The sequence below is a fragment of the Peromyscus leucopus genome, chromosome 3 (assembly GCF_004664715.2).
Source record: "Peromyscus leucopus breed LL Stock chromosome 3, UCI_PerLeu_2.1, whole genome shotgun sequence".
NCBI lineage: Eukaryota > Metazoa > Chordata > Mammalia > Rodentia > Cricetidae > Peromyscus > Peromyscus leucopus.
The window spans coordinates 101,965,419-102,036,486 of record NC_051065.1 but is presented as its reverse complement, the minus strand read 5'-3'; the positions used below and the strand labels follow the sequence as shown (position 1 = coordinate 102,036,486).

General features: G+C 47.6%; 2 protein-coding genes across 4 annotated transcripts in view; one reads left to right on the top strand and one right to left on the bottom strand.

The window, feature by feature from the left end:
- The window catches only part of Cfap92 (cilia and flagella associated protein 92 (putative)), a 42,368-nt gene extending 20,826 nt beyond the window's left edge, over positions 1–21,542 (bottom strand). Inside the window, exons 1-8 of the mRNA XM_037203876.1 lie at positions 20,181–21,542; positions 16,925–17,112; positions 16,041–16,245; positions 12,339–12,482; positions 11,194–11,266; positions 9,996–10,117; positions 6,363–6,515; positions 1–151 (exon numbers count right to left, since the gene is read on the bottom strand). The exon at positions 1–151 is cut by the window's left edge and continues 34 nt beyond it. Coding sequence (XP_037059771.1) covers positions 1–151; positions 6,363–6,515; positions 9,996–10,117; positions 11,194–11,266; positions 12,339–12,482; positions 16,041–16,245; positions 16,925–17,112; positions 20,181–20,541 — 1,397 coding nt within the window. The 5' untranslated portion in view covers positions 20,542–21,542. The remainder of the gene's footprint in view (positions 152–6,362; positions 6,516–9,995; positions 10,118–11,193; positions 11,267–12,338; positions 12,483–16,040; positions 16,246–16,924; positions 17,113–20,180) is intronic.
- Positions 21,543–28,253: 6,711 nt separating this feature from the next.
- Efcc1 (EF-hand and coiled-coil domain containing 1) lies at positions 28,254–65,987 on the top strand. Of its 3 annotated transcripts, none has more exons than XM_028853634.2 (8): positions 28,259–29,858; positions 30,903–31,165; positions 53,885–54,042; positions 55,364–55,505; positions 56,917–57,079; positions 58,825–58,959; positions 61,155–61,218; positions 62,372–65,987. In XM_028853634.2, the coding sequence occupies exons 1-8, from the start codon at positions 29,208–29,210 to the stop codon at positions 62,506–62,508; spliced, it is 1,713 nt and encodes a 570-aa protein (XP_028709467.2). In that variant the 5' UTR covers positions 28,259–29,207; the 3' UTR covers positions 62,509–65,987. The 3 variants fall into 3 exon arrangements, with proteins under 3 accessions (XP_037059770.1, XP_028709467.2, XP_037059769.1); XM_037203874.1 differs by having other exon boundaries at positions 28,262–29,858; positions 55,367–55,505; XM_037203875.1 differs by lacking the exons at positions 61,155–61,218; positions 62,372–65,987 and having other exon boundaries at positions 28,254–29,858; positions 58,829–58,949.
- The last annotated feature ends 5,081 nt before the right edge of the window (positions 65,988–71,068 follow it).

Genomic DNA, 71,068 nt, shown 5'->3' with positions numbered 1-71,068 from the left:
AGGCAAGAGGCACACCTGATCTTTATGGTCAAGGGGTTCAAGTCTTGTTTTTGCTCTTCAGTCATGATAGGAACTTCAGTTTTTAAAGTCAAAAAGCAATCTAAAATGTCGGCAGACTTCTCGCTGCCACGGCTGATGACCGTTTGCCAGCCTAGAAGGAAACATACACAGCATTAGCCCCCTTAACCCATGACGTCCAGAAGCAGGTCCTCATCAGAAATGTGACAAGAGCTGATGCTAAATTCATAACCACAAGGGGTGCTAGCATCTTTGGTACAGGAAGGTACTCTGCAGGCTACCAAAAGAGAAATGCAAATACCAAGGCAGCTACAAAACTTGGATTTACAATGGCATCCTGCCTGCAAGATATGCTAGAGCAGTGGTGGCACAAAGCTTGTAGGAGTCACTAATAATATCCGATTTAAGGCCCACTCCATGAGATGGAACCCATACTTAATGCTACTTGGGTGGCTAAGAACCTGAGACTACATAGCCCAGGGATAGGATAAAACTAAATACTACTGTTCTGGCATTACTGCTAGAAGACATAACATTCCATTGAACTGGAAGTTCAGACACCACCCTCACACCCCCACCAAAGCCACTTTGGGCTTCTAATAGCCTTAAGTCTACAGGCTAAGAAAGGAATAACAGTGTTAGGAAGTGTACCGATCCAGATTACCAAGGGGAAATTGGATTGCTTCTCCACAAAGGAGGTAATAAAGATTATGCCTGGAGTGCAGGAGATCTTTTAGGGCTACCACATTCTGTGATTAAAGTCAATGGGTAACTACAACAACCTAACCTAGGCAGAATGAAAGAGGTACAGACCCTTCAGGAATGAAGGTGTGGGCCACTCATCCAAGAAAGCAATTAAGACCTGCTGAGGTATTTGCTGAGGATGGAAGAAATACAGAATGGGTAGTAGAGGAAGGTAGTTATAAACACCAGCTGGGGTCACATGACCAGTGGCAGAAAAGAGAATTATAATTGGCATGAACGTTTATTATATTTTGTTAAGAATATGTTTGTACAAATATTTGTGTTTTCTTTCCTCAATTTTTTTTATCATGCAATGTAACATCAATTAAGGTGGTATCAGTGGTTACCATATTTAAATTTGAGATACTGAAAGAATGTCCCTCAAGGGGCATTGCCACCTTTTCTAAATTTATGAAATGTTTCCAGTTGTACATGGGATAGTTATATCCTGTTAGGCAAAATTATTGACCTGGTTAAATATATAATGCATTTGTAGTTGTGTATCTGATAGTTATATCATATTAGGTGTAATTATGGTTAAATATATAATGTGTTTGCAATTGTACATAGGATAGTTATATCATGTTAGACATAATTATGACTTGGTTATTGCTGTTATCTGGAAATTACATGACATAAAGAGATATAATTGTGTGTCAAGTTGATAAGGAGTGGATTTGTGTTATGAAATAATCTTTTTGTATACTGAGAAGATGTCTTTGCCAGGGCTCCTTTTAATTGGTTTAATAAAAGAGCTGACTGGCAGTTGCTAGGCAGAAGGTAGAGGCAGACACCAAAACACAGAGGCTGTTGGGAAGAAGAAGGGTGGAGTCTGAGGAGTCTTGAGTTAGACTCGGAAGAAGCAATATGGGAAATTCATAGATGAGGTAAATGAGTGTCAGGGAAGCACACAGATCAATAGAAATGGGTTAATTTAAGTTATAAGAGCTGACTGGAGACAAGTCTAAGCTATAAGCTGAGCATTTATAATTAATAATAAGTCTCTGTGTGGTTATTTGGGAACAGTTGCTGGGACACAGAGAAACTTCACCTACAGACTTGCGATTGCTATTCTTGGTTGTCAACTTGACTGCATCTGGAATTAACTAAACCCAAGTGGCTGGGTGCAGCTGTGAGGGATTTTTTTTCTTAATTAAATCATTTGAAGTGGAAAGACACATTTCTAATCCAGATCTTTGAGGTGGGAAGATCCACCTTTAACCTGGGCCATTCCTTCTACTGGTAGCCTATATAAGGGCATGGAAAAAGGAAGCTTGCTCTCTCTGTCCTCTCTCTCCCTCTCTCCTTTTCTCCCTCCTCTCTCTCCCCTCTCTCCCTGTGGATCAGGATGTAACTCTCAGCTACTGCTCCAGCACCATGCTCCTTGTCATGATGATAATGAACTAAGCCCCTGAAACTGTAAGTAAACGCCCAGTTAAATGCTTTCTTTCATAAGAGTTGCCTTGGTCATAGTGTCTCTAAACATCAATAGAACAGTGACTAAGACAGAAGTTGGTACCAGAGAGCAGGTATTGCTATGACAGGCCTGACTATCCTCTTTTTTGGTGGAATGTAGACTTAGGGACTTAGGAAAACAGTTGAACATTTTAAGTGGTACTTAATGGGCCATACTAGTAGGATCCTAGAAGACAGTGATTGCTAAGACTAATGTAAATTATAACAGCTCAACTCAAGAAGTTTTAGAGGGGAAGAATATTAGTAAGTGGCCTAGAGACCATTCTTGTGATACTTTGACAAAGAATGTGGCTGCTTTTTTTGTCCTAAAAATCTGCCTGAAGCTAAATTGAAGAGTTTGGGATTGAGGACTTTGGCAGAAAAGATTTCAAGTCAACCTAATATTTATTGACTGTGTCGTTTGCTAATAGTCACTCCTAATGCAGATCTACAATGAAAAGGAGAAAATGGGGCAAGGAGAAGTATAAAATGCACAGTTTGAGGAGGAAACAGAGCACCAGAAAATGTAATGGAGCAAAGTCCAGCGCTTGAGGAGATTAAAAAGTTTAAAGAAAAGCCTAGTGCTATATGGAATAAAGGGAGTGGTGACCACAGAGCAAGACCCCACCCAGATAAGCTTCCAACTTGTGAAAAAGAATTAAAGAAAGCTTAAGCAGTGAAGGAAACCATGAAGAGATATGATTGTGTGTCAATTGACAAGGGATGGAACAGAATGCTGATATAAATGTAATTGAACAAGGGATCCAAGTTCCACACCCAGCAAGCAGCAGAACTTAGTAGCTTTAGCCACCTGGTCCTGGCTTTTAGAGTCAGGAAGACCAGGAAGGGTTCATGGACTCTCCCCGTGACTAAGGAAAAATGCTGAGGACAGGCATGTGTCAGAGGTGTTCCTGCATGGAGGCCCAAAGAGAACATTGTGTGAAGCTGTGAGGGTGAAGCCTGGATTGTACTGAAGACCCCAAGATGTTGGAGATGCCAAAGTCATGGGATACCTGCTGAGGAGAGTTTCAGAGTGGGAGTGGAAGCAGCCCAAGGGAGAGAAGTGTGTTGCAGTCAGCAACACTGGAAGGAGTTGGAGATGTGAAGAGCACTTTGGCCTGAGTTATGGAGATGCAGAATTTCAAGGTTTCCCTGTTGGTTTTCGGTTTTACTTTGGTCCAGTATTTCCTCACTATGCTCCCTTTTCCTCCCTAGTTGAATGGCAATGTATATTCTGTGCCATTGTATGTTGGAAGTATGTGATCTGCTTTTTTATTTTGATTTTAATGAAGTTACAGTTAGATTACCATGAGTCTCAAAGACTTTGAACTTTGAACTTTTAAATGGTGCTGAAACTTTGATAGACTATGTGGACTTTTGAAGTTGGACTGACTGCATTTTTTGCATTATGATATGACTACAAATCTATGGAGGCCAGGGAGTGGAATGTGGTGATTTAATAAGAACGACCGCCATAGGTACATATATTTGAATGCTTAGTCACCAGGGAGTGGCACTACTTGAGAAGGACAGAGGTGTGGCCTTGTTGGAGAAAGTATGGCACTGGGGTGGGCTTTGAGGTTTCAAAAGCCTAAGCCAGGACCAGTGGCTCTCTCCTTTCCTCCTGTCTGTGGATTCAAATGTAGAACTCTCAGCTGCTTCTCCAGCACCATGTCTGCCTGCATGCTGCCATGCTTCTCGCCATGATGATAATGAACTAAACCTCTGAAACTGTAAGCAAGCCCCCAGTTAAATATTTTCCTTTATATGAGTTGCCTTTATTTTTTTTAAATAAAGATTCATACTACAGGGTAAAGCCTTTAAGAAGAATCAGAACACTAGATGTGGTGGCAATCATTTGTGATCCTAGCACACAGAGAATGAGACAGGAGATGTTCAAGTTCCAGGGCAGCCTGGGCTACACAGCAAGACTCTTGTTTCCAAAAATCAAGAGCTAGGATGTAGCTCAGTAATCGGGGTTTTGCCTAGTATATCCAAAGCTATGGAGTCCATCCTCAGAACTGGAAAAACTGGGAAATGCCCATAGGTGGAATGTTGAATGCCAATGTTTTAAACAAAAGTCTAAGCTCCCTAAGAGTACTGAATTTTTATTATTTTATCTTGATCATCTAAAGGTACGGTGTATATTTTCTGAATCACTCTGAGTATAGTATCAAGTTCTGGTGCACAGGTGCCACCCACATAGAGACAACTGGTCCAGTGTGTGGCTTCTACACTGGTAGGAGACTAGACAGCCACTGTTCTAGACCTATGCCACAACGACAGCACCCACTGTCCGTGTTCCTTCTCCATACTGGCCACATTTCAAGTGTTTAGTGGCTGTGTGACTAGAGGCTAGCAGACTTGGAGCCTGGCCTTCACTTCAGACAGTCCCACTGGTCAAGCTGCGGCAGGCAGCTGAACGAAAACAAAATGCTAATGGAGGCAAGCGACATCCGTATAGATACCTGGAGCTGAGGGGTAGGCAGCTCTTTAACTGTGGTCATTAAACAGCTATCTGAAAAGAATGTGACGGACACCTGTGGCATACACCCTATTTCCCCTGCCACCCAGGGCACATGAAGAACAAGCAGCAGCACTACAGGTGTCAGGAGCACCCTGTTCCCAGTTATGATGACCAAAAGTGCTTCTGCCCTTACCAAGTCACCCCCGTGAGACCCAGTTTCCCAGAGGAAACACCCTGCTGCTATGTGAAGGAAGGAGAGATGAGCTCTAAACAGACATCACTGTCACTTGATCCTTGACATGCTCTCCTGGGGTGGCTGTCGTTTTCACTTGATGGAAAGGAAACTGAGCTTCAGACATGTTAAGCAATCGCCCAAGGACTCTGAACTCTTACCCTGTAGAGTCACAGAACAGCACTGAGGTCGGGCTATGGGGCTAAGTTAAGTTCCAAATCCAGGCTGCTAACTCACCCCAGCCCTCCATACATGACCCCCTCCTTTAATATAAGAGTTCACGCCCAAGCTCAGGATCTCCCAAAAATCCCACTGAGAACCAACTGCTGTCTTCTATGATGGTATAGAAAACCTCTGGCCTAACCTAAAATAGAAAAACGTTTACCAAACAAAATTGTATGAGTTTTGGAATGGATAATCTCAGGCTATGATTTCACGTTGAAAGCAGCTGGCCACGAGTCAAGGCCATTCTAATTGACCGCCACCTGCAGTTGCTCTAAAGGGTTGGGGTTCATCTCTGCTCTCCCAATGATCTGTCACCTCCCTACCAGCCACTCGGAGACCCTCTGTTGGCAAGATCCTGTACTGAGCAATTTACACACATTGTCTTCTGTCACCCTTTGACTGGACAAGTGTGGGGGTTGGTGCCATCTCGGAACGAAGCCTGCACCTCTACAAAATAGCCAGTGGAGGGCGCATACTCCTCCTGAGAGTGAAAAGCCAGAAAATGGTTTGGGAAAGGTTTGAAATTATTTTCTCTAAATAGAAAAGAAAAAAAAAATTCACCCCATATTATTCTTTTTAAAAAAAATAATTTAATCTAAAATGTATCCTGAGATTGCATCAAAATATATGAATATAATAAATGTCTGTCTATTGGTTGTCAGAAGATTGAAGCATGATTTATAAAATGCGAAAAATTTTACAAGTCAAAACAATCCAATACTTGCTCCACTACTGACCTGTATGTGCTGGGCAGGTTACTTAGCACGATTTTTTCTCACTAGAAAACCATGGTGACAATGAGAAACCCCTGCCCCCAACACCATCCTAAGTCCATCATGTGGATGGACAGAAGCTTCTCATGAGAAGTAAATGTCACAAATGGTCCATAAACACTGCATCCTTCTGTTCCCTTTACCTCAACGAGGACCGGTAGGGAAGCAGTCACTAAAGAGTGGCGCCTTCTTTACCACACAAAACCATGACAGTTATTCTCACGGGTTTCCTTGTACTTTGGAGTCAAACACTCACATTGAACTCCTGACTCTACACTGGTAAGCTGTGTTGATGTTGCAGGGTAGCTAACCTCCCTGGGCCTGTGTTTCTTTCTCTGTATAGTTGAGAGATTCCTGAGGTGACAGTGAGGGAGAAATAAGGGACAGAGCAAGATCTCAGCCACCACAAGTGTCTCACAGGTGAGCATTCTAAGTACGCGTTAGCTACCGGCAAGGAGAGGCATGACGGAGAGCTGGATGGAAAAGACGCTCGGCTTCCAGGCAGTGGCTGTTGGCAGCTTCGGGTCTGCTTCCTCCTCTGTCTGGTATTTCTTCACTTTCTTTGGACTTTTCTTCTTCACCTCTGAATCTTTCCCTTTAACTTTCGAAGCAAATGAAATAAATGTTAAGAAGGGATTTGCCATGCTTCGATATGTACATTCACATATGATATAGAGATCAGGAAGGTTCTGGAAGCTTCTAGAAATCAGGGTTATCTTCTGTACTGCTGTCTCTTCCTCACAACCAGAGGGATAGCTGAACTTAGGTGACAAACTATCATCAGCTATTGGCAGGTGTGGAGAGAGGGTGTCTCCAACCCCTCTGAGACCAAGGTCACCATGGTGATGACACTGTACTGTGCTCCAATGCTTAAGTCACTGAGTCACAGAACAGTGCTGAGGTCGAGCTATGGGGCTGAGCTAAGATCCAAGCCCAGTTCCATCTTCCTATGGGAGCAGGGAGGGGCTTCTGACCCTAGATACCTCATCTGTCTGAGGACAGCAGTGTGTTGGGGAGAGAACAGGAGCAAAGAGGGAAATGCTCAGCTCAGCCGGGCCTGGTGGTGCATGCCTTTAACCCTGGCACCCAGGAGGCAGAGGCAGGGGGACTCACAGAGGTGAGTTTGAAGCCATCCCATTGTACATAGAGAGTTCCAGAGCAGCCAGGGCCACACAATGAGACCTTGCCTTCACATGCATGCACACATGCACAAAAATATAAAAAAATAAAGACAGAAAAAAAAGAAAAAGTGCTCGGCTCACGTTGAACTCAGCCAACAGCACAAGCTGTTAGCTTGGGGAGCATGACAGCCAGTGGAAAAGTCTAGAAAGTCCAGGCCCAGGCATACACATGGGAGAGCTGATTGGAGCCAGAAGGGGCCTTTCAAAACAGCGGGAAAGCAGGCACTTCCAGCAAGTTGCAGAGACTGACCATTTGAAGCAGTTAAAATGGCAGGGCTATCTCATACCATCTCTGCAATGAACTCCAGAATAAACTTCAGAATCATCGAACAGCCTCTTGAGCCTACCCTGGCATCATCCAAGGAAGAGTTTCTCAGGTGTACAGCATAGTATAAACTAGAAAGAGGCAGTGAAATAACTTCTACACAAAGCAGGACACCACAAGTGGGGTCAAAGGATGTCATAAACCCTGTCTGGGAAGGTCATCTGCCACTGACATCCATAACTAGCAGATGGTGTGAGGCAGGTCATGTAAAGTCGGGACTGCACAAGCCTCTACAATACTGCACAGCCACACTGGAAGCCAAGGGTATAGAGCCAATGTGGCTGAGCACTGGAAGGGGGAAAAAGGAAACCCTAAACATGGATCACTGGGGTCAGTGGAGCCCCACCTAGGCAAGAAACATCCAAACCGGGCACAGACAACTAGCTTGTCCCCAAGTCTCCCAAGCAATGAGAACACAGTGGTCCCTGCAATGGTGTCAGGGACAGCAAGCCGCTTGGGAAATTCAAGTGTCCTTTGACAGAATGTGATGATGGACAGTGGTATATTTATCTGACAGGGTGCTCTACAAAAGCAGGAATAAAGCAGGTAGTGTCCTTACATATGTGGACATGAGTAAGCTTCAGAAATGAAGCTAAGCACAAAGAGCAAGCTGAAGGTGTTGGAAAGCTTTGAGCAATTTCCACTCTTCACAGGGATAAAAACACTGTTATTCGAATGTGTGAGAGCGAGTGGGTTGGAGGAAGGAAACAAGAAAGATGGCCCTCAAAAAGCAGGATGCCGTGAGCACTTATACTGTATCTGTGATCTTTTGTTCCTTAAAAAGGGGAAACGAGGGCATAGGGAGATGGCTCTATGGGTAAAGGACATGTCCCACAAGCATGAGGACCTGAGTTCAAATCTCCAGAACTCACATAAAGTCAGACACAGTAGTACAGAGCTGTGGTTCCAGTGCTCTCTGAGAGAGATGGGAGAGACAGGAGGGTCCCCAGAAGCCAGCTATCCTGGTGTATGTAGCCACAAAGAAAAAAGAGACCCTGTCTCAAACAAAGTGAAAGGCAAGGATGGACTTCCAGGGTCAACCTTCTGACCTTGAAATGTGTACTGTGGCATTCATGGAACCACATGTGTGTGCATGAGCTTGCACACACACACACACACACACACACACACACACACACACCACAAAAATATACATGTAGAAAAAGCAAGAAATGGTGAAATATGGCAAAATATTAAATCTAAAATTGTGGCACATGGTTGTTATATTTTCTGTGGATTTTTTCTGTCTTTATTCAAAATAAAAGGAATGGTTGGAAAACCCTCACTAAGCTGAAAACACATTTTCTAGAAAAGAGAGCCTTCTGGAGGACTTGAGAGGTATTCAAATGTGAGTGTGGGGACCACACCTCGAGACTCCAGCACCCAAACAAGATCTGGATGATTGGCAGGGGAGCAAACAGCTGTAGCAGCTACGCAGGACTAAGGCGAAGCAACCCATCCAGGAAAGCCTCAACTCCCACTGGATACCCATCGGATTACCAAAGACACAGTGAGAGAGTCCAGGCTAAGAATGAGCAGGTAGAATGAGCAGTGTCTTGGGTTTCTGTCACCATGACCAAAAGCAGCTTATGGGGGAGAGGGTTTGTTTGGCTGACAGGTCACAGGCCATCATCAGGGGAAACCAAATAGAGAACTTAAGCTGGCAGGAACCTGGGGGCAGGAGTTGAAGCAGAGGCCATGGAAGAGTGCTGCTTACTGGCTTGTTCTCCTGGCTAGCTCTGCATGCTTTTTTATACAATGCAGGACCACCAGCCCAGGCATGGCACTGCCTGCAATGGGCTGGGTCCTTGCACATCAATAATCATTAATCAAGAAAATGTCATATAGGCTTGCCTACAGCAAGCTGATGAAGGCATGTTCCCAGTTGACGTTCCTCTTCCCAGATGACACTAACTTGTGTCAAGTTGGAAAACAAAAACAAAAATAAAAACCTCAACCGGGACAAATGGCTTCCGAGGATTCTTGTTGCTCTGCAGGCCAAGATTTCATGCTTTGTATGAGGCAGCCCATGACATAAGATGCTATACCCTTCATCTCTCCGAGAAGCAAACCATCCCTAGTTTATCCTGAAGAGTTTTTCCATAACCCCAACAACTCGGAACCTACCCCAAACACAGCACTACCATGCAGTGTCCAACTGTTCATTGGGAAGTTTGCTTTAGAGAGCAGACATTTTCATGTCTACATTTGCATAACCATGGAATCATGGACCAGGAATCTAAAACTACTGGTAGAGTGGAAAGAAACAAAATTCTGTGGGTGAGTAGATGGACAGACAGATGGGCAGATGGACAGACAGGCAGATGGATGGATGGATGGATGGGTGGGTGGGTAGGTGGGTGGGAGGACGGATAGACGGACAGACGGATGGATGGATGGATAGATGGATTGATTGACTGATGGGAAAGTGAAAGTGAAAGTGTATATAATATACATAGTATCTAACATTTTGTTAGATGCTGAACAATTTTATTCAAATACCTTAAATTTAAATATTTCACATTTTTTCACGTCTAATTATGTTATAAAATATCAAAATCCCATCATAACTTACTTTGAGACTTTTGTTTTTCTATCATGTTTGTTAAGCTGCTCAATGAGGCTTTCTCGATAATTTCATTGATCTCCATCATGGTTGTTCCAGCCAAAGAAACAGGCGTTTTTGCCGGGGTCCGTCTAGAAAATCCTCACAGAGACAGGATAGTGAAGAGAACGCATACAGGTGCCATGTCTTGAATATGCTCACTGGTCCTTACTTCTTACAAGTATATGTATGTGAACAGTCTAGGGATTTTGTCAAATGTGGATTATGCCACATTTTGACAAATGTGGATTTGTCAAATGTGGTTGCCTGGGGCAACCTGGGACTCATTAAGTCTACCGAACTCTCTAATAACCATGACCCAGGGGGCCATGCTTGCGTGACCAAGGTTCAAACCAACTAGAAAATGTGAAGAAAAATAATATATTCTCTAAGTAGCTAAAACTATGAAACATCTAGGAACTCTCAAGAATTATCCACAACATCTACAGGAGGTAAATATTAGCTCCATGAAAGTCTATAAAGAGGGTGCATGTTAAATAAAAGGATATACCATGATCATGAGTGGGATAACGTTAAATAAAGGTCAATTTTCTCAATTTAATATGACAATTCAATGAAAAACAATATTTAATAGTCAAAATTGTTAGCTAGACATGATTGTATGTACCTTCAGACCCACACTCAAGAAGTTTATGCAGGCTTGAGCTTGAGAGTATGAGTCTAACCTGAGCAGCGGAGAGACTGTCGCCAAAGACTGAGCAGAGGAAGTCACCACTGCCTACTGCATGTGGTCCTGGCTCTCTTCATAGCACCCCAGACCCACAGCTATACTTCCAGTCTCCACCCTACTTCTCCAGAACCAGCTTGGCTATCTGAGGACCCAGGATGGTCACTTTCTGGAAGCCCTAGCTGAGGCTCCACAGACTGAGGCTGCAGGCTAGAATCCTGGCTGCCCCCAAATGCCAGCTTTCTGACTTAGTGAAACTCAGTGAAGGCCCTTGCTGCCTTTTTCAGAGATTGGGGGTCAGTCTCAGAAAAGCATTCCTGCCAAGAGTGCACCAGCTTCCTTTCCTTCCCTGGTCTTTCCCTTTCCCTAGGTTGCTTCAGATTCACCTTAACCAAAACCAGCCAAAGAATGTATAATGACTCAGAGCTGGGCTGGTGAGGAGAGGCCTTACTCCCACTCCAAGTAAGTAGCTCTCCTTACCGAGATCCAGAGGGGTCTTCCGTCTTGAGTGACTTCTCACATTCCTCACTGTTCTTAGAAGGGCTTTCGGGCTCTGCTTGGTGAGAATCAAATGTTAACAAGAGTCTCTGAGCTTCACTCAGTGCTGGTTCCCAGCAAATGAAGTCCCTGCTCATGTCAGCGACGCGTCTGCTGGCAAAGGCCTAACACAGCAGTTTCAGAAGCTTCCTTCAGAAGCAGGATTTCTTAACGAGTGAAGGACACACCAGACGAATTGCAATTATTGGGCAAATGAAGGTGAGTGGAATCCTACCCGTCAAGGAGGAGGAGGAAAGTCTACTCTATGTGGAAGTGTTGCTTTCAGTACTGCTTATCAATATATTGTAGAATGCTGAGAGCACTCCCGAGAGTCTCAAGTTCCCAACTATAGAAAAGGATTAGCCAAATTACAGTCTTTTCGGATAAAATACTACATAATACTACATAGCCACCACAAATGAAGTTTATAGAAAGTTCTTAAGGACATGGGAGCTGCTTGTGATGATATACAAACCCTCTCAGAAGACAGAAGCGCTGTGTGTATCTTGGGTAAACCCATATGCTAAAAACAAAAACAAAATGAGTCCTAGAACAAAAACAGAGAGATTTGATGTAACAAAACAACCAAAATGTCTCATCCACTGCAATCAGCAATGGGATCATAGATTATTTTCCTACTTTTTTAGACTTTTCTATAGTGACTGGATTTTCTTTTAAAATTAGCTTCCAAAGCCCAAAAATGTTTTATTGTTGTGGGGTTGGGTTTTTTTTGTTTGTTTGTTTTTTGCTTTGTTTTTAAGTCATGAAACAAATATCCATTAAATCAGCAGCACACTGGCTCACAGTTGCAATTCCAATATTTAGGAGGCTAAGACTTTACACTCAGCCTAGCCTACTGGCCTACATAGTAAGTTCTAGGCCAAGTTAGTGAGACCCTGACTCAAAAAAAATCAAAAGAGGGAAAGTGAACGGGAGAGAAGACAGGGCAGGGAAAGGGAGAAGAATCAACCATCAAAATCAAGACTCTCAGGGGCACGGGAGCAATGAGTAGATGGGCCATGGGATGCATACTGGCCTGTCTCCTGGCACAGTGCTGAGCTCAGGTGTCCACAGCCATCACTCCTCACCTTGTGGAGACTTCAAGTGTTTTTCTGCCTTTTCTTGGTCACCTGGTGGGTTCTCTTCTTTCAACTCCTCAGGGACAACGCTGGGTTTATGACTGGAAATTGTAGACAACCTTTTCTGACTTAAAACCAAAAGTTTCACTTCCTCTGGAATGAGAAAATGGATCCATCAAAAATGCCCAGTCCTCTGACACCTCCCATGGACATATAGCAGAGGACAAGAGGATAATCTACGACACTGCCACCAAATACTTGGAAACTGGGTCACACATCTGTTAGGGCCAAGTGCTTGTACCTCAGTACCCCTGAGCACCTGTGTGTGCTATGCCACTGGATCTCCACATTTCACTGCAAGGAAGGAGTTGCCATGTTCCTCATTTATACATGAGGAATCTGATACTTAGGTAACTTTTCCATATCAGAGTCCTTAGAACAGAGGTTCTTAACCTGTGGGTCACCACCATATCAACTATCCAGCATATCAGATATTTACATTATGATTCATACCAGTAGCAGAATTACAGTTAAGAAGTAGCAACAATAATTTTATGGTTGGGGGGGTGGTCACCTCTGCTGCAGAATAATCCCTCTGTGCATTGTGAATATGTATTACTCCCATTAGTTAATAAAAAGCTGTCAGGCTGGTAGCCAGGCAGAAAGTATAGGTAGGACATTGAGACACAGAGGACTCTAAAAGGAGGAAGGGCAGAGTCATGGGGAAGCCAGCCAGCTGTCAAAGAAGCAGGACATATAGAAGATGAGGTAACAAGCCATGAGCCATATGGCAAAGCATAGGTAAGAAATATGGGTTAATTTAGGTGTAAGAGTTAGCTAGTAACAAGCCTGAGCTATTGGCCGAGCATTTATAAGTAATATTAAGCTTCTGTGTTGGTTATTTGGTAGCAGGCAGTCAAGACAGGAGAAGTCCACCTACACGCCACAGCATGAGGAACTATCTTAAATGGTCAAAGCATCACAAAGGTTGAGAACCACTGCCTTAGAAGTCCAGATCCACATGCAGTCCTTGCCCCTAGGAAGGGAACGGCATCCCCAGGCCAGTCTCTCTGTCAGCATGAAGCCTCCCACTCATGACAGTATCAAGCATTCCATAAATACATTGTGAATGTGTAAGTGAATATGGGAGTAAGTGAAGACCGTGGAAACGTCAAGAAAGAAGTAAAAAAGAAGAAGCTAAATCTGACTCATTGTTGAAAGGCAGATAAAATTTTTGGAAAAAGCGATAGGAATGAGAGGCCCCCAAGATGTGGTCAGCTGCCAGAAGGAAGCCCTGTCAGGAGTTCAGTGTCCTGAGTGAGGGGGTGGGTGCTTCAACAACAAAAAAATGGAACTGGAGCCAGGTGGCGATGGCGCACGCCTTTAATCCCAGCACTCAGGAGGCAGAGCCAGGCAGACCTCTATGAGTTCAAGGCCAGCCTGGTCTACAGAGTGAGATCCAGGACAGGAACCAAAATTACACGGTGAAACCCTGTCTCAAAAAACAAAACAACAACAACAACAACAACAAAAATGGAGCCTGAGGGAGCAAGTCCTAAAAGACCTTCAATGAAACACCAGGATCAATGGAGAGATACTGGCCCTGGTAGCAGGAGAGAGGACAGGGTGGGGAGAAAGATGCTAAGAGAGTGAGAACTGATGCAGACAGCTACAGGGCAGAGTTCTGGAAAACCCTCGTCAAGTAGGAAGCACGTGCTGGGAGTGTAGCAGAGGCTACCATACCATCTGTGGAGTTCAAGAATGACATTTTCACCCAGCACTGAACACCCAAGGAGCTGAGCATGAGGAAGCACAAAGGCCAGCTTTACTACAGATGTCCCACTGACCTCTAGCACATGATCTGCCAAACGAATGTCCTTCTGCCATATAGAACAGTCCTCTTAGGGTGTTTCTATACTCCCAAGAAATAAGGTGTTTACTTAGGTATTTTTACGTGAAAAAAAGACAGATCCACAGGGAGGCTCTTGATAATGGCCATCTCCGGACAGACACTGTGTGGCTTTAGTTTTTCTTCCTTCTTCCTAGACATTTCTAACTGGGTTTTATGTAGTGAATATCTACTGTTCCTTTAATGGAAAAAAATGTGTTTAAAATAAGAGGCAGGGACACCAGGCTTGGGACAGAGCTCAAGGAAAAGCTCTCGCTGTGACAACTCAAAGCACCCTAGGCAGAGGCCATGGACTCTCCCTGCAGGGTCCAGACCTCGTTCTTCTCACTCACTGGATTCCAGGGTCCTTTCAACAGGCCATGTAGAAGCTATTGTCCCAACACCCGTTCCAGTGGGACGCAGACACAGACCAAAAATTCCAGTTTAGGCCAGGCCCTGGAATCCACAAAGGACATCTACAGGTAGCCAGTAGCCCACATCCTGAGGACAAGAATCTTTCCTTTGGTCTGAATGACAAAAGTTATATATTGGTCCCATTTTCTTCCATAGAAACTCTATGGATATGAGTTTAGATTTAAATCAGTGGTATTCAGTGAGTGGTGACTCAAACCCACTAAGGACACCTGGTAATACATGAAGGGATTCTTAAGCCTAGGATACCGTTCTCATATACAAATGAAGTGTCTTAGGGAAAGAAGCCCAACTCGAAAACAGGAGATTCCTTCTTGCTGTGTGAATACTCCTTTCATCGTCCAGAGGAGACACTACAAGGTATTTTGATGAGCCTTTGTGGTCACAAGTCCCAGGGACCCTTGTCTCTACCTCCCCAAAACTATAGTTGCAGGTGCATGTCACCACACCCATCTTTTCCCCATGAGATTTGGAAGGTCAGATTTGGGTCCTTGTATTTGCATGGCAGACACTTTACCAAATGAGCCACCATCCCAGCTGGAGGAGGTGGAATTCTTAACAGTCTGTTTCTTTTCCTGGAACTAAAGACAGAACCTGGAAACTCATACATGCAACACATGCCTGTTACCACTACACTGTACACACAACTCTTCTGTTTCTTGGTATCCCTATTTAATTTTGAGTAAACATCCACTGCCAGTCTGGGGAGACAGGCTAGTGATGAAAACTCATCTGAGAGCTGCTCTGGAACAAAAGGTCACCAAAGGTAAGGGAGGCACATAGACACTGCCCATGGACACAGACACACCATGACTCCCCAGGTGTGTCCTGGGTAGATGGCACACTCCAAGACAAAGGAATACTCACTTTTACTCTGATTACAGATTTAAAATCCTCTATCTTAAATGCTTGGGACTTAGAACTCTTCAGATTTTGGAATGTTCTCATATACAAATGAAGTGTCTTAGGGAGAAGCCCAACTCGAAAACAGGAGATTCCTTCTTTTTTTTTTTTTTTTTTTTTTTTTTTTTTTTTTTTTTTTTTTTTCGAACTTTTTTTTAGCTTTGCGCTTTCTGACTCATTGTAGCAGCTGCTCGAACTCACAGAGATCCGCCTGCCTCTGCCTCCCGAGTGCTGAGGAGATTCCTTCTTGCTGTGTGAATACTTTCATCATCCAGAGGAGACACTACAAGGTATTTTGATGAGCCTTTGTTTTGACAACCATCTGCTGTCATGTGACTTCAGTTGTGGAATTTTCCACTTGAGCTATTGTGTCAGCGCTAAAAAAAGTACCAAACTTGATATCATTTCAGACTTTAGATTTCTGGACTAGGTATGTCCAACACAAGTTGCCAGGAACACTTAAAATACAAGCAAAACACCTGACTTACCAAAAGATTCTGGGTCTTCCGTGTAAACAGCTGTCTTCAGCCGGTGGTATCTGACTTTTTTAGAAACTTTGTCCCTGGTGTCCCAGAGATTCAAAGTGATTTTGTGAAAGTTTATTTTCTTTAATAATTCCTTTGTCATGTTGACATTAAAGGTCTGGCTCCATGACACCCAGATTTTGTCATCTTCTTTCCATGGCTTCACGGTCTGTGGAAATACCGTTCAGAGACTGTGGGAAATGAAGGACTAACCTACAGACCAGGCGCTTCCCACAGCCTAGCCCCAGCAGCAACATAGCAGCTATGACACCCTCTGCCTAGCTGGCTTCTGTGGCTGCCTCTTGCCTAGCTCCAAATCCCAGGGAAGTGGGGCCCTGTGCACTGCACCCTGTCAGAGTCACCAGTTCCTTAAAAACCACGATTTAAGCCAATGCATGCGCAGTGTCCCTGGTGATTACTTCCCATCAATGATGCAGAGCCAAACCCTTGCGGGAGTTCCCATGTGTGTTGCATGTTGGAATAGCCCTTGCACTTGAACATTCACACACACGTGTATATATACACATACTAAGAAAGAACTTTCAGGGCCTACAGTGAATGCTCAGTGCTTAAAAAATAAAATACAACAAAAACCTTGTTTGACGAAACATCCAAGAAACTACAGGGTAAAGGCATCTAAAGAAGAATCTGTATAATTACATCTGCAGGTCTACTCTGCATCTCACTCAGGAGGTTACCCAGGATCCCACATATCTAGAAAGCTCCACCATTGGGTCTGCTGTGGGTCAGTGGGGCGTCTTCTGCATCCTCAGTGTGACATTCCATGCAAAACACACACACACACACACACACACACACACACACACACACACACACACACCACCCACCTTTATTCCTGAGTCCAGAAACACTTTGGCTACTCCAGGAAACACCACAATATCAACTTTTTTGGGTTCTACGTCATCAGGCAGGAAAAAGTACTCAATGTGGTAGAATCGACGAGCTTTTGCAGACCGGTTGTCTGGTTTAGGGGTTTTCTTTTTATCACTAAAATTTGTGACTTTTCCCTTTTGAACTAGAAGACACAAGTTTAGTGAGCCTTGTTCTAACCTTTGGGAAACAAGATCTAGGCCCACAGCTCCCTGAAAGAAAAAAAAAACATTGCTGTAGTTTGGGAAGGTCTCCAACAGCCCATGTGCTATAGCCAGTGCTGTCATCTGGAAGTAGTAGAACTTCAGTTGGGCTTCATAGGAGGAGACCAGGTCAGCGGGAGTGCATCCCCAGAGGGGATACTGGGGTACCAGCATCTATTCCCTCTGTCTGTCTTTGCCCCCCCCCCACCATGGCTATTTCCTCCCCAGGCACTTCCACCATAATGTCCTGCTTCGTGACAGGCCCCAAACTAATCATGATCCAAGTTGTCACGGTCTGGAACTGTGAGCCAGAAGAACCCTTCGCTTCTTACAAGTTGAGTGTCTCTGGTATTTTTCTGTGACTGACTAACTAACTAACTAACTAACTAACACAAAGAGCGCGTGCTGTGGGGGCTGGGTGCTGCCATGTTGCTTCTCCATCAGACCCAGTTCGGCAGAGGACAGTGTGTAACTAAGCACCATGCACACAAAGCTGAAGGGCATGCTCTGAGAGTGGGTACTCCTAAAGATTGTGTGTCAGCCACCCTGTTTGTCTCCTTCCAGACCCAGCCCTAAGAAGCAGGTCAAAATCTCAGGACAATGTGGAGGCAGCATGAACAGGGTTCTGATGAACAACAGGATGTTGGGAGCAGCATCTACCCAGGACCCTGCTTCCTAGGTCCTCTTGGCAAAGTCTTGGAGGAGCGAAGAGAGCAGACGTCCAGACGGAGGAAACAGCCTAGCAAGAACTTCAACGGTGATGCCGCCCATGTCAAGTAGACAGGCTGATCAGATACAGAAATGAGACCAGGCCCAGCCAGAGGCAGGAACCCGAGGGGCCACCAGAGTCAGCCAGGAGCTTAAAGGAATCTTTTAGGTTGGGTCTTTCTTTTCCTACCATTAGATGGCGCTTAGGAACCCCACATAAACTTGAGAATGTCTTGTTCAGTTGGTTGGTTTTGAGACAAGACAAGTTTTCCAGGCTGGTCTCAGGTTCTTGGACCAAAGTGACCTTCCTGCCTCCCAAGGACTTTCAGTATGGACCCAGTTTTCCATACACATCAATTCAAATAACGTAATTATCTTTAGGCTACCAAAGAAAAATTGACGAGAACAAAGATTTTAAATAGCCTATTTCCTTACCTCCTCTATCTCTTTAAGACAAGGTATCACTATGTTGTCTTGGCTGACCTGGAACACACTATGTAGACCAGGCTAACCTCGAACTCATAGAGATCCACTGGCCTCTGCCTCCTGAGTGCTGGAACTAAAGGAGTATGCCATCACTTGAACCCTAAAGGATGAAAACCTTTAAAGCTACCCTTTTTCCCCTTTATTTTTTGTTTCTGGGTTCTGGGGCTTTGTTGCTCTTTTTGCATTTTTTTTCAGGTTTTTGTTTGTTTGCTTTTGGTTTTTGTCTTGTTTTGCAGCACTGGGAAAGAGCCCAGGCCTTGAACATGCTAGACACACTACCACTGCTCCATCGTCAGCCCAAAGGCAGTTCTGTGACTTCAGGTCTTTCACTCCAGGCAGAAGCTTCTGCTTTACCCCTGTGTTGCCACAGTAGTTAGCATTAAGCAGTTTGAAATAGGGAGCTACCTGTCAAATCTTATAGATATTAGGACCTCCTACAAAGGTACATGTTCTGGCTAGTTTTATAATAACTTGATACAAGCTAGAGGCATCTGAGAGGAGGGAACCTCAGCTGAGAAAAACCCATAAGATTGGGCATTTTCTTAATCAGTGATTGACATAGGAGGGCCCAGCCCATTGTGGGTGGTGTCACCCATGGGCTGGTTGTTCTGGGTGCTATAAGAAAGCAGGATGAGCAAGCCATGAGAAGCAAGCCAGTAAGCAGCCCCCCTCCATGGGCTTTGTATCAGCTCCTGCCTCCAGTTCCTGCCCTGCTTGAGTTCCTGCCCTGGCTTCCTTCAATAATGAACAGTGATGTGGAAGTGTAAGCCAAATAAACCCTTTCCTCCCCAATTTGCTGTTAGCCATAGTGTTTCATTGCAGCAATAGAAATCCTGACTAGACAATACAACTGGCCAGAGAGCTTATTCTGATCCAATCAGAGCAAATCTAGACAGAAATGAATGAATAGCCAAACATGGTGGTGCACACCTTTAATCTCAGCATTTGGAAGGAAGAGGTAAACGGATGTATGTGAGTTTGAGGCCAAGCCTGGTCTACTTATTCAGTTCCAGGCTGGCCAGAGCTCCACAATGAGACTCTGTCTCAAAGAAAGAAAGAAAAACATCAAGCAGTGGTGACCTGTGCCTTTAGTCCCAGCACTCGGGAGGCAGAGGCAGGCAGATCTCTGTGAGTTGGAGGCCAGCCTGGTCTACAGAGTGAGATCCAGGACAGTGGGAGGAGGGGGGTGCAAATAGAACTTCCATTTTCTGTTACTGGGAGGGCAAAATATTATAACCCTTTCAAGGACAATTTGACAACATCCATTAAACAATTTTAGTGCATACCTTCAAAACAACAATTCTACCTCTTGGAATTAGGGATACAGAAGTGACCACACATATGCACAAAAATATATATAAAGGAATGTCTAGGCTGGGCATAGTGGCCCATGCCTTTAATCCCAGCACTCAAGAGGCAGGTGTATCTCTGTTTGAGTCTAGCCAGAGCTACATAGTGAGACCCTGTCTCAAATACACACACACACACACAACAGAGAGAGAGAGAGAGAGAGAGAGAGAGAGAGAGAGAGAGAGAGAGAGAGAGAGAAGGAATATGAATATGACCTGCTTCTTGGGGCCCCTGAGTGTGCTGAGTGAGTCACACAATCACTTTCTTGCCTAGCCAATAGCTGGGTCCCCTGAATTTTCTGTTCTTTTTCTGACCTCTGCCTCAGTTGATACCAGCCACTCTGCCATGGGAGGGAACTTGGTGGAGAGGAAGGAGGCAAGATATGAGCACTCACTAACTCCCAGAGGAAGCCAAGTAGTGTCCTGCTGTGTGCAGACATTGAGTAAAGCTGGGCTTCAGCACCTACCCGTTATTGCGGGGAAGGCCAGAGAGATAACGAATCTGCAGGGGACAACCTGGGGCACATCCGAGTTATAGGTGCAGACAGGCCCTTCTGAGGAATGCAGGCTGCTGAACTGGTCCTCAGAGTCCCACTCCTGAGCTGGGGTCCTGGATTTCAGGTACTCCTCCGTCTCCTCAAACTCGCTTGCTGACTGGTAAGCACTAGCCATGGAGGAGGCAGGATCCATGCTTGCTCTCCCCTCTTCCTCCCATTCCCAGGCCCGCAGGGACATCTTGTACAACACCAGAACGATCCTGGTGGGAGACAGCAAAGACCTCAGGAGTAAACGTGCCCAGTGCAGGAAGGCCCATCCTCCGGGTCCCATCTCTGTGTTGTTTCCAATGTCCCAGGCTTCAGTGGAGGCCTACTTATACAGTGAGTGCTTCGTAGTTAAGGAGAAGCAATGGGTGAAGAAGCCAGAGAGAGGCAGCTGGCAGTGACGAGCAGCGATATTCCTCTGACCTGAGCCCAGCAACTCCTCTCTCAGAAATCAGGAGTTGGACAATGAGTGCTCTTGGCATCCAGATCTAGGTGAGCTAGTTCACCGCTGACCCGGGAGGCACGGGAAGGTGGGAGACGTGATTCCTCTCAAGAGGCTGAGGCAGAGTCCTGGAGGTGGGCCCAGCATAGAACAGACAGCTGCCACTTGCAGGAAGGGGAAGTGAGCCGGCACAGTACACACTGGACCCCAGCAAGATGCCCTGAGGCAAGGCACAGAGAGCTCTGGCTCAGACATCACTCAGGTTTCAAGCTACCGAACTCTGGCTGCCAGGAAGTCAGCGCCTGGGGGACCTGGGGCGTCTGAGGTGAAACGGAGGCTGAACCTACGCTCAAGGGTTACCTGTGAGTAGGCACACCTGTGGGCTCCTGCACCTGCTGCACAGTTGCAGCCACTCTGATCAGGGAAGCTGGGCGCAGGCGCTAAAGGTAGCTGATCCCAAAGGGACTTTGTTAGGCGGTTGCCAGGAGACCTCAGCCCACGGCTGGGGGGCGGGGCTTCCTTCCCCCAGCTGAGTTCGGCTCCTGCCTGCAGGCTCTGGGAACCTTCTTTGAGGTATTCTGAGGGAGTCAGAGCTTTTCAAGGAGCTCACTACGCAAGCCGGCAGACATATAAAGAGAGATTTCTCGCGACACAGCCTCTGCGCAGCCTGGGTGCACCAGACCAGTCCAAAAGGTGAAAGGCCGATTCAGAAAGCGATTGCCTTCACCCATTTGTTCATTGACCCAATATTTAAAAAACTCTCACCGGGAGCTCCATTCCTATTATGCGCCTGACCCTGCTGGATCCTTTCTATAGCTCCACCCACTCTCGCCTCCCACGCTTAAATAAAGTGGTCTGAGTCTCTACATACTCAGACCCCAAAATTCTCTCGTTAGATTTCCTGCTTCTGGGGCTGATGTCCTGAAAACATCGTTAAAATTCTGCCCTGTTCCCCACCACCACCCCCGAGATAAGGATACAGACTTGGAAGGGTGAAGTATTCTACCCACTGCAAGTACGTTACAGCACTGGCCTGAGATCTGTAGACTCCTGACCACCAATGCTCACACTCCTCTGACAAAGCCCACCCACACTGAAGCACCCTGGGTAAGCACCTCAACTGCTGGCCCTGACCCGGAAGACTCCGATACACCAAGTGGCCCGAGCCAGAGAGGAACAACCCACAGTGGACTGGCTGGATTGAACAGGGATGGACTCCAAGAGGTAGCGAAAGTCAGGCGGTTTGGTGAAAGCAAGAGAGCCCGTGCAGAAGAAATGGCGCATACAGGGCCTAGCCGGGTGAAGGCTCGTGGCAAGTTCACAGAAACTGATGGACAGCAGGATGGCTTTGGGTGCACAGCCCCAAAGGGCAGCCAGCAACTAGCACAACGGGCAAGAGGGGGTGCAGAGGGGTGGGTAGGTTTTCTAGGGAGGGAGTGTTCCCACTTACCAGCCAGTTTAGGAAAGAAAACTGGACACAAGGCTCCACCCACAGACACTGGGTTGCTGAGAAAAGTAGTTTGAAGTTGAACTATGACTTAATTTGAGCAAAAGAGCAGACTCTCAGCCGAGCTGGAGCTGGAAGCAGGTCCCACACCTCCCAGAGCATACTCTCCTAGGTCACCAGATGAGATGGTACATTCCAGAATACTGCATACTGCATGGAACCCTCAGGTTAAATCAAGATAAAACCTGAACCTCAAGAAAAACTGTAAGGGTCCACACTGAAGGGCAGCACGCCCCCTTTTAGAAAGCCTCTTCACCTTGCCCACACCTCCAGCATCCTGGAGATTGCACTCCGTGAACCAAGACATGTTGAAAATGCACACGGGGCTGGAAGAACACAAAGCTACTGAGATACAGCCGCTCCTAAAGACATCATGAAGCGAGACAGCTGGTCAGTACCATCCCTCAGGAGCAGACACAGGATCCTGGTTCCCAGGTTCCACCTATCACCCTGACTCTGACTTCGCACTGAAGGGTCCTTTCATATTTAATTTAAAGTTACTTTTATTAAGTGATGTCTCCTTAGAGTTCCTATTGCTGCGATGAAACATCATGACCAAAGAGCAGTTGAGGAGGAAAGGGTTTATTTGGCTTGTGCTTCAACATTGCTGTGCATCACTGAAAGAAGCCTGGAAAGGAACTCAAACAGGGCAGGATCCTAGAGACAAGAGTTGATGCAGAGGCCATGGAGGGGTGCTGCTTACTGGCTTGCTCACATGACTTGCTCAGCCTGCTTTCTTATAGAATCCAGGACCACCAGCCCAGGGACGGCACCACCCTCATGGAGTGGGCCCTTCCCTATTGATCACTACTTGAGAAAATGCCTTGCAGCTGGATCATATGGAGGCATTTCCTCAACTGAGCCTCCTGCCTCTCTGATGACTCTAGCTTGTGTCAAGTTGACACACAAGCCCGGCCAGTCCAGTGCACAAACAAACATATGCTACTGGTGCAGAGGTCTGGAGGACTCAGATTTCCAAGAACCTATAAGCCCGTATAATGAAGAGCCAATTGGGAAATTCAGCTCTGTATCAGAATTAAACATCTTTACCCTTTCTTTTCATCTCAAGATACTTGTGAATAGCAACTGCTTCCTTAATTAAATAGTAGAGAGCCAGAAGAAAATCAGGAACAAGTCTTACTGAGTGTCAAGATTTTATGGCCCACCACAAAACCTACTTGAAGTCTAGCTTTACTCTTTCACGTCATCAGATATCAGCTCCTGACAAGTGGAGGAGCCTCAACAGTAAGGCACAGTTAAACTGTAAACTGGGCAGGTCCCTCCCAGGAAGTGTGTGTGTGTGTTGTGTGTGTGTGTGTGTGTGTGTGTAAGATATAGATGTAGATGTAGATATAGATACAGATACAGATGTAGATATATCTATAGATATAGATACAGATGTAGATACAGATACAGATACAGATACAGATACAGATATAGATATAGAAGTGGAGAGAGGAGAGACATGATCATGTAGTCTGGCAACAGAGTTCAAACTGCCTTTGATTACATTACCTAAGAGAGCAGCCATACTCCACAGGCTCAGGGTGAGAGGCCAAAGGGCCAAAGCCCATCCTAAATGCACATCAATGTTACCCAGAATGCATCAAAAATAAGATTGTGCTGGGCTGGCTGGCACAGGCCTTCATCCCATCTACTTAAGAGACTGAGGCAAGAGAATCACAAGTTCAAGGCTATCTTGGGCCACAACGTGAGTTCAAGGCCAGCCTGGGCAGTTTAGGGACACTCTGTCTCAAAATAAAAAGTAAAAAGAAGATATAGCTCAATGGTGAAGAGCTTGCCCAGCATGTGTCAGGCCCTGGTTAAATTCCCAGCTTAATAGTAATGTTGGCAACAACATGTTAATCATAATAATGTGTTAATAATATTCTGAGGTTTCACTCCAGGCCTTCAGGGATAATTCTCCAAGAACAGGGCTTAGGGATCAGTGACACTGTGTTTTCTGAAGATATGCTCTTCCTCCTTTGTGTGGCCAATCCTCCTCCCATCCAATGGGTCAGACAAATGTGTGTGACCACCTCGGCCAATGAAGTTCCTAGGAAGTAATATACCACGTGACTTCTGAAGTCAGCTCCTACACACCCTGCTGCTCTCTTGTTTGGGGCCTACAGACAGAGCCTCCACATGGTCAACCAGTACGAACGGCCACACGAGGATCGCGTGAGCTGTTCCGACAGCGCCCAGGCAACCGCCACTGTCAGCCCCCAGGTCTGTAAGATACTAGCTGCCACTACACAGAGCAGAAACAGTCTCCACCAAGCCTCCCTGCATCGCAGATTCGTGAGCAAATTGCTGTCCTCTTAACGTGCAAAATGTCAACTTTGCCCTTTCAAAGTGTCCTGACAGATGTGTTGTGAGCCCCACCACAAAGCAGTCCTGTCAACCCCCCAAATTCTTTCATGCCACAATACAAGGAATAATCTAGAATAAATACATCACAAGTACACTGTGGGTTAGCTGGTGGCAGGATCTTGGGTGACTTTTGCTTCTTAATGTATTTCCAGACTTCGTAATGACACTTTGAACAGCACACTGTTGGAAGCAGCTCAAACAGCACTGCAGTGACTTCAAAAGTGACTTCTTTGCCAGGACTTCAACTCTCCCCCACAGATATCCCACCCCCCAGCACGTACAAAGGAACCACAAACCTTCAGAGTCTGCACGCTTTGAACCTCCAACAAAAGCCTTCTGGATTCAAGTGGGATTGTTTCAGTGGTGCCTGGTAACGCAGCTCACAGAGAGACAGGCCTAACAGCAAGCCATTATGCATCCTTCCCCCCTTAGCCTCGGGAGGCTGGGCAACAGCTTCATGGGAAGATACCGAGAAGCTTTATTTTCAATGCGGACTGGCCCAGAGGAAAGCTGCAGTTTGAAGGCGTCCTTCAGCAAAGCAGTTACCAGCACGTGAGTGGGAATGGTACATGTGGCATCTTAGGCTGAGCTATCAGCCTTCAAGACTGACATGGAATAAAACCAGGCTCATCTACAAAGATAGACTCCATCACAGCCTAGACACTTGCTATACATGCCCACATTAAGCTCCAGGGCCAGGACTTCTTGGTCTAGCAGGAGGTATCGTCTATTGCCGTATCTGGAACCGTAGGGGCTCCAACATCACTGGGCTTGAAAACATTCAAATCCCACTGATGCCTGCTAGAGGTAATTTTCCCCTTTGAAGCTGTGAGTTCGTATTTACAACAGTATGCTAGTGCAAAGCAAAACAATCAAGTACTGCTTTGTGATGAGCATTGGAAAACCAGGTCTCCAGCCCCGTGTGGCTCGGGTCATGTATGAGGTTCACAGATGATGTGGTACAAGGGTTGCTTTAAAACTCGTACGCCAATAAAAGACATAAATCATTTGTGAACAACAACAACAACAAAAGGCAAATGGAAAGCAACATGCCACGGTTCCACTTGCTGTGGCAACCACGGGGAAGCCACTAAAACAGGAGTCATAAGTGTGTGACTTCTGGTGCGTTAGCATATTCTGAGGTTTCATGCAAGAGGCAAATGATCCACTGGGGAAGACGTACTCTGCCGGGGCTGATAGGATTCCAAGTAGGTAAGGGGTGGGAGCTATGCAAGGGTGAACATATGCCAAGGCCTGAGGCAGGAGCTGCTTATAGAGCAGAAAGGTTATAAGGGAAGCACTAATGGCAGTGTTTAAAGGGGACAATAGGTTCTAATGTGCCATCCTTGGGGTCAAGATGATGATGTTGCCTTTCATCTCTCTGAGAAGGAACTAGTGAGTTCTGAGCAGAGGAGGGTCATGGTGTGACTTAAGATTTAATAGCACCCCTCAAGGCGTTCAAGGGCTTGAGTATACATATAAAGTTCAAATCTTTGGAGTGGGTGAAGCAATCACACAGGGGAGAGATGCTAGGAGCTTGGCCTAGAGTGATCCCAGGGCACTAGGAACGAGGCAGGTTCGGGACATGTTTCAAAGGTGGAGCCACCAGACAGCCTTACAGTTGGATCTAGGGCATATGTAAGGGAAGTCTTGTCATGGTTCAGATCTCCAGTGTCTTCCAAAGGTCTCCGTGTGAAAACTTGGTCCCTGGGGCACTGTTATTTGGAGGGGGTAAAACGTTCAAGAGATGAGACCCAGTAGCATGACACTTGGGTTGTGTCCTCGAGGACAGTGGAACCCCAGTCCCATCCTCTCCCTCTTTTTCTTCCCACCCGTGAAGTGTATGGCATTTTGACTCCACCATGCATGCATGCATGCATGTATACTACCAGAAGTATACAAGCTGTGAGCCAAAGTGAACCTCTCCCCATACAAGAGAGGTACCTCTCTAATTGCCTGGGGTACCTGGTACAGTGATGGGGAGCTGAGTGGCCAGGCCTGAAGAAAGAGGTTGGCACCAGGAGCCGTGGTGGAGAAGGTGCAGGCTGACAATCTCTATATCACTGAACACACTGGAAATCACATGGCGTGCACTGTCAGTGTCGGTGAGAACGGGGAGGCCTCTTTGGAAAAGAGATGGGCCATTCCTCAAGAAGAACTCAAACTGCCACAGGACCCTACTATCCTAGTTTGCTTTCTAATGCTGTGATAAAAAAAAAAAAAATGAGGCCAAAGCAACTCGGGGAAGAAAGGGTTTCTTTGCCTTACAGACAACGCTGCAGTACTGGGGAGGCCAAGGCAGGAACAGAAGCAGAGGCCATGGAGAAATGTGCTCCAGGTGCTCTCTGGCTTGTTCTACATGGCTTGCTCATCCCACTTTCTTATACGACACAGGACCACCTGCCCAGGAGTGGTACCACAAACAGTGGGATGGTCCCTCCCATATCAATCATTAATCAAGAGGAATGCCCCCACAGACTTGTCCACAGTCCAATCTGATGGAGACAATTCCTCAGCCGACATTTCCTCTTCCTAGACGATCCCAGCTTTGACAAATCGACAAAAAAGAAACCAGCCCAGCAACCAACCCACCCTTCAGTATGTACCCAAAAGAGAGTAAATTATATGAACTCATACCAAAAAAAAAGAAAAATCCACAGCAGGATCACTCACGACAGTCAAACCCCAACACCTAGTAGTTGATGAATGAAAAAACACATGTAACATGTGGTCTATCCATGCAATAGAGCATCACTAAGAACTAAAAGAGAACTAGAGTGCTAGTACATATTACAACACAAATAAACATGTTAGCATGTATGATTAAAAAAAACCCAGTTCACAAAAAGACCACCTTAATCCCCCCCTTTTAATCTTATGTGTATGGGTGTTTTGTTTGTATGCATCTGTGTGCCATATGCATGTGGTCCTCATGGTGGCCAGAAGAGGGCACTGGTTGTGAGCCACCTTTTATGGGTGCTGAGAATTGAACCCAGGTCCTCTGGAAGAACAGTCAGTGCTCTTAACCAGTGAGCCATCTCTCCAGCCCCAGAAGGCCACCTTCTGTATGATTCCAGATATATGAATGTCTAGAATACAAGAATTATGGGTTTAGAAATAGTTGCCAGTGGCAGAAGAATGAGAGCCAGAGAGTGAGTAGTACTGGGCTGTACTTAGGTGAGGATGGGGGGACGAGGGGTGTGGAAATGTTGAAGTATTAGTTGCAGTTGTAGTTAGACAACTGAAACATACTAAAAACTGTTGATGTGTATATCTTAAAATGCAATCTCCCGTTTAAGCAAAAGAGCCAGTGCCCTGAAAGGAAAAGGTTCGCTGTCACCAGAAATAGCGACTAGATCTGGCTGTAGCTGCATTAATCTCCTATGCAGCTCCTTACGTGCATCTTCATGGAAAACATCTAGCCATACTGTGTGCAGTGTTGTTATTGTCACATATGTACTAACATTCGAAAAACTGCTGCAGCGTATTTTCTCATCCATTCTTGTGTGGTGATCTGTCCTGGCTGGGCCCCTGCTGACCATATCAGCGTCTGATCATTATATGCAGTGATGTGGTGAATGAACATGATGCACATGTGGTTCTCTAAGGTAGGAGCTAAGAAGTGGAATTGATGTCAATTATTCTGCTAAATTATATATATATATATTCTCCAGAATGCTTGGGATGTCTGATTCCTTTCCAGTCTGAGGTGGTTGGACAGTGTTTAAGAATGAGTAGGACAAAGGACAAAGTACTAGTCTGGGGTGCTATAGTGAAGGAAACAAAATGGTAATGCTTCCTAACTGGGGTTTGACATCTAAAATCAGAGATGTACACCAGACAAGATCTGCCTATCTAATAGCCAAGGGCCGCTGAGTTTGACTTTTGCTCCAATATGGCTGGATAACGGTTCAGGTAACAAGTGGAGCCCACAGCACAGCTCTCTGAGAAAGAGAAAGGGAAAGCCTGTTAGAACTCCAGAGGAAGCGGATCTGTCCTCCATCTTCCAGAATCAAGTTCTTGGGCACCAGAGAAAACAGTGGCCAAACAACCCTGTTTGCCTCATCCCAGCAGGCAAGAAGGAACTCAGGTCTAGCGCCGAGTCACCTCCTGGAGCCCGAAGGTGGCGGCTGTAGACAACAACTTTCCTCTCATCAAAACCCTAACTACTTCCAAGTCTGTTTCCTCCTCTGTCCTAGTTAGATGGGGGAGGGGAAGTTTAGGAAGCAGTCTGGAGCCCTCCCAGGGGCAGACAGAGGATGCCAGGAAGGTTGATGGGCAAGGACTGGGAAGTGCCAGAGAGCACAAATGGCTAACCAGCCCTCCTGCCTCAGGCGGCAAGAGCCAAAAGGTCTGGGGAAGGCAAAAGAACTGACCCAGGGACTGCTTAGGGTGATGGGGGTGCGAATGGGGAGCGCTGGTCAAGGCCATTACAGCCCCAGAGTGAGAGCACGCTGCTCCAGCGCCCCCCACCGGGACACACGCAGATGCCCTGCACGGCCCACGCAGCTGCCTGGACAGGGTCCCGCGTCTCTCCTGCCTGGCGGTGGCCGCCCAGCTCCTCCCTCCGCGGTCTCGGGCGGCTGTCTGAAGGCGCCGCTGGGCCGAGAGGAGTCGCCTGGGTCTGGGCATGGAGGGCGCGGCGGGCGACCCGTACCGGCGACCGGCGCGGCGCACGCAGTGGCTGCTAAGCGCCTTGGCTCATCACTACGGGCTAGACCGCGGCGTGGAGAACGAGATCGTGGTGTTGGCTACCGGTCTGGACCAGTATCTGCAGGAAGTCTTCCATCATCTGGACTGCCGGGGTGCGGGTCGCCTGCCGCGCGCCGACTTCCGCGCGCTCTGCGCCGTACTGGGTCTGAACGCCGACGGGGAGGCGACCACCGAGGACGCAAACCCCTCGGAGGTGGCCGCTAAGAACCCCGCTGCCGAAACAGTCGCTGGCAGGGACGCGGACGTCAGGGAAGAGGCGCGCCTGGCTCTGCGCGCCGAGCCTCCTGAACTCACTTTCCGCCAGTTCCACGCACGCCTCTGCGGCTACTTCAGTACCCGAGCGGGGCCCCGGCTGCCCCGAGGAGCTCTCAGCGAGCACATCGAGACGCAGATCCGCCTCCGCCGCCCGCGTCGCCGCCGCCGCCGGCCTGGCTCACCGAGCCCGCGGGGCGGCGCCGATGGAGAGCGTGTGGCCCATCTAGAGGAGGAAAACAGCAGCCTCCGCGAGCTGGTGGAGGACCTCCGTGCCGCGCTGCAGAGCAGCGACGCGCGGTGCCTGGCCCTGCAGGTGCGCGGGACGCCGCGGGTGGAGACAGGGGCACCCCACCTTGACCCACCCCCTCCTCAGCTGGCCCTCTCCGTTCCCCACTCTATCCGCTTCATTTCAACTTCCACCCAAATTTATCGTTCCTTAAAACTCCAGCTTCACGCTCCTGTCCCTTCTAACCCAAGAAGGAGCCTGTCTAGGCCGTCATGTAATGACGGGTCAGCAGGCATTCTTCTTCTGGGAGGTTTGGGGAAAACCGAGAAGAGGACCTCCCTTCCCCATGTCAGCGAAACCTGTGGAATCCCTCAGCGCCAGGCCTGGAGCATAAATGAGAAACATTGAGGGCCAGGCCCACTCTGAATTACTGAGGTAGAGCCATTGAGCGAACGACAGACTTAGCCTGGCCTTGGGGGTCATTCAACCAACCTTGAGCCTTGTGCACAGCTTGGTGTTGAGGCCGGCCAAGGGAGAAAAAGGCCTTATGGGAAGAGAACCTAAGAAAACTGGCCTTACATTGGTGCCTCCTGCCCCCTGGCAGGGTGGCCTCCATGGTTCGTCTGTGTGGCATGGAAGCGTTAGACGAGGCAGAGTCATGTGTGGGGTGCCTGAGACTGGCTAAAAGGGTCTGTCCATCTTTCACGCTCAAGTGTCTACTGAGCACATTGCGCCAGCTTCCTCTATGCTCTGGAAAACTGCTGTAAACAAGATAGACCACCCCCATTTCCAAGGACGCGCCTAGTGCACAGATCTCAGGAAGAGCGGAAACACCAGTCTGGTGTTTAAGCTATGCCTTGAGTCCAGAAAAGTAGGAGCTGTGTACATTGGATGAAGGAGTTAGGCCAAGAAGTCACGACTTTGGAGAATTACTGTCACCATACAAAAAAAAAAATGGACTGTGGATTTCCTGTTTCAGCCTTTTTTGGGGGGTGGCGTGGGGGGAAGGGTAAGTTGCGCACATGAGCATTACTTGCTCCTGCCCCCTGCTCAGTGAGCAAGCTTTGTGGTTTAAGGGGAGGTCACGGTAGGCTCCTGCAGGGGTCACTCACTCTTGCTTCCCGCGGGCAGGTAGGCCTCTGGAAGAGCCAGTCGGACATCCCGGAAGCGGCAGCGCACAAGCTGCAGCGAGCACAGGGAGCGCTGGCGGAGGCAGAGGCTCGCGCCCGGCGGCTGCAGCGCGGACAGGTGGAGGTGCGGCTGCGCACGGAGGAGGCCCGGCAGGCGGTGCGGAGCAGCCTGCACCGAGTGCGGGAGTTGGAGGTGCTGGCGGGGCGCGTTCCCCGCTTGCAGCGCCAGGTGCAGCGACTGGAGGCGGAGCTTAGACGTTACAGGTGAGCGGAGCAGCAACTGGCGCGGAACAGATGGGAGGGTCCTGTTCTCTAAACCTAGATGTGCCACCCCGCTGTGCACTCTAGTGTTCATCTGTCTTCAGGCATTCGTGGTAGGTTCTTCCATTTCTTAAGTCATTGTGGACTCCATTACCACCCATTGATCCATTCCTCTATCTGTCCATCCGTTCACCCTCCTGTTCACCGATGAAATCCTTTTACTCGTTACTCATGGATTGCAATCAGTGATACTGATTCTTAGCTCTTCAATTTGATTCTGATTATCATTGACTGCACACTGTGTATGGGCCCTGAGCAAAGCATTTCATGGGCTTTCTTCAGTTAATCCTTCGGACAGCCCAGTTATGACCCAGTTCTTCAGATGAGGAAACAGGTTTAGAGTGACCTTTTGTGCTAGCTGGACCAGGGCAGGAAGCTAGACTCCGGACCGAGGCACTGGTTCTGGGAAGGCTGCTGACAGATGTTTAATTTTGGCAAGTTACCAGCTTTCCTCCAGTCTGTTGCTCTCGGGTGGAGCAGACTGGAGTCTTTGCAGAGTAGAACAGCTGTGAGACTGCCTGACTGTGCTGGGTGCTCGTTTTTCTCACATGGCAAAGCAGGTCTGCCTCCCTGACCTGCACAGCTGCTGAGACCTTTTCTGGGGTCATTGTTTACCTGGTGATGGATGTGACTGTGAGCAGGACAGATGGAAATCCCTGTCCTGAGCGGCAGTCAGGGAGCATGAGACCTCCACAGGAACAGATGTGAGGCAGCAGGTGGGACAGATGCTAGAGCTAGAGTGGGTTCCTGCTGCAGGCTTAGCCTGTCCTCCGCCCTAGAAGTGGGAGCTAAAAGCTGAGAAAATGGGAACAATATGGGCAAAGCCCTCGGGCCACCATAGCGTATTCCAGAAACTAATCAGAAGTCAGCATAACTGGAGAAATCCAGCTGGAGAAGCCAAGAAAAGCCAGGCATCTGGAGCCTGGAAGGCAGCATAACCTTTATCTTCTCCTTAGAGAACATGAAACCATGGAAACGTTTCAAGCCAGGATGGCCCAAGCAGATTGCATTTCAGAAAGAAAACAAACAAACAAAAACAAACCAAAATAGAATAAAAGCTACCCGGTTTCAGCTGTGACAGGGCAGAGAGGAGGGACAAGGAAAAGGAGACAGCCCAGAAGAGCCAGTGAGGACAGTTCTCCCCTCAAGAGAGGGTGATCTGAGCCAGGTCAGGCGAGGACAGCCCCAGGGGTGGCTTTGAACTTATGCCCTCAGAGGAGAGACCTCATCCTTGACTTCTGAGGCTCTCACAGCTGGGAGAGGCTGACCCTGGCCAGCCCCTTGCAGCTCCAAATGTTTGGATAGTTGCTTCCTGTTTGCGTAGCTGATGGGCTACAGATCAGAGCTGGTTGACATACGGTCCGTGTTTATGAGGAGAAACAAATGGTCTCCTTCATTCTGCCTTAAAGTCACAATTGCTCATTTACACATTCAGACAGCTGCAACGTTGGGAGGGAGCTTGACAGTGGAGAAGGGAGATTCCTACCCATGGCAGTGCTTGGTCCTCAGAACTACTGTACAAGGTGGCCTCATTTCACAGACTGTGGGAAGGAAAGGGAGGCTGTACGAAGTTAAACATATGGGGTTGGGGATTTCGCTCAGTGGTAGAGCGCTTGCCTAGCAAGCACAAAGCCCTGGGTTCGGTCCTCAGCTCCGGGGGGAGGGGGGGAAGAGGTTAAATATGAGGTTATGCAGCCAGAAAAAAAAGGAAGGGCTGCCTGCCTCACAGCCAACGCTCTCCTTTCTACTCTACATGTTCGCTGTTGCTGCTGCTTCATGGATCCCAAGATGGCTACCGCGCCTACAGGTCCAGTGTTTACCATTCAAGCACAAGAGCAGGCAACACTGGAAGAAGGAGATGCTCTCCCAGGGAGCCTGTGCTCCTTTGTGTTCTCCTTTGGAATGTGAACCTGGATCTCACTGGCCAGAACTGTGTCATTTTCTGCTGCCATCCACAGTGGTGTCTGTGTGTGCCCCACTGGTGTGCCCCAAATCCCATCAGAGTTCCATTCTTAAGGAAGAGGAAATAGTCACCTAGTGTCTAGAGGAATAAAGCTGGAGAGAATAGGAAAGGCCAGACAATCTAGAGCCTGGAAGGAAAAAAAACAAGAACCAGAGGGTGAAGGTCACACAATGACTAGGTGAATGAGTGGTTCAGGAGGCAGACCTTCTCTGCTCATCTGGTAGCCAAAGCTAGCAGGCTGTGGACTGGCCTATGCCAAGGTTTTCAGTCTCTGAAGAAAGGGAAGAGAAAGAGGCAGAATAGCCACAGACACTAAGCATCACCAGGCACCTTTCCCACGTCAGTGCATGGGTGCTCAAATCCAACCTGAAGATCATTCTTATTGTATCACAGACGAGAAAGCCAGGTCAGAGAAATGTGTGCTAGCCAGACCCAGAAAGTAACCGACAGGATTGAAATTCCACCGTCACAGCCCAGTGCTACTCAACTGGGTTGGCTCTGGTAAGATGCACGGTCCTCTCGGGTTTCTCCATGCTCTCATCCTTCACCAAACATCCACAGGATGTTTTACAAACTGGGAAGGTGTGGTAGTCAGGCTCTGTGTGGAAAGGTTTATCCAGGATCAGGGGTTCAGATATTTCTGTCATAGTCCTTGGGTCCACCGATTCTGGGTGACAATAAAACATAGCCAAAGCCTCTCACCTTATGATCTCCAAGAAGCAGAAAGGAAGGAGTTTAAAAGAGCCAGGGTCAGCTCCAGCTCGCAGGGACGTGCTCCAGTGCCCTATCTCCTCGAGTCAGACCCCATCACATCCCTTAATGCCACCGTGTTATGAATCCATCAAGAGGTTGAGTGTAGTGATGATGTCAGAGCCCTCAAGATCCCATCCTCTCCCCAAGGCCCATCATCTAGCAACTCAGACCCCAACATGTGAGCCTGGGAAACACGTCTTATCCAAACCACAATAGGAATTCTATCCACCCCCTCTGCTTCTGCATTGTCAGGCGTTCAGATGTCCCTAGGGGTTAAACTGCAGCCAGGAAAGACAAATGGGAGGAAGGGGCCACACTCCAAGCAGAAGCCATCCCTGCCCTCCTAGGTGACACCATACTAACATGTTCCAAATGATCTGAAGATATGTCGTGGGGACAGCATGAAGCCATTTGGAATGACCTGACTTCCTGTTCTAGTCTTCAAAGAACCTTCCACTCTGATGCTAACTAAGGATGTCCTAGAGTTGGAACCTTGTCGACTCAGGGTCTGGTGGCTTTATTGAAATCACAGATCAAGAACCCAGTTGAACCAGAGCCCAGATTGTTCCCAGCTGTAATTGAAACTCTGCCACTTCTCTTCAGTGGCAGCCCAATTTCCTATCTCCACTACTTCCGTTTAGTGAACGTTTTCAAACCAAGCTTCCTTTTTCCATCCTGCTCTGCCCTGTGTTATAAGTTCCATCCAGTCCTCTCTAATGTTTAGACATAGTCAGTCTTCTGTTAAACAAGGCTTCTATATGCCATATTCAATCAGTGGAGGATCAATAACAGCCAGAAAAGGCCATGTCTCTGCCGAACATAGATCTGTAGAGTCACTGTTTCTGTACGACAGAGTGTTAGAGCCGTGCACGCAGCATTAACATCATGCTAAGGGTTAAAAGCTCTGGCGAGATGATTTAAAGTATGTGATGTGTGAAGGTTCTGTGAAAATACAGTGCCAAAGGTTGAGCAGCCCTGGATTTTGGTGTTCATGGAGGTCCAGGAGTCATACTTCTGTAGACTCTGAGATGACCACACTTAGTCTTTGGATTGCTGTAGTGTCCAAGTTTCCACAAGTGTTTTACTTCTGAGGTCTCTGTGGTGATGATGCATTCCTGGCATGCTGTGCAATTTTTTTCCTGTAAGTCTATGGCAAAGGTGCAGCCCTTGAGAGTCCCAGAGAGAAGCAGGGTTTGGGAGTTCTCTCCCCCCATCTTCAGCACAGCCTGGAGAACCAAGATGGAATCCTAATCACTTTAAAATTTGTTTCTTAGAATTGAGTTTCCCATTTTATTCTTGGGAGAGATTAAGTCTCATACCTCTGGATAAAACTCCTAGGCCTGAGAGTAGAAATGTTATCATCTCATGTCATTTGAGCTCTGACTTCTGCAGGAGCCTCTTGCTGACTCAAGCTCTCTTTTGTATCCCACCCTTGAGGGCATTTTATTAGCACCGTTGCCTGCCTCTCAGTTGAACTAGAGGCCTCTTCTTACTTCTGACTTTCCTGTGTTCTTTTTCATGTTAAGTTTTATCTGTGATATCTGTTTGTTTGTGAATGAAAGGGAACTTTCCAAAATGTTTCAGACCACCACCTTGCCCACCAACCTAAAAAAAAATATAACAAATACTTTACACAAATGGAGACATTCATTTATTAAGTAAACCATACTTTATTAGCATGCTCCATGGACCAAGACCTGTATTGTCTTATTTAGGGTTTTATTGCTATGAAGAGAGACACCATGACCATAGTAACTCTTATAAAGAAAACCATTCAATTGGGCCTTGCTTACAGTTCAGAGGTTTCATCCATTATCATCATGACAGCACACAGGCAGACACGGGACTGGAGAGGTAGCTAAGAGTTCTACATCTGGATTGGCAGGCAGTAGGAAGAGAAAGTGACACTGGGCCCGGCTTGAGCTTCTGAAACCCCAAAGTTCACCTCTAGAGACACACTTGCTCCCACAAGGCCACACCTCCTAACTGTGCCGCTCCCTGTGAGCCTATGAGGGCCATTTTCATTCACACCCCCACATGCGCCAAATCCCTCAAGGACACAGAAATGGAATATGAACACTCACCCCACTCGGATGGTCTCCTAGCCCCAAGAAGCAGGTCCTGGTCACACGTATTGAAATATAAGTGTCATGTGCAAAGGGGCACAAAGCTGCCACTGGTGCCTTCAGACTTGTAAGATCCCAAGTCAGACAAAAGTCCCCAAGTATAAAAGGGTCTTAGCTCTCCTTGGGGTATAGAAGTGCCCAGGGACACACTTGGCCCAGTTCCCACCTGCTGAGACCAGCAGTCCTCCCAAGGGGATTGCCCGCCGCATCATAGCCTTATAGCTCCAGTCCCCAAGCTGGCCCCTCTCCCACCCTGCCTCATGTGAACCGAAATCTTAGCTTCTTTCTCCAGTCCCACGAAATAGGCCACCTGGGCCCAGCAAAGAGTTTTGCCTCCAAAACTGTAGCGATATGGTGAGGAAGAGAGAGATTGATTGCAGTAAGAAACAGTTACAGAAGGAACATTTGTACGCCGCCCATTCATAAAATATCATTCAACCCTGCCTGATCAAATGCTTCACTGACGCCTCCCCCAACTTAGACACAACTACACCTACCCACCTCATTCCCGTTTTTTCTCTCTTTTTGTTCATTACTCTGTTTCAGAGGTTCAGTCCATTATCATCATGGCAGGGAGCATGGCAGCATGCAGGCAGACATGGTGCTGGCTACAGATCAGAAGTTAACAGAAAGTAGTCTCTAACACTGGGAGTCGCTTGAGCAAAGCCCACCCCCCACAGTGACACACTTCCTCCAACAAGGCCACACCTACTCCAACAAGGCCACACCTACTCCAACAAGGCCACACCTCCTAATAGTACCACTCCCTTTGGGGGCCATTTTCTTTCAAAACACCACTGTCTCACAGCACAAATCCCCATTCTCATCATAGGAGCTGCCTACTTGGGACTTCTCAAGGCTCTGGATAGTGAAGCCCAGGAAGGACCTGGTCGGACATAATCCAGGCTTGTCCCCATGCCAGGTTTCCTGTCTACAAATGCACTGAGGATAGTTGGGAGGACTCTGTCCCCCAATGACCTGTGTTGCTCAGACACCTCAGTGCTTGCTAGGCAGGGTCCACAAATACATCACCATTCCCAGCGTCCCTTTCCCCTAACTGTTCCCTCCGAGGAAACAGCAGGCTTGGTGTTCCGGGTCAGGCCCAACCCAGGCCTGACACACAGCCAGATGGCACACACAGCTGAGCGGTGACAGGGACAGGTAGATGAGTGCTAGCCTCAGAAGCCTCAGAATCTTGAGCACAGGCTGTCCAGAGTGGCCTGGAGGCCTGAAGGCTAGCGCTGCCTCCGGGAAGGGTTATTCTGGCCCTGGGTGGGAAAATCTCTGGTGCATTGGTAGCCTTACCGTCTCCTGAGACCTCCCCTGCCCTGCAGCCAGCCTTCAGAACACCTGGCTAGGAACTCCGAGCCAGCAAAGGCTACAGAACCCCCTTCTCCTCCTACCACTGAGTGGGGCCCGGGGCTGGCGTGGCCTCTGCGCCTTTGTCGTCCGGAGGATGAAAAAGCCAGGAAGGGAGGGAGACAGACAATAGCTCAGTCTGCAGACCACCGTGAAAGGCGCACAAAGATGAGGCCATTCAAGGGTTACCTCCTTTCTCCTCGCCCACTGCAGCAGCCCTGCCTGACCTGGAGGCCACAGCCAACCAGTCAGAAGGACAGAGAAAAGGACAAAGCGGGGCCGGGCCATCTGTCCTATTGTCCTTTGGGGCCATGTGGGTGGCTGCTGGTAGGAACAGGCCCTTCTTTCAGGGACAATGGAACAAGCCCAACGCAGAGGCAAGCTGGGGAGCGGCCCAGGCTCAGAGGCCTGAGTACCCCAAATTCAAACCTTTTTCTATGTGCTGTGCAGGACCCAGAGGGGTTTTCCCCTCTTGAGCCCAAGTTCCTCCTCCATTAAGTGAGGGAAACTTCTGTTCCTCCATTTTGGTGTACATTCTGTGTGAGGAGAGGCAGGGCTGAGCTGTGGAGTGTGACCCTCAGCAAGTCTCTCTTGCCTCCAAGAGCCTCCCTTTCCTTACCTGTAAAATGAGATAACGAGAACAACGCGAACAGCCGCTTCTGGGCATTTCTGCCAGGGTGGTCAACAAACTGGATGACAGACTGCCCTAAAACTTCATCTTACCTATTTGCCTGTGTACAGGCCTTGTCTCCAGCAGCCACGATTTAGTGTGGCTGCAAGCGGCTCCTCTCTGAGGTAATGCTGACCTCCAGGTTGCATGTCACCCAGGTCTTTCAGTCTGGACCAGGGAGACCCGCGGTGGGACACAGGGCTGACTTGATGTGCAGAGGGACCTGACTGATATGCATGAGGACAGGCCATACAAGGTGGCGAGGGGAGTGGGCAGAAAGCCCTGGATGCTGCCTTGTGGCTCTCTTGGTTCTGCCTGTTTGCTTCTGCCTATCCTAGCCCAGCACTGTCTCTAGGTGGCTGTCCCGGCTTCTACCCTGTGCCCAGCTCCCTTCCAGTCACTGATGACACACTCAGGGCCAAAGTGGCCTTCTGTGCACACAAGAGAGCTGGACAGCTTCCCTAACCACAGCCTCTGCAGCCTATTTGTCATGGCATTCATAGCTCCAAGTGATGCGACCTCTGGCCTTAGCTCTGCCACGGCCCACTGCATCGTGTCCACCAACCCACTCATCCCTTGAGTCCACCACATCCCTCCACCGCCCTTAGGTCGGTCTCCCGTGGCCATCACAGGTCTCTGCCAGATACCTCACCCCACTAAAGCAGTTCCCTGCTGTCTCCACAGTCTGTCCTTCCCATCCTCTTGCTTGGACAGGGCTGCCCCACAATATGTTGAAGAAGATCAGAGGACAGTATCAGCAGTGGGCTGACCAGCTGCGGGGCCACAGACCCCCACAGAGCCAGAGACTGGGCATCTGCCCAGCAGAGGTGCCCAGCAGACGCCAGGGCCACTCCCCATGCTGCCTTCTTCGTGGCTTACTTTCCACTTCTCCCTGGCAGCGGCTCTGGCTCTTCTTCCTGCTGTTGTTCTCTTGTTTTCATACGCTGGTCTCTACTTCCGGGAGGCTCCTCAGCTCAGGAAATACCTCACAGCAAAGGAAGCCACTGTGTAGAACCCCCAGGACCTCCAGGGAAGGCAGTCTGGCATGGAGATGCCTGCCATCTGAGGAGCCTGTCAGCCTTATGGCTTTATGAAATCGCCAAGGTACAGAGTGGCTCAAAAGACTAGAGGCTAAGAAACACACCTGTGTCACTGTCCATCTGTACCAGAAATGGCCCAAACCACAAGTGAGATGGTCTCCATGCCTCGCCTTGGCTTTGGTACAGCACAGCAATGTGTCCCTTGATTCCAGGTAGAGATTGCTGTGGTTACTGTGGAGCCAGCTGAAGATGTTTCAGGACAATCTTTACTGGCTTTCAGACAGAAGGCATGATGCTGAGCCCAGAAGACCACAGAAGCAAGGCTGAGGCTTCTGGATGACAGGGGGCTCTGCCTATGGATGTGGCCACCTGTACCTGTGAACTCCAGGCTGCCTTCACCCTTCCATATCAGTAGGCCTCAGCCTTGACTGGCAGGTCCCCATACTCCCAAGACCACCTCCTGGAGAGAAAACCTTGCTGGAGCTTGCTACAGATGTGGTATATGTAAATGTCAGATTGCTAATGGTGGCCTACCCTCTCCAGCTGGGGTCTGGTTCTATGAGGCTGAGGTGGGTAAAGGCGACATGGACACAGGACAGGAGCCAGCATTTCTGAGGACCTGCTGTGCATAAGGCAATGTGCCAGAGTTCTTGTCTACACAACCTCATTTCACACACACCCCCAGTAGTGCTGTAAGTGGTTTAGTAATGCTAACACTTCCAACTGCAAGTCACACAAATCCAACTCACAGTGGCCTAAATAATAACATTTGTGCTCTCAGATATAAAGTCCAGGGGCAAATGGTTCTGACAACTAAGAAATGTTTTCAGAAACAAGCTTCCCTATCTTCCTTAATTCATTAACTATCCTGCCTGTGGGGTGACCACAGGGTTCCAGTGACTGGATAGTTTATCCTAGGGCCTCAGGTGGCACTGGGCAGATTTTAGCCCGGGAAAAAGGTAAGGACAAGGTTGTTGGATGATTGAACACATTCTGCTCTGACAAGCTTGGCAGAAATCATCACTTAACTCATTAAGACAGAACCCTGCCCCATACTAGCTTGAGACAATCTACTAAGAATTATCTTTCATTTGTAATGATTTAAAGAAATCTTGAAAGGGATGTTTCATGAAAATTTCATGAAATTCTAAGTGTTTGAGAAGATTGTCTAAGGTTTTCTTAGAATACGGCCATGCTTGTTGTCCAAGCATCTCTATGGCTGCTTTTGTGCTTCAAAGACCGTGTATGGTTAAAAGCCTGAAATATATTCAGGAGGAGTTTGTCCATTCCTGAATTAAATGCCAGTATCTGGCAGAGTACTTGCCCAGCGTATGCAGGTCCTGGGATGCACACATACATGAGTACGTACATGAGAATACCCTCATGACTAATGTGCTGCCTTGATGCCATCAGATCTGACATTTGGGCACCTTGTGTGTCCTGAGTAGGAAACTTGGATGGGGTGGGAAGCAGTTTTCTGCCTCTCTTCCCCTGCCTTCCTCCTGTGATGTCAGTGGTCACTAGTCACCCCCTAAACCCTCAGTTTCATTGTCCATGAATTCAGTCACCAGTGGCCAGTCACAATCTGAAAATGGAAAAGGCCAGGAATAAGTAGTGCATGAACTTTACATTGCACACTGTTCTGGGAAGTGTGATAAAATCCCATGCCATCTTGCTGTCATCCCTTTGCATATCCATGCTGCATGGGCCACCCACCCACTAGTCACTCCACAGCCACCTTCATTGGTTGATGTTGGGTAGTTTTATGTCAACTTAACACAAGCGAGACTCATCCGGGAAGAGGAACTCTCAGTTTGAGAAAATGCACCCACCAGATATCTGTATGGCATTTTCTTGACTAATGATTGATATGGGAGGGTCCAGCTTTCTATGGGTGGTGCCACCCCTGGGCAGGTAGTCCTGGGTTGTAGAAGAAAGCAGATTGAGCAAGCCAGGGAGAATAAGCCAGAGCAGTATTCCTCCATGGCCTCTGCTTCAGTTCCTGCCCTGATTTCCCTCAGTGATAGAGTGTGACCTGAGACTTGTAAGACAAAATAAGTCCTTTCATCCCCAGCTTGCTTTTGGTCATGCTCTTATCACAGCATAGAAAACTAAGACAGGACTTATTTAACTGATGTAGTAACTATTCCAGTGTGGTGAAATCATTGCTCTTGACCTCTTATTGTACCTGGTTTATACTATACCTTCTCACAAGTCTGTAGTGAAGGAAAATGCACAGTGAGCTCAGAGCCTCAGCAATTGCAGGCATCTATGCATCATGATGAGGAATCCTCCTCAAATGAAGGGTTCTGCCTTTCCATTGTGTGTGCTTCTATAAAGTATGTGTTTTCCACTTGCATGGATAATACTGTATAGTCTTATGCTTCCTCCTCCTCCTTCAACTTCTTCAACTGCTCAGTGCTGGGTTTCAGATCATGTTGCCTGGTCCTCAGCACACAGTCCTCCACCCATCCCAGAGGGAGCCACCCCCTCCCCTTAGAAGACATTAAGTGAGCATCATCCTATATGCCCTGGGATGCCTTGTATGATGACACTCAAGAGGATATGCTGGGTCATGGGTGGGAAGAATATACATGCCCCTTAACCAAGAAACCCAGGGTAGTCCACAGTGTGATGTGATGCGATCAAGTTCTTTGGCCTTGCAATTTTTGCTTTTGAAATGAGCTGTCCACCCCTGGGTCACAAACTCATTCGCTGTGTGTTGTTCTGCTTGCTTTTCCTTCACACGGAGATCTTGAGTCCCCTGCTTTGAAGGGTGTGAACAGGGGTCATTCCAGTTTTCTCTACATGCCAAGGGGTGTTGTCTTCAATTACATTTGACTTGGAAACCCAATTGGGCTTTTCATCAGTTCCTCCTACTGGTTTCATCATCAGTCAAATAAATCCTCCCAAAATCTGGAGCTTTCTTAGTTTGTTTTCTGTTGTCATAACAAAATACCCAAGGCTGTGTAGTTTGTAGAGAACAGAGGTTTATTTTGCTTGGGAAGCCCCAGAGTATGATGTCAGCATCTGGCCAGAACCTCACACTGTAGCAAAGGTGACGCAGGGCAACACATGGTAAAGCTCAGTGACACTGACTATTCTAACAGAGTCACTAATACCCCCATGGGGACTCCCCCAATGATATCATCTGATCCTAACCTCCCCCCAAAGGTCCTGCCTCTGAATACCATCAGCATCTTGATTTGGGGATTAAGTCCTCCACACACATTCGAGCCCCAGCAGGGATGGTGTGGAGAATCTCAATTGTGGTATATTTTGTGTTCATATGAACAACAGAGTCCAATTCTGGGCTCAGATCATTGGCAGAAAAGCAGGCTTTTTACCACATTGGCATAGCAGTGAGCTGAGGTAGCATTTCACAGGTGAGAATTGCATTTCTGGGGAAAATGACTATAAACTAGTCCTTGCCTCTTAGCCTGTGTTTAGATCCATGTCCATGACTGGACTGTGCTGGCTTGATATGAGCTAAAAGATTCCCCTCCTTCTCTCTGTGCTCTCAAAAACGGTGCCAGAGCCATGTATGGCTACTGAGCACTTGGAATGTGAGTGGTGTGGTTCGGTGGCTATAAAAAAAAATGGATTTGTAGCTTTGTTTGATTTTAATTATTCTAAATTAAAATAGCCACACCTCTGACTAGTGGCTGCCATATTGGACAGTGTAGATCAGATTTAAACTGTGGAGCCAAGAGAAGGAAACAAAATGAGAGATGGAGATGACCTGGTAAACAGGAAGGAAGCTGTGAGCAAGCATGGGAGCTGGCATCTTCTAAGTGTCAGCTGTGTGTCAAGTTCATATAGCCTCTGCTCAGCCCCATCAGCTGGGGTGGCCGCTTCCTCTGAAAAGACAGCAAGCAAGCCTCAGAACTGACCCACAGTAGAGCAGCTATGAGCCAAAACCTCCACCATAAGGGATCCCAGAGGGAAAGGCAGGATAGTGACAGGCCATGTGCAGACAGGGACCTTCGATGGCACCCTCCTAGGGCACAGATGTAGTTTTATGACTGACCAGCAACCCCCTTGTGCCTGTCTACAAGATATCAACATGAAATAGGCTGGCCTGGAAGACACGAGGCCAAGATTGGGGAGCAATCAGGAACAAGGAGAGGCTGTCTCCTCAAGGACACTTTGGGCATGACTACAGGGCTTCTCACATCTGGGGTCCTGCCAGGAAAATGAGCCCCTGAATCCTACTCCTACAAAGCTTCTGCATGGCCAGCTGGACATTGGTGCATGAAACAGGTCCACAGCAATGATCTAAGATCAGCATTGAACTCTGCATGATGTGTGAACAATTTTCTGCATAGATATAATATGCAAAGAATTTTCCAAAAGCACAAGGCTATGTGAGTTGAGGCATTATACTTTGTTTTGTTTGGAATTCCCCAAGAGCTGTTCATTATTTCCCAACCACATCACAGATGGTGGAAGCTGTCTCCTTACTGCTGAGGGACACTGTATCTTCTGACACTTATGTCTTCATGAGTCTGTGTATCTACTTGCCTATCTTCCTATCTGAATGCATTTTCTTAGCCTGTGTTTCAAAATATTGGATATACGAAGGATGCCAACAACACGCAAATAAACATTACCCTGACCCTTTCCAATTCAGACTCACCCATTATGTGTAGTGTCTGAAAGTGCCTGAAAACTTCATTATAGCTGAGCATTTCATACTGAATTGTAATATAAAATTCTTTTCCCCCCATTTAAGTTACTGTTATAGTATCATGACATTAATCTTTCAAAATAAAAAAGTGGACTATTTATCTGGCTTAGTTTGAGAAATCAGAGAAATGCTCTACAATGTCTGAATTAGTCAACTTTCTGTCATGATAACAAAGTACCTAAGAAACAGGTCATGAGTAGAGCATGGGTTCTCATACATGAGGCCCTCTGTCAAATCCCCAACACAGAAGATGGGGGAGGGTGTACTTGGCTCATGACTATGGTTATCCATGTTCATGGTTGGTCAGCCGTGCTGTTTGGGGCCTGTGGTGAGAAACTTACCTGTTAGCCTTTGTTTAGATCCACATCCATGACTGTGCTGCCCTGACATGAGCCAGAAGTTTCCTCTCTTTCTCTCTGTGCTCTCCAAAGTGGTGTCAAAGCCATGTTGGCTGCTGAGTGCTTGGAATGTGGCCAGCGTGGTAGGATGGCCAAAGAAATGGATTTGTAACTATGCTTGTGGGTGGGGGACCAGGAAGCAAAGAATGAAAGAAGGGATTGGAACACAATAAAGCACCCTCCAAGAGCACACCCAAAATTACTTTATCCCTTGAGGTCCTACCTCCTAAAAGGCTTCATCCCCTCACAGTAACAGCAAGCTGGTACCAAGTCTTCAACACATGGGCCTCTAGGGAACATTCTAGATGTACACCGTGCAACATCGTGGCTTCAAACTATTAGAGTCGGGGTATGTTGCTGAGTCCTAAGAGCTCCCTTGAGGGAGGGGGTAAGAAGGCACAAAGTCAATGGCACAGACTCTGGGAGTCAGGTAAAAGGAAACAGCAGACTCATCTATTCAGCAATGGGGAGAGCCTTGTATGCCCTCCTCCCAGGACCCAGGCTATGTCCTGATCTGGTGACATTATGTGGTCACCCCTCATTGGCTAGGCACGATTAGGACCTCTGACATGGCCTGTTGTTAGGCCTTCACATAAACTCCAGGTTGGCTCATCTCTTGGCCTCATAGGCCTTATCTTTCTATATATCCACCCTTTTTTATTTATTATGTGGGTGCTCAGCAGGACCCAGAGTTCTTTGCTCAGGCCTTGTTGACCCTGCCTCAGGAGGGCTCAGCAACTGGACTGTGCCTATCTTAGGTTGGCTTGCCCAAAAAGCTCTTACCTGTCATTGACTTCCAGCCCTGAAAGAATATCCATTCCTGGAGAGCTGCCCAGATGGAGAGGATTAGGCAGTAGCCTTTTGAATTTCAGAGAACCAGGCATGCATAACCTCCTGTGGAGGTCTATGAGCAGGATATCTAAGAGTCATAACATCTGAAGAGTCACCTTAGTTGATGCCTGCTGCTGTTGAATATGCTGCAGGAGACATTTAAAGAGAATAAGGATTAAAAATACCACCCTACCAATCAGGAGGAATCAAATAGCTTTTTAATATTATGATAAACCTTTTCAAAAAATGAAGAGTCAAAGGTCATAACTTCTGCCCTTGTCTGATTTCAAGATAGATAGCACTGGGGAGTGTGGGAAAATGGGGAGTGTCCAATAGATTTTTGGGTTACCAGAGCCTCTTCTTACTGGCATGGCTGAAGAGCACCCTGCTTGGAGTTTAAAGGGCCTGGTGCTTCAACAGGCTGTGATCTGCAATCCTTTGTACAATGAAATCCCTTATTTCATCTGGGGCATCAGGTCCTAGGTTTTGCCCAGGAGCAGTCACATGGCAGATGGCCTGGTTTGCAGCATCTCCAGCAAGATCTGTCTACTTGGGAACTTTTGGGTGAGTTTGTTGGCATGCTGCCTGTCCATAAGGAAGATATTCAGGGAAGTTGTGAGGGCAGCAATGGGACCATTACTGGGGTCAAGATCTCTTGTGGCCAGTACCCACTTACGAATGTCCTCATTGTGGACTTCTGTGACCACATTGCAGGTGGGGCATTAAGTCCTTCCCAAACCGATTGTAACATTTCCCTAGTAGGGAGCAGGTGTACTCTCTGCTCCACTGCCTCATTAACACGTGAGAAAATCAGTAAAAAGTTCCCCTGGCTGTTGAATAAGATTGCAGAAGTAAGCTGAAGAGTCCCTTGGGGTGCATGCCTTAAGAGCTTTGAAGGCCAGGTCAGAAACCTGTTGGTAGAAGGCTTGATGGCCAATCTGTGCCTGATGGACAGGATGGAAAAAGTTACCTCATCCAATGAGCTTGTCAAGGATTACTAGAATGTTAGTTAAGAGGTTCATTTGTGCTTAAGCTTCTGCTTGATCATTGTAAGCCAATTTCCAGCTAAGAAAGGTGGCCGGCTCCAGCACAGCTTTGAGTAGACTAATACCGACCACAGTATGTCTGTAGTTGCATTACCTATTGAGTGAGGACCTGTTCAAAGTAAGGTGAATCCAGGCCCAACCCATTAAATACCTTCCAGATGAGGGAGAGTTCAGCTATTTGGGTGGGAATCCAGGGCTAGTTTGGTGGCATTTTTCCCCAGGTTGCCAAACCTGCCTTTGAGGCTGAGGGGGGGCACTACAGAAGCTGGGGGGCATAATGCAGTATGAGGGAACTTCCACTTTCTTGGGCAGGTGGACATTGAGGGACTTCACTTCAAGGGTACCTCAGCAGAGGTGTAGCCTCCTGCAGCGGGAGTGGGGCTGACAGGGAAGCAGAACATATGGTTTTAACCGTGGTCGTGCTCTCCTCAGCAGGTTTTGTGGGGTCTGAACTGTCTGCCTCATCATCATTGGATGCTGTAGAAAGATCAGACATTGGAGGGGTGGAGGTGGTGGAGAAGTTTCCCATTTTGTAGAGGGAGACAGCAGGTGAGCAACAGTCAGAGAGAAGATGGCAGCCAACAGGGGTGTAAAATTGTGTTGGACCTTTATGTTTTATACTTAGTGGGGGACTTCCATGTTTTTTTTAGGCCACATCCATATGCCCACTTGGTATCTCCAGATGAGGAACAGTGTTCGGGAGCCAAGCCTTGGTTCCACCTCCTGGGGGTCAGCCCTTACATGGAGGTGCGGAGAAAACCAAAACAGAAAAAATGTGCCTTCCTCACCAGGCAGGCAGGCAGACAAACATGACAGACAACACAAAAAAAGGAAAGAAAGGGGGGTGGGTCTCAACACTTACTCCTGAAAGTACTGAAAACACATAATACTGAGGTCTCACTAAAACACACCATCTTAGAGGTGCTGTTCAGAGGAGGGAGATGATCAGAACCTGTTTGGGTGCCAGATGTTGCTGTGTCCTAACAGCTCCCTCAGGGCAGGGGATGAGAAGGTGTGGAGTCATCAGCACAGACTCTGGGAGTCAGGTAAAAGGAAAACAGCAGACTCGTTTATTCAGCAATGGGGAGAGCCTTATATACCCTCCTCCCAGCACCCAGGCTGCATCCAGAGCTGGTGACATTGCATGGTTGCCCCTCATTGGCTAGACATGATCAGGACCTCTGACAGCACCTGTTGCTAGGCCCTCAGGCAGACTCTAGGTTGGCTCATCTCTTGGCCTCATAGGTTTTATCTTCCTACAGGGTTACTTGGCTCTCCATGCAAAGGAAGCCTGTCTGGGAAGAGCCTTGCTCTAATGATGCCCCAAACTGCTCACTACTAGAATTTGCTAACCTCCAGACTTTCCCAAGGCCTGAGCTCTGTTTGCCACATGCATAGAGTACCTGATATTATCACCATTTTCCCTTAAGTCAGCTCCCTCCTTTTACTTTGTTCTTTTCTCTCCTTTTGCAGTGCTGGCATAGAACCCAGATGCTCACACATACTAGATAAACACTACCTATGGCCTATACCTCCAACCTAGCTTAAATAATTTTTAAAGGAAGTCATATCATATCACTATTAAAAAATTTTTAAGATAATAAACTAATGTGCTCACTATTTTTTTGTTTTTTTATTTTTTAATTTTTATTTTTTTAAATTACACTCATGATATTCATTAATTACACTCATATTAATTACATTTGTGGTATTCATAGATTACATTTGCAGTATATATATATACATATATATATATATTTTTTAATTTTAAATGCCGAATGTCATTTGTTAAAGAAGGGAGGAGGTCTTAAATATAGGCTTACAGCACAATGGGAGAACCCCGGAGGGCAGAAGTTCGCTACTGATGTTTTACAATCTTGCATCTAAGCTGTTAACGCCCATTATTCAGGATACACAGACAAGGAACTTCCCTTTAGCATTCAGGAGGGTGGAAACTGGCAGGGAATTAGTATAGGAAGGATATCAAGGTCAAGGTCCGCAAGCAAGGCAAGGCTTACCCAAAATGGGGGCCAGGGACCTACAGGTCCCCCTTTTATTAAAAAGTGAGTTTCTGACTTGGGTTGTGTGGGACGTCAGCAGGTCACCTCACCCGTCATGGAGACGCCTGCCCAGGCCACACAGGTGCTCTGTCTTAGGTTGGTGAGTGCCCCCAGGAATTACCCATCTCTGAATACTCATCATACAGGCTCAATCGTGTGTGAACTGCAGAGTTAACTGCTGCCAAAGATCTCAAAGTGGCACTGAGCTTGCAATCTGTGTGTTCAACACAGAAAAGACCCACAGAGGTCCACCCATAGCCAGTAGGCTAAAGGCAACTGAGCCATTCCCTTCCTTAACGAGCCATACTGTACATTGGAGTCCTTGTAAGATAGTATCCCAAAAGCAACTGGAGCTTTAGTTTATAAATTTATAATTTTCAAGGCCAATCAAGATGTATATAACTACTGAATTAAGTTTATCATGCCCAGTAGAATGGAAGATTAACTAACTGTGGTAGCTACTTTTGTTGCCAGGGTCTCCACTGTGCTAGCTGTAGTAAGCAATTATGAAATGGTAATCCCAGAAACAGTAGCAGCGGTGGCTGCCATTGCTATAACAGCAACAGCAGCAGCAGCAATGTCAAATTCTCTTCTCGAGTGTGTGGACATCCACTGGCATGGATACAACTCCAGTAACACAAACTGCCAAGGCCCGTTTTTTCTTGATCGCCACACGACTTTAGCTGGCAGCTCTTCTGGAGAATCCAATTCCATGGCTACAGTTCCTAGGCTTACATTAGTGCTTGCCAAAGCTGGCCATATTGGGCTCTCAATCTCCATTGGCATCAGAAGGGTAGATTTTTTCATGAAGACCCATTAGGTCTCTGCCATGTTGGGCTTCAGCAGCAGCCACGAGACACGTTCAGTGCTCAGGAATCCAAAGAGGAACCTCATTGTCCTGAGGAAAGACATAAATAGAACCCCAGGGCCACACCAACACTAGATCGGGTCTCCTCCACGTGCTAGTAGAAAGATCTTTCCATCACTCCAGAGGGTGATTTGCAACAGGGGCCCTCCAGTGCTTATCTGTATCGGACACTCCAGCAGAATCCACCGATAAAAAATTTAAAATATATAAAACAAGGGAAAGAATAGAATGTAGAGAGGAATGATGAGTCCCTAGTTCTCCCTTTTTTTACTTTAGTAAAATGTTTGTTTGTTTGTTTAATATTTCAAATTTTTCTTTTATTTTTATTTATTTTTTTATTGTTTAAAATTAATGTATTTATTTTTCTATTATCAGCTTGATAGCATATGTATTCTTAGCTTAATAGTGAGATGTTTCCTTGAGGCTTGCTCAGGAATTGAGTAAAACCGAAATTTATTATAAGCTACAGTCGTCCTAGGGACCTCCATGCTATATCTATAGCCTCCATGGTTCTGTGGGTTGTAGTGTGATTGTTCTTTATTTTATATCTAGAATCCACTTATGAGTGAGTGCATACTATGTTTGTCTTTCTGGGTTTGGGTTACCTCACTCAGGATGATTTTTTCTAGTTCCATCCATTTGCCTGCAAATTTCATGCTTTCATTGTTTTTCTCTGCTGAGTAGTACTCCATTATGTATATGTACCACATTTATTTCATCCATTCTTCAGTTGACGGCATCTAGGTTGTTTCCAGGTTCTGGCTACTACAAATAGTGCTGCTATGAACATAGTTGGTGCTCACTATTTTTAAGAGACATTGAAGTAAATACTTATCTGGATGCACATAGTCTCCCTGTTCATCTATGTAGATGTAACCAACCATCTTATTAAATAAGAAACACAGAACCAATGTAAAAGAGAAAGCCAAGAGATCAGAGCTCAGAGCTAAAATCTCACCCTTCCTCCTGCGGTGGTCTTAGCTTCCCGAAAGAGAGCTATTTCCCTGTGTGTAAGTCATTTCATAGTCATTCTGCCTTCTCATTGGTTGTAAACCCAAACACGTGACTGCCTCGTCATTGTCTGTATGTACAGCCCTCCAGGTCTTAAAGGCATATGTCTCCAATGCTGGCTGTATCCCTGAACACACAGAGATCTATGGGGTTAAAGGCGTGCGCCACCACTGCCACACTCTGTCTATGGCTCTAATAGCTCTGACCCGCGTGCAACTTTATTTATTAACATACAATCAAAATCACATTTCAGTACAATTAGAATACCACCACACATCTGGGTGCCCCCTAAACTCACCTCAAACATCAGTGAAGGCAGGCACTCTATTACTTCATTTCATTATCATAGGACTCCCAATATCCAACCCAGGGTAGAACCCCATCATTGTTCACTGGTGAACAAGTCAGGAAATGAAATGAGGCAGCTCAGAGGGGGTGAGGGGCTATAGAGTTCACACAGCAAAGCCATGGTCTCCTGCAGGATAGTGGCAGCTTCTGAGGCCTCTTGGCATCACAGAACCAAGAAGGGAGTCTGTCAGGAACTGGGAGCTTCTAGGATGGAAGGGAGACAATGCAACATCTGGCTCCTGTCAGACTGTTTAAGCCTCTGGGCTGGCAGCCAGATGTGGCCATGGACTGCAACGTGGAAGCTATCAGAGGCTCAGTGGTGTTCCAGGAGGGCGTGGGTGTGGCCATCGGGAGGGAACACCCAGCCACATGGAAGACCAGGGTCTAAGGAAGTGTGGCAGTCACCAGAGTCCATTTCTCCAGGACCATCACGCCACCAGGGAGGCTCCAACAATGCTTTCTGGACCACTGACATCCTGACATCTCCCAGAAACACCCTTACTCTACTGAGGATACTAAAAGAGAATGGTACCCAGTAAGGTACCTAGAGAACACAGGCCGGGGAAGTACAGCGTGTCTCCTGGTGACTTACCAAGGGGTTCTGCTGCTGTGTGGACCACAGAGGACTCAGTTAAATCCCAGTTAGCAGACAGGAGCCACACGGGACACTCAGAAAATGGTTCTGCCTCTGCAGCCAACTTGGGGTTCTTGGGAAATTCAGAAGTTTTTCCTTACCTGACTTCCTTGCCATGACCCTGCCTCGGGGGTTTCCTCTTCCCAAATCCTTGTATGTGACCTGTAGTCCCCAAAGCTGACAGTGGCTATGCTGTATCACTCCAGGGCTTCCTTCCCCTTTGGTAAGGCCTAGATGGTGGTCTGGAGAAAGGCGTTCAAGGGTCCTCTATTTCTGAGGTAGGCAGATAGCTCTGGTTCTCTGTGTCTCCATCCCCTTCTCTGTGAATCAGGGACAATGACATTATTTATTGCTATGGTTGAAATGTGAAATGTTTGGACACTGAGTCACAAGATGTCTGGGGAGAATATGGAATCTTAAGGGGATGAAGCTTAACTGGAAGAAGTTGTTGGGGGAGGGGGTCACAGGTAGTAAGTTTTATGTCAACTTGACATAAGCTAGAGAGTCATTTGGAAAGAGGGAACCTCAATTGAGAAAATGTTCTTACCAGATTTTCCTGTTACAAGCCTGTGTGGCATTTTATTTAGTGATTAATGTGGGAGAATCCAACCCATTGTGTGTGGTGCTACCCCTGGCCAGGTGGTCCTGGGTTCTATAAGAAAGCAGGCTGAGCAAGCCATTATGAGCAAGCCAGTAAGCAGCATTCCTCCATAGCCTCTGCATCAGCTCCTGCCTTCAGGTTCCTGGCCTGAATTCTTGCCCTGGCATCCCTTGAAGATGGACTACAAACTGTAAGATGAAATAAACCTTTTCCTCCCCAAGTTGCTTTAGGTCATGATGTTTTACCATAGAAACCCTGACTAAGACAGCAAGAATTGCTGGGCAATGGTGGAGCACACCTTAGTCTCAGCACTTGGGAGGCAGAGACAGGAGGATCTCTGTGAGTTTGAGACCAGCCTAGTCTACAGAGTGAGTCCCAGGACATTCAGGGGTACACAGAGGAAACCCTGTCTCAAAAAATCAAAACCAACCAACCAAACAAACAAAGACAGCAAGTCTTCTGGGATGTAGTTCAGCCTCATTCCATTGTCAGACTTTGTTTCCTGGTCCATGAAACACAAGACACCGTTGCCTTGCACTCCCACCACCACAGCCTCACCTCCACACCCTCCCCTTCACACCCTCCCCTCCACACCCTCCCCTTCACACCCTCCCCTCCATACCCTCCCCTCCACACCCTCCCTTCCAGGATAGACTGTAGCTACTCGAACTCTGGGCTGAAATGCATCCTTTAAGTTGTTTCTGCTAGGTACTCTGTCACAGTGATAAATAAGAAAAGAAGCTGACAGCTGCAATCTTAGACTATGACAGAAATGTTTGAGTGCCAAAAAGGGTGGTGGGGTACAGGAGCTGCTGTAAAGTAAGAGGCATGGACACCAGCTTAATAGGTTACCAGCTCATTAATAAATATGTTCATGCTAGGCGATGGCAGTGCATGCCTTTAATTCCAGCACTCAGCTGGCAGAGGCAGGTGGATCTCTGTGAGTTTGAGGCCAGCCTGGTTTACAGAGTGACCAGGACAGTCAGGACTACACAGAGAACCCCAGTTTTGAAAAAAAAAAAAAAAAAGATAAATAATTAAGTAGGTAAATAAAATGTTAATTTTATATCAGTTTTTTTCTCTATTATATGACCTTGTGAACTGCAGGGACGTAGAAAACGAATGTTCAAAACATGGGAACCTTGGAGTGTCAAGGAGACTGATGGGGAATAAAGTAAGTTTCCAAATCCCAGAGAGCAGAGATTCCTCAGTTAAAGGCTTTCATGGCCAAGACATAGAATGTAATGAAAATTATGTGAAAATAGGTGGAAAGAAAAGAGTCTAGCCAGGCACAGTGGTATATGTCTGTAATCCCAGCATGGACTACAACAGTGAGATACTGTCTCTTTGAAAATAAAAAAGTGAAAGGTGTAAACTTTTGAAAATTTCACATAGGGCTGGGGAGGTGGCTGAGCCTTTAAAAGCTCTAGCTGCTCTTCCAGAGGAAACAGGCTCAATTCCCAACGGTTCTCACAGCCATCTGTAACTTCAGTCCCAAAGGATCCAAAACACCTCTTCTGGCCTCTGTGGGCACCAGGCACACATGTGGAGCACAGAAACACATGCAATCAAAACATCCATACATATAAAATAAATTAATTTAAAAAAATCCACCCACCCAGACTGGAGAGATGGAACCAGTAAGGAACACTCACGGTTCTTACAGAGGACCCAGGTTCAGTTCCCAGCACCCTCGTGGTGGCTCACAACCATTTCTAACTCTAGTTCCAGGGGCTCCTGTGCCCTCTTCTGGCTTCCATGGGCACCCAGCACACACCCAGCACCCAGCACACAGACATATGCAGGTAAAACATTCATACACATAAAATAAAAATAAATATTTTTTAAATGTCAACCATATTAAGTCCAGAGTTAGCTAGCTTCAGGACTGGGTAGCTCAGCCTCTCAAGATGTCGGGGCTCTTACCCAGCTACTGGGCAATTCTCTCAGATACTCGTTCATGGTCACACTATGACTGCTGCAACCAAGTACAGCACCACCACATAACTGTCCCCAAAAAGGACATTTCCTTTCTCATGATTCTTGTTATACGGAGGGAAATCTGTCTCATAGTGTGTGCAGATCTTTCCTTACATCCCATTTTCTAAAATTGGGTTTCATGTCTGTTCCCTGTTGGCAAAGAAAACTGGAACATATCTTAACATTCTTTCTAGCCTATGAGAGCCTGACTTTGCCAGGACAATGGTGGTAGATCACGGGTGGCATACCTGAATAAAAAATGTCTCAAAACATATCTCTCACAGGTCAGAGGGACCTCAGCTCCTAACCCCCCTACAAGCCAGTGTACAGTCAGAAAACAAGAACGTTGAACCTAAGGCTAGAGGAACCAGAGGTGTGGACACCACTTCAGAGGTAGCCCAGCAGTCGGACACCAGCTTAAGGAGCAGAGACACAGATGAAGGTCAGTCCCCACATGCCCAGCCTGCTGCTAGGCCCATGCCTCATCCCTGCTTGTGAGGGCTCAAGTATCAGAAAAACCCCACCCTGCTACTCAGGCTGGCTTGTAGCACCCTGAACGGCTTGTCTTGTGGTGTCTTCACAAGAACCCGAACCTTGGAAATCAGGGCAGCTCACCTCCACAGTGTGCCAGGGACTGGGTCTCCATCCCACACTCCAAGGCCAGAGTCCTTCTACCTACCCCTGCCTTCGGCCCCAGGACAATGAAGATGAGTTGCAGAGGAGGAATCATGGGAGGGACATATACTGTTGATATTAGGAACACTGTCGTGAGAAGTCCTTGCAGTGTTTCTGGGTGGCCCAACCAGACAGTGGAGCCCTGAGGAACCATGGGTGATGGCAGGAGGGGGTAATAAATGTCCAGAGCCAGGGATCCCTGATGCCTGTGTCAAGAAGCTTCCAAGGTCCCCCATGAGGTGAAGTCTCATTTTGGTTTTAAATACTGCTTCAAGCAGGGAAGTCTGAACGTGTCATGTCGGTCAGCACAAACTGCTCAGGCTAAAAGACAAGTATGGGTTCTCAGAAGAGTCTATAGATTTGGAGCCGCCTCTAATGCCTGGCTGCCCCCTCCCTATCCTGAGATTACTCACTCTCAGTATATGCATGTCCTCCCTGGCTCCACCCCATACCCAGGCCTCCAAGCCCAGAGCAGGAAGATCAGCCCTCATCTGAGTTCATTTTGGCCAAACACTCACTGACCCCCACATTGTTTTCTGAGGGTTCCCAGCTCTTCCAGAACCTTCACTATGCCTCTGATTGGCACAGCCTGATGGGTGCAGAAAAGGGTCAGGCTCTCTAGGAGACTTTGGTCTGCTCCAGGGGACGAGGGCTTTGGTTGGCAATAGGCTGGGGCAGCTCTTGTCACCCATTCCAGTCAGGATGAAGTTCATCAAAGCTGTTGGGGACCACAGGCCACATATTGGACACCTCTTCTTCCATAACCCCCCAAAACTGAGAACTGAAAGTCTTCTGAGACCTGATGCTAACACCCTGCAAAGCCCTTACCCAGTGCCCCAATCCAGGTGCTTGTCCTGAAGAGGAACCGATGCTCAACCCTGACACCAGACATGCTTTCTCACGTGTCGCCTGAGGAAATGGAAGACATCGTGGCTGGAGCTCAGGGATTCCCATGCAATTCCCCGGGGCCCTGGGCCAGTAACGGGAAGGGGACAGTGTCTCCAGCGCCTCACTTCACACATGTTCCTGAGGAGGGCTGGATGGTCCTCAGGTTGGGTCTCCAGTTCCTAGATGATATGTTTCCCCAGCAGAGGGTGAGCAGCTGTTCCGCTCCGTGGAAGGCCAGGCTGCCTCTGAGGAAGAGGAAGAAGAAAGGTTGCAGGAAAAGTCAAGGCCCCCACAGGCCCATGTCGAGGTATCTCTGGCGCAGCCCTCAGGCTGTATGAGTAGGTAAGTGTCTGGATAGCCCTGGCCTGGCAGTGGAGACCAGAAACACAGAACCCCCAGGAAGGCAGCTTTGCCTTGCAGAGCCCTTCACACATGCTTCAACATGAGAAGCTGACGGCTGTGGGATACAGCCATACTTGGCCCCTGACGGCCCCTCCCGGGAGTCATAGCTCCAACGTTGAAAAACATCCCACCAAGCACAAAGATGAAGTGAGAAGACCCTCAAGAGCACAGGCTGTGGGGGAATTCATTCCCCACCAGCCATCACTCCCGTGGTCACTGTCCCAAGACCTGTTTGTTCCATTTCTGTCACTTTTGAGCTATCCATCACTTCCTACAACACAGTTCAAAGCCCTCCTCTCTCCCCAGCCTGGGCCGGGGCTGGTTCTTTCTCAGCTACCCACGGGTGTTGCCCTTGTATCATATTAAAGGATAATGAAAATGAGCTCGGCACCCATGGGTATCCCAAATTGCCTGGTTTTTCTGGGCTGCGGTCTCCTTGCCTTGAAGGCAGGTCTGTAACGTTGTCTTCGAGGACATGAGGTCAGGATGTAAGATGCTTTCAGGGACAGTACGTTTATTACACTGGAAAGTGCTATGGCTTGCAGGGGTGGTTGTATCACCCATTCTTTATGTCCATACAAAGCACTTAAGTACCTGCTTGTGTGCCAGGCAAAATTTGAACCATTGAGACAATAGTAAAGAGAAGGCTGCCATGCTATCCTGGGCCCTCCATTGTAGGGAGGGAGCTAGGGCAGAGAGTGTGAAGACAGGGTGGGTGGGAGGAGACCTGGAGGCAATTCTGTCCAGCAATGTAGATGGCGTGAGAAGGGTCCAGGGGGGAACAGCAGGCAGAGGCTCTGGGGCAGGCTGAGTGGGGTGGTGGCGGGGGTTGGTTCTAAATGCAGCACTTTTACTCTTCGAGGAAAGGTCAGGAGGCATGACAAAACCCAGTATCAGAGCTTTATTAGGAGGAAGCGGGAGTGGGGGTGGGGACAGAAGAGTGCATGGCCAGGCCTGTGGGAGAGACATGTGAGGAGGAGGGAGAGAGAAGGGGGGAGTCTGTAACTGGCTTTTTAAGGATCTCCCTGCACATACTCACGTGGGCTTATAGAGCTACGCCACACCATGCACGCACAGATTGTGTGACCACGATGTGCAAGGATGACGTAAGACATAAGACCCCTTACTTAGCTACTGAACTGCACATGAGCGGTCATGAAGCTGGAGGAGTGGCAGAATCCTAACAGCGGGGGTGTTAGCCAGGTTGTAGGAGGCACCTCTGGCAGTCCCGTTGAGAAGCCAAGGAGCTCCAGGAAGATGCTGAGCAGACAGGCTCTATGACAACATCTGCTTTCAACGCTGAGGCACAGGGACAGCAGGTCCCTGCAGTTCTGGCTTCTCTCTCCTGCAGGTGTGATGGGCAGACAGCCGAGGCTCTCAAGACTGCCTTTGGCCACTGTGATGGTGCTGACCACATCTGCACCCTAGAGCTGGAGACCCATGTCACCAGGCTTGGGGAACAGCTGCAGACCCTGGGCTGCAGTGGAAAGACCCTGGGGACACCGGAGAAGGAGGTCAGCAGGGCCCTAAGATCCCAGATCTTACAGCTGGAGGGACTTGCAGTCCTATAGCCCACTCACAGAGCTGTGAACAGAACTCAGTAGGTGTGGTTTCCTCTCATTTCACTTTGTGGGAACCTTTGATAGCCAGTCACAGAATCCCATCCCAGACTAGCTTGGTTACAAAGCAGAAGCTCACAAGAACTGAGGGGACAGCTGCATGGGCTACAGGCACAACTGTCAGAGCACAAACATGTTGTCTCCTGTCTGTGTCTCTGAATCCTCAGCCTTGAGTCACGGACTGAAAAATCTCGGGATCGTTAAGGAGGGCATTTTAACAATTCAGTTTAAAGATCTCAATTGGCTCTATTTGTGATTCTAGAACCAGGCAATACTTTGGCCTATTGGGCGGTGAGTGTCTAATGCACACAGAAGGACTAGCTGCATTCCTATAAGGAAGGACAGAGAGGTGACTGATGGATAACAGGAAACACCAGGTTCCTACAGGTCATGTGTTTTGGTAAAGATTAAGGTACACAAACTCTAATTCCAGGCCCATTGGGGAAGTCACCCTTGACTTCTCCAGGGACACATGACAGCCAGGTCTCCCTGTCAATGCAGAACTCTGCCTAAGGATCCCCACCCTGCACTCTGGACTCAGGGTGGAAGCTAAGCCCTGAACAGTGGAAAGTCGTGGGTCAGAGCAGGGCCCACAGCATATGCCAGAGCAGGCTGCCTGGCTTCAGTGCCAGCTCTAGAACCTGTGTGATGTTGTGCTTCAGCATCTCTGTGCCTCAGTTTCCATGTTTGTAACAGGGCCAGTGTGCATGTGTCAAGTGAGTAGATGTGGGTAGTGAGCGCTTGACAGCTCAGCTCTGACTGTCAACGTCTGGTGAAGACCACCCAGGGTTCTAGGTTGGTCTGCTATATCTCGGGCTATGTTTCCATTCTTACCACAGCACTGTTCCCTGAGACCCTGATCCTGATACCCAGGATCTCCCCAGCAGAGAGCTGCTGGGGAAGGGCCACCGTCAGATGTGAAGTACGAACTGGCAGTCAGGGAGCACCCAAGGAAAGGTACAGCTGTCACTTTTCTAAGTAAACTTCAAGGTGACAGAGCAGGAAGGCTCCAGAATGGGCCAGTCTCTAGTCCTCTCTGAGGTGGATGGAACCACAGAGTCTTTTGTACTCCTGCCCAAAGCCAGAGGGAACCATGAGCACTCTGGGAATAAGAGGTGCCTGTCACATGACACACCTGGTTTGGGGGTAAACGTCAGACATTTCCTCTGTCATCAACCCTGGGACCTTGGCGGCACTCCTGGCCACACAGCTGTGGAAAGGTGGACAGATGCCTGGAATGTCCTTTCAGCCAGGGCCCTACGACAAGATGGGATGGCAACTACATAGCCTACAGTATGCTCCTTCTGTGTAAGCCAGTCACATGGATTTCTCCTGGTTGCCACCAACACAGATTCATCAAACAGAAAAGAAACCAAAAAGTAGAAAAGAGGGAATGGAGTTGTTAGACTAGAGAAGCGTGTGCGTCTGCTCACCATCCTGCTCACCATGCAGCTTGGGGCAGGCACTTAGCTTCTCTGGCCCCAGGGTGGTTTATCTGCATGGATATCTTACACGCACAGGAGGCCAGATTAGGGGATCTCTGCCAAATTGCCAGGGAGGCCAGCAACCTTGCTAGGGAGCTATGAACATCCATCGTGGGGAAAGAGCTGTAAGAAACGCACTGAGACCCTTTACCCCAGGCAGAACTGCAGCGGATGGAGACGGAGCATCTGAGGCTGGAGCTGCAGATGGTGGAGACAGAGCGGGTACGACTGTCACTGCTGGAAGAGAAGCTGGTGGACGTGCTGCAACTCCTGCAGAGGCTCCGGGACCTGGTGGGAACATGGGGGGTCCTGGAGGGAAGGGGGGGCGCAGGGCTGGAGGTGAGCTGGGAGATCCAGAGGAAGGTGTTGGTGAGATAGCCAAGGTGAGTTTATAGGGGACCTGAGGGCAACACGGTGGGGAGCCAAGGGAGGCCAGGAGGCTGAGGGGAGCCTGTGGCAGGCCCAGGGCTCTGGTTCCCACAGTCAGCAGGTGCTCCTCAGAATGGAGGCTCCAAGAAGCCACCTAGAGAGGAGCAGGATATTCCAGATCATTTTAGGAGTCTGGTGTAACTGTAATTAAAGCCCAGAGCTGGCTATCGAGATGACTCACCGGGTAAAGCATGAGATGCCAAAGCCTGGTGACCTGAGTTCTATCTCTAGAACCATTGAAAAGGTGTAGAAGAAAACACATAATGTTGACCTCTGACCTCCATACATGTACCATGGCATACATGCCCACACATATGCATATACATACAATAATAATAAATAAATAATTTTTAAAGACCAAAGGAGTTTAACCAAGAAAGAATAATGTAACATCTCTTTTAAACATGGCTGCGTGGCTGGGGAGATGGCTCAGTGGTTAAGGGCATCACTGTGGGTTCCAGGACAGCCAGGGCTACGTAGAGAGACTTTGTCTCAAACAAGCAAAGACAATAACGAAAGAGCACCCACTGCTCTCCAGAGGACCAGGGTTCAATTCCCAGCACCCACATGGCAGCTCACAACCAACTGTAACTCCAGTCCCAAGGGATCTAACACCTTGTGGCCTCTGCACTCACCCAGCACACACGGTACACAGATATACATGTGAGCAAAACGCCATACACATAAAATTAAACAAAATAGTTAAAAAATAAACATGGTTTCAAATTATTAAAGACCAGAAGACTTGGCACAGTGGTGCCTGTAATCTCAGCACTAGAGAGGCTGAGGCAGAGGATTGCCACAAGTGTGAGTCCAGCCTGGCACATTCTACATAAAAAAAATTTTTTTTTTGGTTGTTTCTAGCTTGTTTGTTTGTTTGTTGTTTTTCAAGGCAGGGTTTCTCTGTGTAACAGCCCTGGCTGTCCTAAAACTAGCTTTGTAGACCAGACTGGCCTCAAACTCTCAGAGATCAGGATGCCTCTGCCTCCCAAGTGCTGGGATTAAAGGTGTGTACTACCACTGCCAGAAGAAAAAAAAATTATTTTTTAACTAGCCAGGAATGCTGGCACATACTCAATCCCAGCACTTGGGAGGCAGAGACAGGGGGAGCTCTGAGAGTTCACTTTTGCTGTACAGCAGGCTGCCAGGGACATGGGCTGCCCAGGTCTGGCCCTGTATCACATAGCCGGGCAGACAAAGAGCTGGGAATGAGCCTGAGAGCAGCCGAGGCTCAGCCCAGTCCCAGAAGCAGTGAGGTGTGTAGTGTTTTCTTTGTTTAGGTTTGTTTGCTTCTGAGACAGGATCTCACTATGTAGCCCAGGCTTGCCTGGAAATCTTGGTCCTGCTTCCACCTCCTGGGTGCTGGGATTGCAGGTGTGGCCCTGGCCCTCTTTCTCTCTGGTCCTTCCTTTCTACACAGCCTTTCATTGCTTAGAAGGCCGCACTAAACAACTTGACTTGAGGAGCAGATGAGCAAATGCTTAAGGACCTTAGTCCACTGGGGGTCTCGGAGAAGCCAGTGTGGCCAGGCTTTGGGGTGGGAGGCAGGGAGGGAGTTCAGGGTAAGAAGACAAGATGAGAGGACAGGAAGGGGGGGTGGTGGGCAGGGAGGGAGGGTGGGGGCAGGAAGGGAGAGGGGGCAGGAAGGGAGGGGGCAGGAAGGGAAGGGGCAGGAAGGAGAGGGTGGGGGGCAGGAAGGGAGGGGGGGCAGGAAGGGAGGGGAGCAGGAAGGGAGGGGGCAGGAAGGGAAGGGGCAGGAAGAGAGGGTGGGGGCAGGAAGGGAGGGGGGCAGGAAGGGAAGGGGCAGGAAGAGAGGGTGGGGGCAGGAAGGGAGGGGGGCAGGAAGGGAGGGGAGGCAGGAAGGGAGGGGGCAGGAAGGGATGGTAGGGACAGGAAGGGGGGCAGGAAGGGAGGGGGCAGGAAGGGATAAAGAGGACCATGGAAGAGGGAATGTGGGACCAGCCCCAAGGAACTTCATGGAAGCTTCCAGGAGTCTGTACTCTCCACCTGCTGGGTGGGACATGATCTGACCCAGCCTCTCTCCATCTCTCTTGAAGAACATATCAAAAAGAGCCCTGGGGAAGATTTTGCTGAACGCCCTGGACCGGAATCCCTCACCAGGTAGGCAAGAGTGCCTTGCAGAGAATGGATGGCAGCTGTGGGGTGTCTGGATCAAAACTCCGGCGCTGTCTGCAGAACATCCACTCTGATCCCACCCCAGTGCCTGCAGGCCATAGTCAGGAAAGACTTCAAAAGCAGACGCTACTGTCTGACCAGAACAGAGCTGCAGAGGCTGCAGGCAGCTGGCACAACTGGAGCACCATGGGCACAGCTGGCAAGGGTGGGGTAGCCTGCTGGCAAGTCAGACTGCACTGCTCACTGAGCCCACGGTGGCCAGGACCCAGGCAGTGCCTCTGTGCTTGAAATCCCCCAGCTCTGACAGCTGACCTATCAGAAGGGAGTTCCCCGGCACACAGTCAGACCTTAGCTCTGACAGCTGACCTATCAGAAGGGAGTTCCGCCCGGCGTACACAAATCCCCACAGCTCTGACAGCTGACCTATCAGAAGGGAGTTCCCCGGCACACAGTCAGACCCAGCTCTGACAGCTGACCTATCAGAAGGGAGTTCCCCAGCACACAGTCAGACCCAGCTCTGACAGCTGACCTATCAGAAGGGAGTTCCCCGGCACACAGTCAGACCCAGCCTGCCAAGTGTCTGGGATTTGCCTAAAGCCCTGGCCCTGTGGCCTCCGCTGCCCAGGCAAAGCCGAGAGCAGCGAAACTCCACCAGCTGCGCCCGGCACCCGACCCTGCCTCCCAGGGCCTCCCAGGGAGACTGATAGGTGAGCCTTCACCTGCTGGCAGGACTTGAAACAGCCCATTGCAGTGGAGAGAGACAAGGAGTATCTAGGACAGCGGTTCTCAACCTTCCCAACGCTGCGACCCTTTAATACAGTTCCTCATGCTGTGCTGACCCCAGCCATAAAATTACTTTGTTGCTACTTCATGACTATAATTGTTGCTACTGTTATGAATTGTAATGTAAATATCTTGATATGCAGGATATCTGATATGTGACCCCTATGAAAATGTTGTTTGACCCCAGGAGTCACGACCCACCAGTTGAGAACTACTGATCTAGGTGTTAAGAAGGAACATGGGGGGCAGGGCTGGGCAGGGCTGGGCAGGGCTGGGCAGTGGTAAGCGAGCCACATGAAGAGAGAAGTGACTCTGTGGACCAGATAAAGAAATCCACCCTTTTGTTTCTCTCCAGAGGGTACACGTGGCACCTTGGCCATCCTGGACACCTTGCACCAAGCCTTGGTTGGCTGTGAGCTCCTGCAGAGAAACCTCTCAGCACCAGCATCCACAGCTCCTACACACACAAACCCCTTCCTCGTCTCCTGCTGAGCCCACTGACCCAGCCATGGGCCTCCATGGTCTTTCTATCCATCACCAGACCAGCGTTGATCACCAGACTTGCCTCCTTGGTGAACCTGACGACCATGGGACTCGCATTGGCAGTCACTGGACCATCACAGTAGTCTTCTCGGTCATCTTGAGCACCATCAGCCCAGCCTCCCTGGTCAGCCGTCCTGGTCAGCCATCCATGGCTGGACTGTCTTCCACCGTCTGAACACCCACCACAAATGGTTGAACTGTTATCACTTCCTCAGAACTCTGGCAGGCAAGGCTCCTTCCAAAACTGGGTGCGTCTGGCAGCTGCTCCTTCCTTGGGCTTCTCCCATTCTCCCAGAACCCCCACGTTGGATCCTTGCAGTTGCTAGATCAGCCTGTACCTGAGGCTGTTGCCCTTATGCTGAGCACAGTACACGGTACATTCCAGAATCTCTGCCCTGCTTGCTCCAGCTGACTGACCTGTGTTATTTGGCCTGCTCAAGAAGGACCAGTTCTGCACCCTGATCAGGCTATATGTGTGCTAGAACTTAGTGTGGACAAATGTGCAAGGAAAACTCCAAGGGGACCAGGCAAAGAGGAACCCACACTTTGGCAAGTCTAACTTTGTGAGCTCTGCTATGACCTCACAGGAAAGATAGAAGAGAATCATGGAATGCTTCTGGGAGGAAGAGGCAATTGACCAGTGTGGAACATAACTAGTGCCTCCTGGGTTTTATTTTGCTGTTTTTCTGGTGCCAGGGGTGTCCCAGCACTGCCAGAGCTCCCCGGCCAAGCACACCCTTCCCTCACTCTGTTCTTTTCAACAAGCTGCCTTTCCACTGGAGTGTGACAGGCACAGGTTTCATTAAAGCCTTGACTAACTGAGAGAAGGAACATTCCCACAGCCGGGTCCCCAGAGCTGGCCTGTCCCAGCCAAGTGAGAGGAAACCAAAGACAAGTTCAGGCCCACCGAAACAGCCGTGATCATAGGTTCTATATTCAGTTCTGTTGTTTTACACTCTTTGAGGAGCATCTCCCTGTGTTGCTTAGGCTGGTCTCAGACTCCTGGGTTCAAGCAATCCTCCTGCCTCCCAGGTATCTGGGACTATAGGCTATACACAGAACACCTAACCCCCCCCCCACACACACTTTTGATTACCACATCACTAAAGGCTCAGCTCCTGGAATTCCTCACCGAACACATGGAGTCAGCCTTTAGCAGGAGACGATCAAACCGAAGAGACAGTCGTCCATGGTTGTATCAGCAAGTCAGGAAGCATCAGACCAGGAATTTGAAACAACTGGTTACCCGGCAGCTCTAATGGAGGAGGCCAGCAACATGTAAGACCAGGTGAGTAACATGAAGAGGATGCATGTTACATGGAAGAGTCAGGAATTGCTAGGAATCCTACCAACTGAGCAGAATGAAGAGCACTCTGTAGGCTCAGAGACAACTGCACAGGATGAGGAAAGACTCCCAGTACCTAAGGATATGTCCTACAAACTTCTAAAGATGAACACCAGGGATGAAGAGACTAGGAACAGGAAACAGAAAATATGAGAACTGTTGGGCAACTACGACATGTATTTAAAGGGGGGACACAGACAACATTGACTTTGAATTTCCCAAAACTCCAGTCAGACACCAAAGCACAGAGCCAGAAGACTCACAAAGCCCAAGCAGAGTAAATGCAAAACAAACAATAAAAATGGCATCGGAGCGGGCATGGTGATGCACCCCTGTAATCCCATCACTCCGGAGGCTGAGGCAGGAGGACCAGGAGTTTACATCCAGCCCAAGCTGGACAGTGAGAGCCTGCCTCAAAATGACAACAGGGAGGAAAAAGAGTGAAACACTGAGGTTGGAGAGGAAACTAGTATTCATTGTATCTTGTAAAATTACCCTTGAGATGGACGGAGTGAAAATTCCCCGGCAAAACTCATTACAGCTTTCAAGAAACAAAGGAAGTTCTTTAGAGAGAAGGGGGGTTGTACAGACCAAAAATTTGGGTTTATATAAGCAAAAAGCACCAAAGAAAGAATAAGTCAAGGTAGAAAAAAATCCTTTATTTCTCTTTTTTTTTTTTCTTGCCTACGAGACAACAGTTTGTCCAAGTTCTGGAGACAATGCATGCATTGCACTCAGCTTTTGTGAGTGAAATGCCCAGCACAGACTCCAGGGCAGAGAAGGAACTAGCAGCGCTTTGGAACTGTGGAGTCTGGGAAGGAAGCATTGCTGCCCTTGAAGCAGTCCGGTTATTGAAAGTGAACGTGGATTAGTGTAGATGGGCGTTGTGAGTGTCGGGATAAACACTGGGAAAAGAAGGGGGCGGGGATGCACTAGGACAAGAGAGAAGGTGACACTACATATGATACTTAATCAAAACCACAAATGCAGACTAGGAGCCGAAGACAGAACCAAAGTGGTTAAACGTGAGCAGTCGTGGAAGACGTCATCCCTGTCAGCAGCACCCCCAAATATTAGTGGTCCCATTACAACAACCAAAATGTAGGGATTCTCAGACCAAACGACATGCTGTCTGCAAGAATCCACTTTAGGAGGCTGGAGAGATGGCTCAGCCGATAGGAGCACTTATTGGTCTTGCAGAAGACCTGGGTTCAATTCCCAGCACCCACATGGCCGCTCCCAACGTCCTATAACTTCTGTTCCAAATGATCCAATGGCCCTCTTTTGACTCTGTGGGTGCGTGTGGTACACAAACATACAGTCAGGCATGTACACATAAAAAATATTTAAAAGAAAAAAGAAATCTGCTGTAGACATCGACACATGTGGATTAAAGTGAAGGGTGAAAGAAATTACTCGTGTGCCAACTGTAATCAGAAGAAAGCCTAACTCACTATATTCGTTTCAGACAGAGCAGACTTCAAGGCAGGGAAAAGCATCAGGAGAGAAAGGGGGCATCACATGCTGTCCAAGGGCTCAGCTCACCAAGAAAATAGTGTGTGTGCCTAGCAACAGCCGCAAACCACCTAAGACAAAAAATTAATACAAAGCCAGGCATAGTGATGTGCACCTTTAATTACAGCACTCAGGAGGCAGAGGCAGACAGATCTCTGAGTTCTAGGCCTGCCTAGTTTACATAGACCTTGTCTCAAAAATATGTATTAACAGAAGTTCAAGAAACAGATGAGTCCACTATTATAGTTGCAGACGTCAATGTACTTCTATAAGACATGGACACACCCAGCAGGTGTGACATTAGTAAAGCTGAACACACCAGAACCATCAACCAAGTGGATCCAATGGACACAGACTACTCATCCCACAGTGGCACAAATGCATTCTCTTCAAGATCAGACAGAGGTCTCCACATTCTGGCCACGAACTCTTACTAATTAAACTATGGAAGCCATGCAAATCTCTCAAGAGACAGCAAAATTAAACTTGGAACAGAAAGACAGCTTGGAAATCCATAAATTCTTAGAGATTGAATAACAAGTTTCTACATTAAATACATATCAAAGAAGTATTCTCTAGAGTAATTTTAAAGCACTTTTAGTGAAATGAAAATGGAAATATACCCCATCAGAATGTACGGGACACAATAAGAACAATACTTCAAGGGAAACACACAGCATGGGGATGGGTTTATTGCCAAAATGAAAGGTCCAAAATCAGTATTCTTCCACCTCAGGAAGCTATAAAATGAAAAGCAAATTGTAAGACCAACTTGACCAGTATATCCCAATTTGATCTATAGAACCAATCCAAAGTATATCGATGAAAAGAATAAAAATTAGAGGAGAAATCAGACTCAAAATAGGAAATCAGAAGAGAAAATCAACAAAGCCTAAGCTGCCTGTTGGAAAGATTATGAAAGTGGTTAATAAAAGCTTCTTGCAGGGACTAGAGAGATGGCTCAGTAGTTAGGAGCACTGGCTGCTCTTCCAGAGGACCCAAGTTCAATTCCCAACACTCACATGGCAGCTCACAACTGTCTGTAACTCCAGTTCCAGGAGATCTGACACCAATGCACATAAAATAAATTACTATTTAAAAACCTTTAAAATATTTATTAAAACAAAGCTTCTGGCCAGGCTAATCAAAGAAAAAAACTGATACAACTTACTAATACCAGAGGTGAAAGAGGAATGTCATTCCAGGACAGATCTCAACAGACCAAAAGGATTTTAGATGTGACTGTGAATAAGCCTCGTGAGCTAATGAAAGGGACTGATTCCTTGAAAAACACATAAAAGCCACACAGGAAGAAACAGACAATCTGATATTAGGTAATATAATTAATAATTAACAAAACAGGAAAATAACAGGCCCAGGACAGGTTCTCCAGTACATTCTACTGCCGAACTGTAAGAAAAGGGCTGTACGAATCATCCAGTCTCTTCCAGGAAACAGAAGCAGGCCTTCTTTGCAGTCCCTTCTGTAAGGCCAGGGTTGCCATCATGCCAGCAAATATCTCAAACAAAAAAGACAGAGCGAAATGCCTCAAGTACAGGTACAAAAATCTTCAGCAAAATATGAGCAAGTCATAGGCAACAGTGTGAGCTATTTGCCCTGGTTCAATCTCCATCGCGCGCGCGCACACGCGTGTACACACACACACACACACACACACACACACACACACACCAAAAAAAAAAAAAATTGCTCACCTTATCGCAGTGGAACTGACACACTGTCGTATGGGAAGGGGGCTGGAGACCGTGGCCTCTTCAGTGTCCTTACAGAGAGTGGGGCTGATACTCAGTACTTCTTGAGCCTTAAGAGCCTTGCTGGCTTGCAGCCTGCCACCTTTTCCCTCATCCAGTGTGCAGACACACCTTGAACATGGATGGGACCTGAACACATGCCTAATGCTCCTGGCCAAGTACAAAGTCCAGGGCGAGATGACCCCAGAAGATCATGGGGTTCCCGGGATGCAGACCTGGGTCAGGGCCAGCACATCTGCTGTGAGTGGCAGCAAACAGTGTGCTTTGCCTTACATCCACACCTCTGTGGCAAGGACTCCACCCATTTCCACACAGCTCAACAGCAGAGTCCAGCATGCCTGACCAAGGGCCAGACTGTACCCACTTGGGCATCCCAAGGACCTTTACAGAGCTCAGGGTCCAAGACACCCTGATAGGGAAGCATAAAGAAAGGTGCTTCATGGGGAGATACACATTGTGCCACAGAGCTTATGTGCCAGAGAGCAGCTATCATGGAAAAACTCAATGTCTTCTTGAGTCAAAAACAGTATATGTGAATGACTCCACTCAAATAGAAACTCCCCTGACACTTGAACAAAAAAAAATGATTAAAAAAAAAAGGTTAGTTGATAGATATTGAGTCCCAGAATCCTGACCCAAAGTTCCCTCTACTTCCTGTGAGTCCTAGGAATCACTATGTACCAATTAACTCCTTGGTCTGCGCTGCTCAATAAAACTGCTGTTTTATTTTTTTAATTGAAAAACATTTAACATTTAAATAGGCCATTTAATTTTTAACCCATATTAACAAGGTTTTCCATGTATGTGTGATAATATAACTTATAGCCAAAGATTAATTCATATTTTTTCAATTATTTTACAAAGCAAGTATTGCTGAGAACACTCCAGGCCTGAGGCATGGTAAACAAGTAGGTCAGAATCTCTGTGTAGTCATCAGATGACTAGTGTGGAAGAAGGTGAAATTCAGTAACTATCCTCTGTTTGCACATTCGTGTTTCTATATTGTGCAATCAATAATACCAGAAAAGAATGCAGAAAGTCTAAAAAAACACGAAATCAATACTAATCGCACCAAAATAATTACTTTTATAAATTATCTGATACAGATCAATTGCACATTCAGTAACTTAGAAAAATAAAGTCAGTGTTTCCTATTTTTTCATATACAAGAGCAAAGTAATGGTTGGAGTATATGCAATTTATACTAAATATATCTTAGAAAAGAATATAAATGAATTAATCCTTTTCACATGCAATATGTAAATATATTAACTTTTTTTTTTTTTGAGACAGGGTTTCTCTGTGTGGCTTTGGAGCCTGTCCTGGATCTCACTTTGTAGACCAGGCTGGACTTGAACTCACAAAGATCTGCCTGGCTCTGCCTCCAGAGTACTGGGATTAAAGGTGTGCGCCACCACTGCCCAGCTTCATTGCATCATTTTATAGTATCCTTGTATAAACTAATTTTATCAGGTAGCCAAAGTTCTATTAAGTGTTCTAAAATTCCTTTTCAATGTGAAAATCTAGGATTTCCTTGAAAAAAGATGTAGACAATATATTCTGATCATGCTTTTCTCCTCCCTCAACTCCTCCCAGATCCTTTCTACCCACCCAACTCCACACCCTTTTTTTTCTCTTTAAAAAACAATCAAATAAAACGAAACAAAAGAAAATCAAGAAACACACAAATCCACAAAAACGGAAACCAAAATATGCAAGCAAAAGTACAATATGACAAAAAAAAAAAAAAGCCAAACAAAGCAATATGAGATAAAAAGTCTGCAAAAACACCATTGAGTTTGTTCTGGCCATCTACTGCTGGGCATGGGGCCTACCCCAAAATGTGGTTAACATCCCCAGTGAGACTCCGTTGGAGAGAATTACATTTTCCTTTGCATTCAGGTGTTAATTGCAGATAGCTTCTTAGTTAGGGGTGGGAGCCCGGGTCCACTTCCTCTCTCAGTGCTGGGCCCCCATCTGAAAACTGCTGACTTCTTGATAGAGGCCTTGTAACGATTTGATTGAAGATTTCTTGATCTCAGTGGTAGGTACCTGGTTAGCATAAGTGAAGTCCTAGGTTCCATCCTAGCTTCGAGAGAAAAAAAAAAAAAAAAAAAAAAAAAAAAAGACCCTCTTCTTAGCGTATCACAATGCCTTTGGCACACTTCCTCCAGAATGAAATACCTAATTCCTTCTTTTGAAGGTAAGCAAGTGTGGTTGTTGGAAAGAAATGCCCTCCTTAGGGAGTGGCACTATTAGGAGGTGTGGCTTTGTTGGGGTAGGTGTCACTGTGGAGGTGGGCTTTGCAGTCTCATATGTTCAAGCTATGTCCAGGGTGACACACGGTTCCTTCTGCTGCCTGCGGATCAAGATGTAGAACTTGCCGGGAGGTGGTGGCGCACGCCTTTAATCCCAGCACTCGGGAGGCAGAGGCAGGTGGATCTCTGTGAGTTCGAGGCCAGCCTGGTCTCTAAAGCGAGTTCCAGGAAAGGCGCAAAGCTACACAGAGAAACCCTGTCTCGGAAAAAAAAAAAAAAAGATGTAGAACTCTCTGCTCCTTTTCCAGCAGCATTTTTACCTGCCTGCCACCGTGTCCCACCATGATAATAATGGACTCAACCTCTCAAACTGTAAGCCAGCCCCAATTAAATGTTTTCTTTAGAAGAGTTGCCGTGGTCATGGTGTCTCTTCACAGCAATAGAAACCCTAAGGAAGACAGCAAGACCATCAGGTATGAGCCATACCTGACGAGCAGAGTGTGGTGGGAGCTGCTAGTGGGAACACAGACTCAACCACATGGCATGGTAATACCTTCCTTGCTGTCTCTCGGCCACTGTGTCCTGAGTACATCCGGGCAGCCCTGTCCAGAGGGCTTTGCGTCATCCTAATCTGTCAATACCATCAAGGAATGGAGGACACCATCCATCAGCTCAGGTATACATCTCTGGAGCAATGCCACCAGCCCCAGTCAAATCCTTCAGTGGTGACAACCCCAGTTTCAGACCTGCTGAGATCCTGACTGCAACATCTAGAACTCTCCAGCTAAAACAAGCATTTCTGACCTATAAAAACCAAGAAAAACAAACAAGTGTTACCGTGAAGTTGCAGGGTGGTGTACACAGCAGTGGACAACAAACACATTTCCTGTGGTAAATTCACGCTTCTTTAACTCTGGGGAGGGAGGCCTGACAGCCATCCCTAGTCATGTCAAAAGCATGAAGCCTGCTGAAGGGCATCCATAAGCAGAAAGATACTGGGAGTGGAAAATGTATGCTGCTCAGTCATGCTTCTAGTTGACATCAGATACAGCACACCAGGCCAAAGGCTGAGCAGGGATAGGGTTAGGATGCAGGAGACAGGCAGCAGCGAGGCCGGGAGGTAATAAGAGGGGACCCTATGTGCACTGAGGCTCCAGACACCCAGCCCATGCATACCCAGTGCCCTACCACTTAGAAAACATAATTCAAAGATGAATTTGTTTCAAATGAAAAAAACACCCAGAACTTGGGACACCCAGTGTAGGGCCCTTGAATGGAAAGGCAAGAGGAGCATATTGGATAGCTGGGTGAGGAGCAGGGCAGGGCCCACAGTGATTCCACACCAGTTCGGAAAAACACACACAAGTGTGTGAGAACAGATGTCCTGTCTTCCCCTTCTTTTCTTTTTCTAGAAGTCCTTCTTTGGAATTTTGGAATTACCCTAAGTCTCTGTAACTCGTTAAAAATGTTTTCTGGGAAATTCTAGCCAATGTCCTTCCTTCACCTTCTGGCAAGAATACTCCGTTGACCTTAAATTGCTTCTGTCTCCTGATACCCCAGCTAAGTAACTCTGCACTGTCACCACTGGGTGGGGAGCACACTCGCTGGACCGAAGCACA

Bases quoted from the DNA above. Each gene is read 5' to 3' on its own strand.
- Efcc1 (XM_028853634.2), top strand. From the start codon at position 29,208: ATGGAGGGCGCGGCGGGCGACCCGTACCGGCGACCGGCGCGGCGCACG. The intron at 54,043-55,363 runs GTCAGTCCCCAC...ATGTTTCCCCAG, and splicing joins GAGCAGAGACACAGATGAAG to CAGAGGGTGAGCAGCTGTTC. The intron at 61,219-62,371 runs GTAGGCAAGAGT...GTTTCTCTCCAG, and splicing joins GGACCGGAATCCCTCACCAG to AGGGTACACGTGGCACCTTG.